This window comes from Lissotriton helveticus, chromosome 4_1, assembly GCF_964261635.1.
Source record: "Lissotriton helveticus chromosome 4_1, aLisHel1.1, whole genome shotgun sequence".
In the NCBI taxonomy this organism is placed as follows: domain Eukaryota; kingdom Metazoa; phylum Chordata; class Amphibia; order Caudata; family Salamandridae; genus Lissotriton; species Lissotriton helveticus.
The window spans coordinates 913,721,903-913,793,991 of NC_136063.1; positions in this window are offsets into that span (position 1 = coordinate 913,721,903).

Below are 72,089 nucleotides of genomic sequence, written 5' to 3' on the forward strand. Positions count from 1 at the left end.
ATGTGTTATATATGCAAGCAAACTCATACACATTTTGTTACCTTTTAACAGATATTTCTTAGTTACTGTTGGCCATTTCTTTACACATGTATGCTCAACTTATATGTATCACTGCACATATTGTCCATGATGTGACACACACAACACATCAACATGGCAATGTTCATGTTTACACAAAGATTACTATGGTGGATGCACACACACCTACATTACTCATTGGGTGATACTGTCTCATCTGCCATATTTGTGCCAAACACTGCAATACACAGCTGATTGTTGCATATCTCAAACTGAGTGAGACTACAGCAGCATTGTAAGCTGAAAAAAAAACATGGTGATGCAATGGAAAATATATTGAATGTGAGCCATCCATTAAGGTGATGTTTTATTTTTTTGCTCTAATATATGGCAGTTCTCACAAATATTTGAGTATTGTGAATCTGATGTCATTCATGATGACTTCATTACTTACAGATGTTTTTCACAGTGAGTAGCTAAACTTTGCAAAATGGAATGAAATGAAACCCATAAAGCAACTGTTTGTGGTGTCAATGGTGATTTTTGTTTAGGAGTAACAACTCATGTATTAGTGTACATTTTTTTCTCTATTTTAAGCAAAGAAAATTGTACAATTCGATCACATCTATGTCAACCAGCCATAATGTGAACAATCTCTCTCTTAGAGCCTTCACCCTCTTCCTGGTCATGTGGGATTGCCCACTCATAGTCCCTTGGGACATTTGTCTTCACACCGATATTATGCTTGGACCAAAAGTCTAACTTTCTTACTTTTTGGTATTTACAAAGGTAAGTTACTCCTAGTAAAGTTGTACTTTTGGTCTACGTTTATCTTTGTGAATACAGAAAAGTAGTAAAGTTAGACTTTTGTTCTATGCTTACCTTTGTAAATACCAAAAAGTAGTAAAATTAGATTTTTGTTCTAAATTTGCCTTTGTGAAAACTGAAAAGTAGTAAACTTACACAAAAGTGTAAGTATACCTTTGTGAATTGGGTCAGAAATGCGTACAATGTCTCCAACTTTAGATGAGTCTCTCTTGCAGGCTTATTGAGATCTATGGGTTGAAATAGTGACAGTAAATTTTACACTCACATAAATTTGACATTTTCTACTGTGATGTGCTTGGTTGCGTGCATGGTATGCCATGGCCTGAAATAATTAGATATGAGTTTGCATGTCCAGTTGCTTTCTATTGCTTGACATATGATATGGATATTTCACTCCCTCCCCCTCTCAATCAGGACCTGCGACAACTTATTGGGCTTTAGAAAAGCCCTGAAAACATGGCTATTCGTGCAATCCTGCTAAACCGGTCTACCGCAACAACATCATACATGATCAGCGCCATGAAACTTTTGGTGACAGTGCGCTCTACAAGCTCCTATTAACATAACATAAAATAACACTTTGGAATTATCATCCTTCAGGTATTGTTTTTGCCATGGTAAGTTGCCTCAATGAGTTTAGACTGACACATAGAAATACAAATGGGTCCCTTTTGTGTATGAGACCTATTTATGTTTGAAAGACTGACTTGGTCCAACAGACCTGAACAGTCAAGTTTCTGTCAGAAAATGTATGTATGTGAAATGTCAATGTTTATGAATCAGTACTTAAAGGCCTTGATTCTTTCACCATTTCTTGATCATAAGTATGTTGATTTGATTGTGGCAATTACACTGTAATACCTTTCCTTCATCACTTTGTGACTTAAGTGTGTTACTAGTTCCTAGTTGCCTAGATGTCTGTATTGACATACTTAATCATTGTGTGCAAATAACTGTGATTAAGTGAGAAGCAGCAAATGTAGGCAACTTGCAGCATGTATATAATCATCTATTATATTGATGAACAATGTCAATGTGCCTTATTATGAAAGCGTATTATTTGACTTTGAATGTAGTAATGGCTGGTGTATACCTGCCATTATCTCTTCTTAGTGTGGCTTAAGTATTTATGGTACATATTTGTTACAGTATTTGATCCCACACTTTCAGTGCATGACAGCCATTGATATGTGAAGGTCCTTTCACATTTGTGGTCCTAAGAAATTCATCAGCCAACAGATATTCTGCCATGTGTGAAACAAATACTTGGGATGTGAAAAGTTTGCCTACAACATTTTGAAATGAAGGGAATCAACATATATGCACACCTTGATACACAATTGCACACACAAACACGCACACACACATTGAACATATTTTTGAGGTTGTACATTTAATCTTAGCTTCAAAACAACTGTGGGACACATGGTTTGCCATTTGCTGTCAATGCAATGACATTACTTATGATTCTGCCTGCTCATGCAGTATGACAGGTCACAATACCTGTAAACTTGGTTAATTGTTTATAAAAACCCTTAACCACAAAGAATAACGTTGTAGTGAGGAATTCAAGGCAAAGCTCAACAAACGTCTTTATGTTATTATTGTGGTCGAGCCTTAGGCTGATTTAAAGGCCCAACCCCTCAAGTTATAATAAATAGGTCACTATTAGGGGTGGGTGGTGAACTCCGCTCTGCTGGTGGAGTCTGGGGAGATCCGCTTACTCCACTTTCCGCTTGGAGTGCAGAGTTTGGCAAAAAGACTACACCGTTTGGGAGAGTTCATTGCCCTGCCCCCTGTAATTCTTCTTACCCCATCCAATGCATCTCCTGCCAGCTTCAGTCTGCTGTCGGCCTGAGTGCAAGAGAGGTAGAGACTGTATAAACCTCTCCTGACACGCCCTGTCACTCACCAGTGCTCTACACCTCACTCCCACGCTCTATGGTTCCTGTTAATTGAACATCGCTCTATACCTCACTTCCATGAACTATGGTTCCTGTTAGTTCAACGAACAGGAACCATAGAGAATGGGAGCTAGGTGTAGAGTACCGTTCAACTAACAGACACCATAGAGCTTGGGATTGAAGTTTAGAGCGCTGTGTGGGACAGATTGTTTAACCCCTTGCCCGCGGTCGGAATTCCACTCCTGTGCTGGACATTCCGATCACGGGCGTGGTCATGACAGCTCCCGGCCGTCATCAGCACACGAGCACTGTGACGCATGACGGACGGGAGCCGTCATCAGAACGCAAGGGGTTAAGGGTGCTGGCCCACATCGAGCACCGCTGCTGCTGCGAATATGGGGGGTGAGTGGGTGACTTCTCACAGGCAAATGAGCATTTTTATATGCGGTTTATCCAAAATGGTGCTCCCCGGGCTGAGAAGCTGCCACAGGTGGTCGGTGAGGGATGCAGTCGCCGCGTCCGAGCAGGAGACAGATAGGGAGGTGCCTTTGAGACAGAAGCTGCCTTCTTCCTCTCCCTCCTGCCGCTCACCTATGCTCCTTTTTTTCTGCAGCAAGGACCAGCGAACTGAGGAGCACACAAGTGAATGGGTGAGGAAACAGGTGACTGACAGTACCTCAGACCACATGGAGGGCGGAGTTTACACAGTGCAGAGTATCTCCGGTGGCAGCCGTAGGGCACGAGCGACTGCTGAAGACAAACCGTGCTGCTGAGGAATGGTCGGAGAAGTTGGAGCCACGTATGGATCCGGTCCTTTACTGTAGCAGGTAAGTGGAGAAAGGGTCAGGGTGGAATTCCTGGAAATGCATCTCACAGGGGTGACAGAATGAGGCCTGTGGGTGTGTACACCACTACATAGCAGGGGTGGGGGTGAGATAACAGTGGAATGAACATCAATCTATGTAAAGTGCATCTATGCTTCGCCAGGGACAGTAGCAGTACCGCTATTAGGCCCAAACGCTATCAGATGGTCACAGCGTTCCCGCACAGCAGTCAATTCTGCCACTAGCAGAACACCGCAGAATCCCGAGAGCTCCACCCACCCCTAGTCACAATACCTATCACTATGTCATTTATTTATTTTTATTTTTGGAGTTCTGTATAGCGCGAACAAGTACCAACATAGGGTAACAGAGCACTACACAGTAAAGTGTAAAACAAATTCAAGACAGTTTAGTAGGGTCCTAGGCCAAATGATATCAGGCATATATGAATAATAGATAGGTACAATATGATAAAAACATGCTAAGAAGACATGGTACTTCAGTTCGGTATAATATGGCAAGTTTAAGTACAAACAAATCTTATTTGTCAAGGCAATCTACACAAGGAATCATAGACATGAGTTTAGAATAGCGGGGTAAGTAAGATGTAAGCAGAGATGTAAACGATGGTGGAACTTCCTCAGGAAACATAGTGATTGAAGAGGTGGGGAGAGTCACTCAAGAGAGGGGCAAGTCGAAAGGATATCAGTTGAAGTTTAATACTTGGTGCAGCTCCGGAGAATGCTCTATCAAATGTTTTTTTCTTGCTGAAGCAAGAAGGTCTTAGGAGCAGATTGTCGGAGCAATCTTTAGCTGTATTCTCGCTTCGTAAGGCAGCCAGTTGAGTCCTCTCAGGTTTGGCGAGATGTGGTCAAATTTTCTAGAACCTGTTAAGAGTCTTGTGGCTGCATGGAGACAGGCTTTTAAAAGGGTCATGGAGATCTTGAGAAGGCCCAGTAGCGCTGTACAGCCATATTTCAGCCTCGAGATGACTAATGCTTGAACTGCAGTTTTGAGGTCTGGAGTCTCGATGAACGGTTTATTTTTTCTGAGATAGCTGAGGTGAAAGCATGGATTTTTAGCTAGCACGTTCATGTGCGTTTGCATGTTTAGGTTATTATGCAGCATGATTCCAAGTGATTTGGTGTAGTCCACTAGGATCGGAGTACAATTTAGAGCAGTGATCATCTTGGTCCAGTCCATTAACGTTGCAGAGTTTTTTTGGGGGCAAATTAGAAGGAATTTAGTTTTTTGCAAGTTTAGCTTAAGGTAGTTGGTGGTTAGACAGTGGAAAATCCTTTCAAGAGCATGATTCATCAACTTGATCTCTTCAAGGGAGAAGACCTTGATGTACAACTGTGTGTCATCTGCATACATATGGAAGGAGATATTCGACTGCTCTAGTAAATCAGTTTGGAGTTCAACAAAGAGGATGAATATTGCAGGGGATAAAGTAGAGACTTGTGGTACTCCTAGAAGATTAGGAGATGCAGGAGATAATATTTTGTTCACCATAAACATTTGCATCCTGTTTTCCAAGAACGATTTGAACAATTGAAGACTGTGCCCCATAGCCTCATTCTGCTATCCAGCCTCTCTTGTATTTTGCCATGATTAACAGTATCGAAAGCGGACGAGAGGTCGAGCCGCACCAGCAGACAAGTTTTATTCCAGTTGAGTACGAGTAGAGCGCTGTCTACAATGTGTAGACGTCATTTTTCAACCTTGCATTTATGAATCATACAATGGGACATCATTGGCTACATATTTGAGTGACAGACTAACATTAGGTGCACATCACACATGATCCTTACACAAACACAGAAACGTGCATTCAGTCATTCATTTCAAATTAGGCAAAGTATGAGTAATTCGGCTTTCCTTACCAATGAGTAGGCCATTCCTATATCTGCCAGTCTCAAAACACTCATTGATGATACTGTGGCATTAAATATAGGCATCGTGGTAACTTCCAGGGTATTTTGCAAGAAGATGTATGAAGAGTCCCTGATGGTCCATTATTGACTGGACATTTATGGAATAATTATATTTTTGGTTCCTGTAGAGGTGTGCAGAGGCTGCAGGGGGCACAAATTGCACATGTGTGGAATCTTTGGCACCAAGCATGTGGGGGAATCCTGCAATATTGTAGAACCCTTAATGGGTATTCAATTGCTGTTGGTTAGTGTTGTGGAAGGGTATGTATTGGTCAGTTTTATTATGGCATCCAAAACACATGGAAGAAAGGCATATAATGCTCCCTGTGATATGCCTGCCAATCTTGCTGATGTAGTTTGGAATGATCCAGAGGCCAGGATGTGTAAAACAGACATCAATTTGTCATGTGCTGGAATGGCATAGGTTCTTGTTTCTGTCTGGAGTCATGGTCACATCTTCTCCAACAATTCCATGATGAACTCCCTCTTCAGTCTGTAAAACTGTATGGCCTACTCCTCCCTGAAGTCAATGAGGGATATGAGTTTGCAGAAAATATGTTCCCTCCTCCTTCGCTGCCTATGGACTACTCCCAGTTGCATTATAACAACCTCCATGGCGTTGTTAAGTTTGCCAAAGTGTTCTGTGATGGGAGATTGTGTACTACAGCCAATGCATCATTTCCTACAACTGGGTTGCCGATACACAGCAATTCATGTGCATTTCTACCTTTGCTGGCAATTGTAGACAATGCGTGACACAGTGCTATACTTATAAATACCGCTGCTTTGCGGAGGCATTGGATTTTGTGAAGGAATGCATATAATAACTCTAGTGTGAAGCAGCAGGATTAACCCCTTGTGTGCTTTGGACGGCCCCAGCCGTCTGACGTCACGGTGGGCATGTGATGATGATGGCTGGGGGCCGTCCGAACCCATTTAATAAAACCCCCACATTGCGCGAAAATTCGCACAGCGTGGAAGGGGATACGCGCAGTTTTTGTGCCACACAATTCTCAAAAAATGAAGCACTTGAGTAGATGCTTTGTTCTTTAAATATAAGTTACTACTTACGCTGGCCTTACTTCACACTACGTGACACAAGGCCAGAACAAACCTTTCATAAAAATGCCCCTAGGCAATCTACAAACATACATTAATGTCACTCATGCAGCTCTTGAATTAAAAAAAAAATCTATTGCCACTGATCTCAACTTACTCATGCAAACCAACAAAATATCTAATGGCTCACTGAGACCAAAGCACTCCTTTCTTCACTGAGACTGTTGGTTTAGGACCTATTGGATAGACTATGGACTTCTAGAAGCACAATTCCTAGAATATGTACGCATGTTGCATTTATATAACATGAACCTATCCAAAAGTCAGATAAGCACTGTGCAGGATTGTTAGAAATTGGATATCCGGTTGGCAGAGGTATGCACATTGACCAATTTGGAACCACAATACTGGTCAGGGTAAGTCACAAATACATCCTAAATTCGCCTGTGCTCACCCCTCGGTAGCTTGACACAGATCAGTCAGGCTTAACTTAAGAGGCAATGTGTAAAGTAATTGTGATAAACTTCCAACAGTAAAACAGTGAAAACACCACACAAAAAGATGCAAGGCAAGGTTAGAACAATAGAGCTTAATGTAATGAACAAAACAAGACCAAAATGACAAAAAGCCAATAAGTATAACTGGAGTTTATGAATTTTCTAAAGATTAAACTAAAATGTACTGCTTAAAAGCATAAAACGCCAACTGGGGCCATCTGGAGTGCTAGATCTGGTTAAATCCAAAAGTTCAGGCCGGGAGCAATGAAGCACAGGTCGGTTATAGGGACCAGCCTAGGCCCGCTCAAATAGTACCTTAGTTTGTGGTTGCATCAACAATGAGGACAAGATGGGAAGAGCAGTGAAGGTTATCTTTAGGATGTAGACGATGTGTCGGCTTTGATCCTTGCAAAGTCAGAGATGCGTTGAGAATGGAGATGATGTTCAGCACCATCGGCGATGCAATGTCTTCAATCCTCTCAGCAATGATGATGCTTGAGTGCCAATGGAGAAGCTCCTGTTCCTTGCGCCGCAATGCATTGATGAATGGATTTTAGCTGGAGCAGCACTTTAAATCCACTTCCAAGGGTGCAAGACTGGGTTAGCACCACTTAGCATGGCAAGACTATCAGATGGTGGTGTCCAGATGCTGCAGCAAGGTGAGTTGAAAGTCTTTTATGTCACTGAGACTTCAATCATGAAGGAAGCCAGCAAGCCTTTGGAGTCACTCTGGTTCTGGGTTGGACAGATGTGGGCCTAGTCCTTCTCACTCTCAGCCAAGGAAGGCAGCAGGACAGCACAGCAGAACAGGCATCCAGCAGAGTAGCCGTCCAGCAGATTGGCCGTTCTTTCAGCAGCCCAGCAGTCTTTCTTCCTGGCAGACTATCACAGCTCAAGAAGTGTATTGACGTGTTATTGTCAGAGGTCAGGTACACAGTTGTGCCTTTGAAGTTGGGGTGGGCTTCAAAGAGAGGCCTTTGAAGTGCACAGAGTCCCAGCCCTTCCTGTCCTGGCTCAAGACTCACTATAAGGGTGGTATGCAGTGCTTTTCATAAGGACAGGACACAGCCTATTCAGCTGTGTCAGTTCCTCCCTTCAATCCTGCACAGGATGACCCATCAGGATTTAGATTGCCCATCAGTCACACCTAAGCTCCCTGCTCCAAACCCATCTGTCACCCACCCCGGACATATATTCGGAGACAAACAGAAGACACAAAATAGCTAAACTAAGAAAATGCCAATTTTCTATTTATTTATTGATTTGAAGGTTTTATATAGCGCGGACATGACCACCGAGGGTATCAGAGTGCTTTACAGATTATGCAGTAGGGCGAGTACATGCAAACACAAATAATCAACATATCAACAAGTACATAGACTTAGAATGACCAACATTCCCAAGAGCCACAAAACAGCGTTCATAAGGGAGCCATTTCAGAGCTAGTAGGTCCGGAGAGATGTGGTTGAATTTTTTGTGCCTGTTACGAGCCTGGCGCAGCATTGTAGGTCACCATAAGGGGAGCTGTTTTTGCTCTGGGCAGGCCACACAGCGTAGCACTGCCATAGTCCAGCTTTGCGATCATCAATGCTTGCACTGCAACCTTTAGGTCATGAGCAGGGAGATAGGGTTTAAGCTTTCTAAGGATGATGAGTTGGAAGTTTGCACCAATGGTGAGGGAACTAATGTGTTTTTGCATGTTCAGAATCCTGTCTACTATGATACCAAGTGAGGATGCCGAATCCATGAGCTGTGGTCTGCAGTTAGAGCCGTAAGCTCATTCAACCATTGTTCAATATCTGGTGATTGCTTATGGGGTGAGATAAGGAGGAATTCTGTTTTAGAGCATTTAGTTTCAAGTGGTTACATGTCAGCCAGCTTTGTGTTTCCAGTAGGACTGAGTTGAGGGACTGAATGTCCTTCACGGAGGCTATCTTCAGGTATTATAGTATCGTCCGCATACATGTGATAGTGAATGCTGGATGATTTCAGCATTTCTGTTAGAGGCTCCATGAACAAGTTAAAGAGCATGGGAGAGAGTGCTGAACCTTGTGGACCCCCCAGCGAAACTGGTGCAGGATGGGACAGGGAATGGTTCACCTTGAAGCGTTGGGATCTATTCAGGAGGAACGAAGAGAACCAATTAAGCACAGGTCCAGACAACCCCATCCTGTGTTCCAGGAGGTCAATTAGAGTATCATGTTTGACAGTGTCAAATGCTGACGGAAGGTCAAGAAGGATCAGTAGGCACGACTCATTTTTGTCCATCATGCTTAACACGTCATCGACAATGTGCATTAGGGCCAACTCTGTGCTATGGCCTGAGCAGAAACCAGATTGTCATTGGTCCAGGAGTTGGAAATTGTCAATATGTTTGCAGAGTTGGGCAAGAACACATTTCTCCAGGAGCTTTGCTAAGGTGGAAATGCTATAGATTGGGCAGAAGTTATGAAGGTCCGAGGAATCCGCCGTAGGTTTCTTTAGTATCGGAGTGACTTTACCCATTTTTAGGCAATCTGGAATAGCACGTTGCCACAGTGATGCATTGACTATTGTAGTCCACAATGTTAGTAGGGAGGATCTAACTTCCAGAAAAAGGTTTGATGGCAACGGGTCATTGTAGTGGTTAGAAGGTGTCGGAGTCAACAGCGTTTTTTGTGTAGAGCATTCATCCAAGGTTTGGTAGAGACACCAGGAGGCATTGTTTTTGAGAAAGTGTGTTTGCGCCGGGACCATTAAATCCCAACCAGGCGGGAATAGGGGGTTGGTGGACTAATAGACAGGTGGTTACAAGCTGGTCATAGTTCAGTCTCAATCTTACTAGTCTTATCTGTGAATAGATTAGCACATTCTTTGCAGTTGGGCAATGTCCCTTGACCCAGTGATGCAGTGTTCGGATGACTACTAGCTTGGGACTTGATGAATTCGAACAGTTTTTTGGGACAGCTTTTTGCTTGGTCTAACTGATTTCTGAAAAAGGTGGCCTTCGAGTATCTGATGCATGTATTATAGGTGCTTCTCAGGGACCTTAGGTGGTAGAGATGCTCAAGGGATGGATTGGACTGCCACACCCCTTCAACAAGTCTTAGGTTTCTTCTTTCTGAATTAAGACTATCGGTAAACCATGATTTGGTGAGTTAAGAAGAGATTCTTTTGAGCTGAAGTGGAGCGACTGAGTCTAGGACATTCAGCATTGTGTGATTATAATGGGCCGTCAGGTCGTGAACATCAAACACGTTCAATGGTGGGGGCAGAATGTTATCACAGAGAGCAGTCAGATCATGTGGATTGATGTTCCGTAGGCATCTTTTCAACTGTTTTGGTTTCTTGGGCTGGGCTTTACTTGTTCTTACCAAGTCCAGGATACGAAAGGCGATGCAATAGTGATCTGTCCAATCACACAAGAGGATAGAATCAAGGAGGATGGAGTTGCGCTTACCAATGACAAGATCTAAGGTAGCTCCTTTGATATGCGTGGGGCAGCCACAGATATGGATTAGGTTGAGGTCAAGAAGGAAGGATTTAAGGACATTGACCACCACATTGTTTACATCATTCCAATGGAGGTTGAAATCTCCCATGAAGATTTGGGAGCCGTGGAAGTCTACGTTGGCTGAAATAATGTCCATGATCTGTTCTGTGAAGGTTGTTGCAAGGGGGGTGGTAAAATGTGTGTAGTTTGCAGGAGAGATTGTTGCCCCCAGTCACTTCAATGCATAGATATTCACAGGACGGCAGAAGGTCAGACTGTATTACCTTAACAAGATTAGTCCGATGTAAACATGCAATGCCTCCAGCTTGCCCAGAGGATCTGTTCAACCTAATGATATCATAGTTGGGAGGTATTAAGAGGTCCAGGAAGGGTATAGCTAAGTCATTAAGGCAGGTTTCTGTCAGCATTGCAAGGTCAAGATCCTGCACCAGGATGAGGTCAGCAATGTCCGTAGCATTTTTAGCTGCCGATCAACAATTTAGGAGCACACATTTGAGACTAATGATGGCGTCTGTTGGACCGGGAAGCTTAGTGGTGACTCGCGTGATGTTGTTCTCATTTGAGGTTCTGGTGTTAGACCTAGGTTCCCTGAAGAGATCCATGGGGATGGATTCAATTTGTTGCAAGTTTGCCATGGAGGGGTGAGCTGGAACTTAAGAATGTAGGAGAGAAATAATATCTGTATCGGACAGGAAAGCTCTGCATCTGGAGGCGTTGCGCAGAGTCATTAGGGAGCGGAGCGGAGGCCTACATATGAGGTATGTGGGAGACATGAGATGGTGTCTGTGATGAGGAAACGAGCGGAGATGGTGATTTTTCATGGTGGTGCAGCTTGGACTGGAGTCTGCAGACAAGGCCTTAGTGATATGTAGTAGACTGCAGACCTCTGTCTTAAGTTATTGTTGTCAGGGGGCCTTCCAATCAATCAATCAATCAATCAGGACATTTGATAAGCGCGCTACATACCCGTGAGGGTCTCTAGGCGCCGGGGGGTTGCTGCTACTGATCGAAGAGCCAGGACTTGAGGAGTCTTCTGAAGGCCAGTAGGTCTTGGGTCTGCTGTAAGTTGGTGGGGAGGGTGTTCCAGGTCTTGGCGGTGAGGTGGGAGAAGGATCTGCCACCGGCGGTCATTCTTCAGATGCGGGGAACTGTGGCGAGGGCGAGGCCGGCGGAGCGGAGCTCGCGGGTAGGGGCATAGAAGCTCAGTCGTCTGTTGAAGTACGCTGGGCCGGCGTTGTGGAGGGCCTTGTGTGCATGGATGAGGGGCTTGAAGGTTATCCTCTTGTTGACGGGGAGCCACTGTAGGTCTCTCAGGTGGGGTGTGATGTGGCTGCGGCGGGGGATGTCGAGGATCAGTTGTGCCGAGACGTTCTGGATGCGTTGCAGCCATCTCAGTAGCTTTGTGGATGTTCCTGCGTAGAGGGCGTTTCCGTAGTCCAGCCTGATGGAGACGAGGGCCTGGGTGACTGTTCTTCTCATTTCGGTGGGGATCCAATTGAAGATCCTGCGGAGCATTCGTAGGTTGTTGAAGCAGGATGAGGAGACGGCATTGACCTGTTTAGTTATGGAGATGGTGGAGTCGAGGATGACCCCCAGGTTGCGTGTGTGGTCAGTGGGTGTCTGGGCTGTTCCCAGTAAAGTCAGCCACCAGGAGTCATCCCAGGCTGAAGGGGTGGAGCCGAGGCTGAGGACCTCCGTCCTGTCCGAGTTCAGCTTTAGTCGGCTGTTCCTCATCCATTCGGCGACGGCCTTCAGTCCTTCGTGGAGGTTGGTTTTTTGCAGTGTGAGGGTCTTTGGTGAGGGAGATGATCAGCTGAGTGTCGTCAGTGTAGGAGATGATGTTGAGGTCGTGCTGTTGGGGGACGTGGGTGAGGGGTGCCATGTAGATGTTGAACAGCATTGGGCTGAGGGAAGAGCCCTGGGGTATGCTGCAGATGATCTCGGTGGCGGTAGAGCGGAAGGGTGGGAGACAGATGCTCCGAGTTCTGCCGGAGAGGAAGGATGTGGTACTGTCCATGGCCTTCTCTTGGATCCCGGCGTCGTGTAGGCGTGTTCGTAGTGTGCGGTGGCAGACCGTGTCGAAGGCGGCTGACAGGTCCCGGAGGACGAGGGCCGCTGTTTCTCCGTTGTCGAGCAGGGTCCTGATGTCGTCGGTGGCGGTGATGAGGGCGGTTTCGGTGCTGTGGTTGCTGCGGAAACCGGACTGGAATGGGTCCATGATGTTGTTGTCCTCGAGGTAGCGGGTCAGTTGTTTATTGACGATTTTCTCGGTGAAATGTGTAGATGGGATTGGGAGGTACGGTCCCCGGGTTCCTAGTGCAAGAGAAAGCTAGTGAGGTTGGTGGAAAGTAGGACGGCAGGACACTGCACGGTTCCAATGGGAAGAGATTCTGGACACTGGAGCTGCCCGCTCAGAATGGATAAGCTAGGGGAGGAGCTAGTGAGGTCAGAGGAAAGAAGGGCGGAAGGCAACTGGATGAGCCCAGTGGGAAAAGATTCTGGGCAGTGGAGCTGCACGTTAGAATGAGTATGGAATTGGAGGAGCTTGTGAAGTCGGGGGAAATTAGGGCAGTAGGTGACTGAATGTGCTCCAAAGGGAGGGATTCTAAAAGGTGGCATTGCAAGCTCTGGAGGATGGGTAGGATAGGGGAGGAGGGGAATGAGGGATAGCGACCACTGGAGACCGATGGGAGCCTGAAGGGAGTGTGAATTGGGCTGGAGGAATGTGACTTGGGGAGAGTTGCATGCAATGAGCCTAGGGGTGTTAGGGCTAGCTAACCATAAGGGGGGAGCAGGAGAGTTTGCAAGGTGACTGGATTGGCGCAGCTCATTCAATGCGGGAATTGCAAGGGAGTTGTTATTAAGACTTAGGGTTGGGAGAGGGGGTGTCCATCAAGGCAGATGTTGGATCAGCGGGAGATGGTGTTGAGGTAGGGGATATAGTTTGCAAGTGCTGGAGGACTGCTGGGGGTCTCACCCGTCCGCTGTGTGCGGGATTGACGCTAGCCACTGTATTCAAGATGGTGGGGAAAAATGTGTCAAATAACATTAGATTGCGGTCGGAGGCTTGTATAAGAATGGTTCCATTTTCGTAAAGGGAGATGGTGGCTTCAGTTCTGAAATCCGCGGAGGGCGTCACTATCAATTTAAGACCATGTGGCATTTTCAGGGAAGTGGAGATATTGAGCAGAGAGTGAATGGCCTTCTGCCATTGAGCATGACGTTTAGTGCAGAAGATGAGGTCATTTATGGTAGCACCCTTTCTGATAGAGAAGTAGGGGTCTGAGATGTGGGTTTCCAGATGTGATTTAAGTAATCTATGTTTGAAGTTTTTTGCCACATTTTTAGATAAGTTCAGGGGGTATTTGATTCGGAAAGCGGTGTGCTAAGTCGGTTCCAGGTTGGGCGAGAAGAGGCAGAGGTCGGCTCCCACCATCGGAGGCAGAAGAGAACCAAGAATCACGGGCATAGGAATCTCTAATTGCTAGCAACGCCCCTCGGGTTTCTAAGCGTTGACTAGTTTCAGAAGGGCCAGATAATCTAGGGCTAAGAGCCCAGGGGTTGAACCATGATGAACAGAGGCAGTCTCTAGAATGGAATTACCACTTTATCTGGGAAGTAAGCAAGGCAGGCTGTACATGAACCATCAGTTGAGATGAGATAACCACCACAAAACGTGTGGTATTGGGCACATATAGCAGGGCCAGGAGTGGGAATATATGACAATTGAGTGACCCACCCCAGGATGGCTGCCATAGGTGAATGTGGGACTATAGGTAGTGGGTGCCCATTCTAAGATAGCCACCATAGGTTGGAAGAGGGGCAGGCCCCTTTCTATATCCATGCCCTGCAGAAAATCAAGTCCAAGGATGGGGGCACCATCTTCAACTCCGAAGGTAGCGGGACAGCAAGTCAGTTAAACACCCCATCAACAGGGCAAAAACTAAATGGGCCCCCAAGCATGTGAAACAACAGCACCGAAAAGAGTCCCAAAACAGGCCAGGCTAGCTTGGCAGCCACAAATCACAATACGCAGAATCCAGAAGAGCTGGCCGCACCTGCAGGCAGACAAAAGCTGTCACAGCTCATTTTGCAGCGTCACGTATAGTCGGTAGCCCCCACGCCCCAGACTCCTCGTAGTCCCGGGAATCAGTGCACAAAAGAAGGCGAAGGGATCAATGAGAGCCACCGTACCTCATTGAGTTGGGCCCCACAGTTGTGAGAGATCCTTCTGGATGCTCCGAGTTCAGGATGCTCGTTCACTCACTGGAACAGTGAAGGGCCGCCATGCCGCACACTACTGACACCAGCGCTGTGAAAGCGGCCCCAAAGCACCGCGGGTCAGCCTTCAAGCCAGCCCAGCATCCTGGATCTCAGCGGCCGGGAGGGCAGTGATGAGCTCCCTACACTGCGACACAAGCTCAACCCTCACAATCCATGGAGCTTTGGCGATGTCCGGCAATTTGGAGAATCACCTCGCATCTGCAGCAGCAGAGCTCCGGGCGTATGCACCAGTAATCAGCAGAACGGATCCATGCACCAACTCTGCAGCCCTCTCTATAATAGGGACCACGGGCGCGGGGAATGGGGGGGCGGGCTATGCAAATTCACCTCGCCAAGTCTAGTGTCTAATGCCTAGAAGCTCGGGGTGAAGTCCGTCCCGCAAGAGACCCAGTGGCATCTCTCACGCACCTCAGCCTGGGGCCTCAGGGGCGAAGTCCGTCCAGCAAGAGGCCCAGTGGCTGCTGCAACGCACCTCAGCCTCTGCTCTGGGCTGGCCACCCTGTGGCAGCTGCGACAGGCTTCCATTCGGTTTTCTCTGGCTGCTCTTCCTTAAGGTGTTCCAATCATCCAATCTTTACTAAATTAGGTGCAATTCAGAAGCTTTAAGTGTATGGTTGCGTTGCAGCAGTTTTCCTGCATGATGGGATGTGTAGTAGAAGGGTGGATGGGGGCATAGACAGGGATATTCACAGAAGTGTGAACTCAAGCCCCAGAGCTTCGTTGGGGAGATCCAGCTCGGGGGCTATCTTGCTCATTGTTTATTTTATTCTAAAAGTGGTATTTTCAGAATTAAAGTTTAAGATCTAACTTCACCATAAGTTGGGAATTCAAATTGTAATTCCAGAGTCACCAAACTTGGGGGTCCCATCCCTTCCCAATTGGACATTCAACGTATAAAATGTAATGAGGTAATCCCAATATTATGCTATGGGAGACATAGGCCATGCAGTAGTAAAAAATTAATTTAAGAGCTTTTCACTACCAGGAGATGTAAAACTTAAAAGTACATGTCCTATTGTTAAATACTCTGCACCCTTCCCTTGGGCTGTCCAGGGCCTATCATAGAGGTGATTTATATGTTTTAAAAAGGAAGGTGTGTGCCTTGCAAGAGGATTAACTGGCCAGGTTGATATGACAGTTTAAAACTGCACACACTGGCTCTGCAATGGCAAGCCTGAGGCATGTTTCAAGGAGTACTGAATTGGGTGGCGCAATCAGTGCTGCAGGCCCACTAGTAGAATTATGTATAGGCCCTGTGCACATGTAATGCACTTTACTAGGGACTTATAAGTAAATATGCAAATTGTCGATAAGTCAATGTTCCCATGTTTAAAGCAGAGAGCACATGCATGTTAGCACTGGTCAGCAGTGGTAAAATGCCCAGAGTCCTAAAGCCAAAAAAAAACGAATTCAGTAAAAAGGGGAGGAGGAAGGCAAAACCTTTGGGGGTGACCCTCCAGAAAAGGACATTTTCAACAAGGATCCATGACAAAGATACAGTCAAAAAGCGATTAAATAGGTGGATGGGTTTTTGGAGCAATTTATGGTATCAGAATGTAATGCTCCATAAGAAAGTGTTTCTTTAGCTTTTTCCTAAATTGGAGTGGGGTTGTTGTTTTAGATCCTCTGTTGCCTTGTTTCCTTTTTTATACTTCTTTGCCTGCATGCTGATTGTTTTTTGGTTACGGTGTGCCAAGAACTAGTAGAGAAGTGAGCTTGTTAACCAGCTAGGTAGACTTCCTGGCTTTATAAATACTGAAGCTTCTTTTAAAGATAGTGTGGGCAGAAAAAGAGAGTCATAGGAGCTCAATCAGGATTGGAGTCATGTGGTCCTATTGCTTCAAGTCTGGATGAAACGTGCTGTGGTTTGAAAGATGAACCAAAGGATTTCCTTTGGTTTTTCTTTGTTGGCCATAAGTTGGCAGGGTATGCTCAGACGTGAGTCCCTTGCTCACTTTGCCACTGGATTCAAGCAAGCCGGGCTGAAGACGGCTGAAATGCCGGAAACCGGTCCTCGGTAGCTTGTTTCCGGTCCAGGGAAGGCATAGCTTGGCAGTTTGGGCTGGACTGTTCCCATGAGGCACAGGGTCAGGCTGATTTGCATACGGCCATGTCTGAACTGGGGTGGCAGAGTGGGCTAAAGAACAGTGATGGATTAAACCCAGAACAGTTGACTGGGGGTGAGTGCTTGTATTGTCAATGCTCCGTCCATCTTTTCCTTTGGTTTTTCTCTGTTCGCCATAAGTTGGCAGGGTATGCTCAGACGTGAGTCCCTTGCTCACTTTGCCACTGGATTCAAGCAAGCCGGACTGAAGATGGCTGAAATGCCGGAAACCGGTCCTCGGTCGCTTGTTTCCAGTCCAGGGAAGGCATGGCTTGGCAGTTCGGGCTGGACTGTTCCCATGAGGCACAGGGTCAGGCTGATTTGCATATGGCCATGTCTGAACTGGGGTGGCAGAGTGGGCTAAAGAACGGTGATGGATTAAACCCAGAACAGTTGACTGGGGGTGAGTGCTTGTATAGTCAACGCTCCGTCCATCAATTCCTTTGGTTTTTCTCTGTTCGCCATAAGTTGGCAGGGTATGCTCAGACGTGAGTCCCTTGCTCACTTTGCCACTGGATTCAAGCAAGCCGGACTGAAGACGGCTGAAATGCCGGAAACCGGTCCTCGGTCGCTTGTTTCCAGTCCAGGGAAGGCATGGCTTGGCAGTTCGGGCTGGACTGTTCCCATGAGGCACAGGGTCAGGCTGATTTGCATATGGCCATGTCTGAACTGGGGTGGCAGAGTGGGCTAAAGAACGGTGATGGATTAAACCCAGAACAGTTGCCTGGGGGTGAGTGCTTGTATTGTCAATGCTCCGTCCATCGTTCCTTAGGTTTTTCTTTGTTCGCCATAAGTTGGCAGGGTATGCTCAGACGTGATTCCCTTGCTCACTTTGCCACTGGATTCAAGCAAGCAGGGCTGAAGATGGCTGAAATGCCGGAAACCGGTCCTCGGTAGCTTGTTTCCGGTCCAGGGAAGGCATGGCTTTGCAGTTCGGGCTGGACTGTTCCCATGAGGCACAGGGTCAGGCTGATTTGCATATGGCCATGTCTGAACTGGGGTGGCGGAGTGGGCTAAAGAACGGTGATGGATTAAACCCAGATCAGTTGACTGGGGGTGAGTGCTTGTATAGTCAACGCTCCGTCCATCAATTCCTTTGGTTTTTCTTTGTTCGCCATAAGTTAGCAGGGTATGCTCAGACGTGGGTCCCTTGCTCACTTTGCCACTGGATTCAAGCAAGCCGGGCAGAAGACGGCTGAAATGCCGGAAACCGGTCCTCGGTCGCTTGTTTCCGGTCTAGGGAAGGCATGGCTTGGCAGTTCGGGCTGGACTGTTCCCATGAGGCACAGGGTCAGGCTGATTTGTATATGGCCATGTCTGAACTGGGGTGGCAGAGTGGGCTAAAGAACGGTGATGGATTAAACCCAGATCAGTTGCCTGGGGGTAAGTGCTTGTATTGTCAACGCTCCGTCCATCATTTCCTTTGGTTTTTCTTTGTTCGCCATAAGTTGGCAGGGTATGCTCAGACGTGAGTCCCTTGCTCACTTTGCCACTGGATTCAAGCAAGCCGGGCTGAAGACCGCTGAAATGCCGGAAACCGGTCCTCGGTAGCTTGTTTCCAGTCCAGGGAAGGCATGGCTTGGCAGTTCGGGCTGGACTGTTCCCATGAGGCACAGGGTCAGGCTGATTTGCATATGGCCATGTCTGAACTGGGGTGGCAGAGTGGGCTAAAGAACGGTGATGGATTAAACCCAGATCAGTTGACTGGGGGTGAGTGCTTGTATTGTCAACGCTCCGTCCATCATTTCCTTAGGTTTTTCTTTGTTCGCCATAAGTTGGCAGGGTATGCTCAGATGTGAGTCCCCTGCTCACGTTGCCACTGCATTCAAGCAAGCCGGGATGAAGACGGCTGCAATGCCGGAAACCGGTCCTCGGTAGCTTGTTTCCTGTCCAGGGAAGGCATGGCTTGGCAGTTCGGCTGGACTGTTCCCATGGGGCACAGGGTCAGGCTGATTTGCATATGGCCATGTCTGAACTGGGGTGGCAGAGTGGGCTAAAGAACGGTGATGGATTAAACCCAGATCAGTTGCCTGGGGGTGAGTGCTTGTATAGTCAACGCTCCGTCCATCTATTCCTTTGGTTTTTCTTTGTTCGCCATAAGTTGGCAGGGTATGCTCAGACGTGAGTCCCTTGCTCACTTTGCCACTGGATTCAAGCAAGCGGGCTGAAGACGGCTGAAATGCCGGAAACCGGTCCTCGGTCGCTTGTTTCCGGTCCAGGGAAGGCATGGCTTGGCAGTTGGGGCTGGACTGTTCCCATGAGGCACAGGGTCAGGCTTATTTGCATATGGCCATGTCTGAACTGGGGTGGCAGAGTGGGCTAAAGAACGGTGATGGATTAAACCCAGATCAGTTGACTGGGGGTGAGTGCTTGTATTGTCAACGCTCCGTCCATCATTTCCTTAGGTTTTTCTTTGTTCGCCATAAGTTGGCAGGGTATGCTCAGACATGAGTCCCTTGCTCACTTTGCCACTGGATTCAAGCAAGCCGGGCTGAAGACGGCTGAAATGCCGGAAACCGGTCCTCGGTAGCTTGTTTCCGGTCCAGGGAAGGCATGGCTTTGCAGTTTCAGGCTGGACTGTTCCCATGAGGCACAGGGTCAGGCTGATTTGCATATGGCCATGTCTGAACTGGGGTGGCAGAGTGGGCTAAAGAACGGTGATGGATTAAACCCAGATCAGTTGACTGGGGGTGAATGCTTGTATAGTCAACGCTCCGTCCATCAATTCCTTTCGTTTTTCTTTGTTCGCCATAAGTTGTCAGGGTATGCTCAGACGTGAGTCCCTTGCTCACTTTGCCACTGGATTCAAGCAAGCCGGGCTGAAGACCGCTGAAATGCCGGAAACCGGTCCTCGGTCGCTTGTTTCCGGTCCAGGGAAGGCATGGCTTGGCAGTTCAGGCTGGACTGTTCCCATGAGGCACAGGGTTAGGCTGATTTGCATATGGCCATGTCTGAACTGGGGTGGCGGAGTGGGCTAAAGAACGGTGATGGATTAAACCCAGATCAGTTGACTGGGAGTGAGTGCTTATATTGTCAACGCTCCGTCCATCATTTCCTTTTGGTTTTTCTTTCTTCGCCATAAGTTGGCAGGGTATGCTCAGACGTGAGTCCCTTGCTCACTTTGCCACTGGATTCAAGCAAGCCGGGCTGAAGACAGCTGAAATGCCGGAAACCGGTCCTCGGTAGCTTGTTTCCGGTCCAGGGAAGGCATGGCTTGGCAGTTCGGGCTGGACTGTTCCCATGAGGCACATGGTCAGGCTGATTTGCATATGGAGTGGTGTGGCTCACTGGTTAGAGGCGGCAGACCCGGAAGAAGAGAACGGCCCGGGACCAGGGTTCAATTCCCGACGCGGCAGGGTCGTGGACCTAGGGTCAGCGGACTCGACAATTCGCCTCGGTGCCTACTCTAACCAGGGATCACACTCGGCAACTCTGGGCATTAAGCTTGCCTCATCTCTACAACGGCCCCCCACAGACGCCAGGGATGCCTGGTTTCACCTTGGAGATACCCAGAAGGGACCATCTCACAGGGAAAGCCAGGACGGGTTCTCCAGCGGTCTTCAGCGCTGGGACGCTCACGGGCAGCTGTGCGCTTTACAAGTCCAACACACACACACATTATGGCCATGTCTGAACTGGGGTGGCAGAGTGGGCTAAAGAACGTGATGGATTAAACCCAGATCAGTTGACTGGGGGTGAGTGCTTGTATTGTCAACGCTCCGTCCATCATTTCCTTTGTTTTTTTATTTATTTTTTATTGAATTTTTTTTCCAAGACCTTTATTGTACCTTCAAAATTATACACAGCTTCTGACCTACAACCCCATGGGCCGGCCGCGACACATTCACAAGTGTTCTATACTATCAGGATAACACAGCCCATGTGCCGACAACCCGGGGGTACGGCGGCGTTCCATAACAATGTGGGTACATAAATCGCAGTAGGACTACAGATCTGTGTAGGTCCGGTTTTTAATGTTACAACAAGAACCAACAGAACTAAAGAAGTTACCACATTTAGGTCATCAAGTAAACTAGGAAGGAGTCTCTCTGCACCTGTCACATCTTGCAGGTGTGGAATGCCGCTTATGGGTAATCAGAGCTAACACCTCAGGGTCGGCAGCAACCACGGTCACCTGCAGTCGGGTGCCTCTGTATACTATTCCCTGGAATCCGTTTAGCCTGTCCACCAGTCCCACCCCCTTCTAAACCTGAATGTGCTTTGGTCTCAAAGGTCGCTTAACCCGCCCCCCCTCCCTCCACTGCTCCTACTCGTCCTCCCCCCCCTCGTCTGATGTCAGAGGATCGTCCTCCTGCAGGGGTTCACAAATCTCCCCCCTGAATACGTTCCACAGGGTCCATATCTTGTTCCATTTGCGCGGGCAGGCCCTACTGGCGTAAACTGCCCGCTCCGTTAACATCACCCTGTCCAAATTTGTACACCATTGTGTCAGTGTTGGCGTTTCCACCGCTCCCCACTTCTGTGCTATGTCACGTTTTGTTATCATCATAGCTAATGTGGACCACTGCTGGCCGTGTCTGGATAGCTCGTTGGGCTCCCAGACATTTAACAGACACTTTCGGGGCTCAGGGACCAGGAATACCCCTATAGTTTGAGATACAGTCTGCATTGTTTGTCTCCAATACTCCTGGATGCGTGGGCAGTCCCACATAGTGTGAAAGAATGTCCCCTCCTCCCCGCAGCCACGAAGACAATAGGGATGCTGTGTCCGCTGCATTAAGTGTAGCGTCTTTCTCGTGTAATAAACCCTGTGTAAGATCTTGAGTTGCACGAGCCGGAACCTTGCCGATATGCCCACCTCTCTAGGCGACGCCAGTGCTTTGTTCCACTCGGACTCATCCATTTCTCCTAGGTCCACCTCCCATTTGTCTTTAAGTTTTGCCGTTGGGTCCGGTAAATTGTTAATCAATTTACTGTATGTGAGGGACGTTGCACGTTCTGGCATGAAATCAGTGAGGAGGCGATCTTCAAGTGGCGATGTCTCTGGGACTTCAGTTTCCAGAGGGATGGCTGTAAGTAGGGCGTGCCGGATCTGTACATACCGGAACGAGTCCGTGGGTCCCAGCTCGTATTGCTGCCGCAACTGGGCGAAGGGGATCACCGTACCTTTTTCCCACAGGTCTCCCACCGTGGATATACCTATGTTGTCCCAGTGTGTAAAGCCTCTGCTATTTCTTAGGTTTCCTAGGGCCCGGCCATCCCACAATGGGGTAAGCTTAGTAATTCGCCCCTTCCACCCTAGTGCCGCCTGTGCCGTGTGCCACAGCGCTGTGGTAAGTCTTGTGGGTCCCACAAGTTTATGCACTATGCTTCTGTCATAGAGAGGTGTCAGTAAGCTGTTGGTGCCCAACTGCGCTCTATCAGCCCTGTACGCAGGGTCTTCTTGGGGTGCATGCAGCCATTGATTGATAGGTTTTAACTGCGCGGCCCAATAATATAGCTCCAGGTTCGGCAACGCCACCCCCCCGTCGTACCACCCCCTGTGCATCTTGGCCTGAGCGATACGTGCCGGGCGATTACTCCACAGGAGACCAGAAACCACCGATGACACCTGTCTGAAGTAACCAGGTGCCACCGGATATGGTGTATTTTCCAGGATATACAAGAAGCGTGGCAGCGACATCATTTTATAGAGTGCTGCCTTGCCCAGCAGCGTCAAGGGCAGTGTCGCCCAGAACTTAACATCTTGCTTCAGCCGCTCCAATGGCGGTGTCAGATTTTTCTTGACGAATTCCGTTGGATCCATGGTGACATGGATGCCCAGGTATTTGAAGGAAGACCCTGCCGTTCGTAGGGGACAGTCGTCATTCAAAGTAGGGGCCGGACCTTGCAAGACATACAATTCCGACTTCGCCTAGTTTAAGGTGTATCCTGATACCTTCCCATGTTCGTCACACAGAGCCAAAAGCGCCGGTATACTGTGTCCTGGCTCCGTTAGGTATACAAGCATGTCGTCTACGTATAATGAGAGGCGGTCCTCTCACCCCTCTGCCCAGGTGATGCCCTTCAATAGTGGAGTCGAGCGTATAAGGGTCGCCAGTGGTTCCAATGCAATTGCAAAGAGCAGTGGTGACAGGGGGCATCCCTGTCGGGTACCCTGCTCCAGAAGGAACATTCAGGAGATGTGGCCGTTCGCCACTACCTGTGCTACTGGTTTAGTGTGAAGTAACCGGACCCAAGCTATGAAGTTGGGCCCGAAACCCAGGCGCGCCAAGACCTTGAATAGGTAGTGCCATTCCACCATATCGAATGCCATCTTTGCATCAAGGGCCAATAAGACCGCCGGTTCCGAAATCGACCCCGCCCTGGCCAGCACGCCCTGCACTCTGCGTAGATTTAGAGCAGTGTTCCTATGTGGCATAAACCCTGACTGGTCTGGGTGTATGAGATGTGGAAGGTGTGCAATCAGCCGGGTAGCTAAGAGTTTAGCCAGGATTTTAACCTCGGCATTGAGAAGGGATATGGTACGGTACGACGTGCAGTCCTCTGGCGGCTTCCCAGGTTTTGGGATCGCAACGATAGTCGCGGTCCTTTAATCTAGCGGAAGTTCGGCTACCGTCAGGCATTCAGTGTACATAGACAATAAGGGCCCACTGAGCCTCCCCGATGCGGCCTGGTACCATTCTATCGGGATACCGTTTGGTCCCTGTGCTTTACCGGGCTTCACTGCATGTATGGCTGTCTGTATTTCCTCCGCAGTGATTTCCGCCTCCAGTTCTGCAACAGCTTCCAGCGTCAGTGTCGGAGTAGAAATGTGCCCCAGTGCTGCACGGGCCATATCTGCTGACACTGCCCTAGCCGGCGTGTATACGCCTTCGAAGTAATCCGCTAAGGCCTCCACTATCTTCTCAGGGCTTGTGTGTATTGTCCCCTTCCCGTCACTCACTCGTTGTATACCTCTAGTGCTTCCCCCTTTTTTATCTAACCAGGCCAGCATTTTACCTGCCTTGTCCCCTATGTCATAAATCCTGTGCGTTGTGTCAGCTATCTGACCAGCCGTCTGGTGCCGCAAATGCTCACTATACTGCTGTTGTCTTAAGAGTAAGGCATGGGACGTGTCCGGCGTGGGGTTCGCCTCATGCGCCACTGTCGCGTCGTGCAGGGCTAATTCAAGTGCAGACAGTTCACGTGCCTTCTCTCGCTTATGGCCCGCTATCGATGTTATAGCCTGTCCTCTCAGAACCGCCGTGTACGCCTCCCACAGATTAGCGGAGGTTTGCACCGAAGCGGTATTCTCAGCAAAGTAATGGGAAGTCGTTGTTTTGAGCGCCTATCTGATCTTGGGACCTTAAGATATGAAGCATGAATGGGAAAGATTCTTCTGCGCGACCTCTCCTGAGTGGACAGCACCAGCGTGACCGGCGAGTGATCTGATATCCCCCTAGGCTGGATGTCGATGGTATCTACGTGTTGCAATCCATCTCCCAGTGCCAAGAAGTAGTCGATCCTTGATAAACTGTTATGGACTGTGGAGTGGTAGGTGTATTGTTTCGCCGTGGGATGTGTGGGCCTCCATATGTCAACTAATCCCATGGCGTTCAGGAATCGTTGGAAACGGGAAGGACCACAGGCCTGAGGCCCCGCTGGGAACTTGTCCACCAGGGAGTCTATTGTGGTATTAAAGTCACCTCAGAGTATTATATCCCCTTCAGGTAGGGTCAGGAGTAAGTCACCCAGTGCTGAAAGTGTGACTGAGTGGAGTGCTGGGGGGATGTACACCGACACTACATTAAGGAGCCTCCCCTCCCATTGCCCCTGTAAAGCTGCAAAACACCCCTTGTCATCTGCCTTGGTGCTCAGTGGTATGAATTGTGAAGATTTCTTAACTATTCCCCTAGAACCCGAGGTAAATTCCGAATGTACCGCCATCTTGTACCCCCTCCTATCAAGAGCCTTGGACGCCCCGCCCGTGAGGTGTGTCTCCTGGAGGAGCACCAGGGCCGGACCCTGCCTCTTCACCGCGTTCATCACCAACCCACGCTTTATCTTGTTGCCCAGCCCTCTCACATTCCAAGTCAGTAGTCGGAGAGGTGCAGTCATTGACCTCGGCGTCCCACCCTCAGGCGTATTTGGTTGGGAGTCTTGCATGTGCTAACCTGTGCCCAATGTTGTGCCGACTGGACCGTAATGCCGGGGTGTGCTGACCAACCCAGTAACCTAAACAGTACGTGTGCATAATAACATAGTGTGACCTTACTTGTGGAACTTCAACAACATTAAAACAACCCCCCCCCCCACCCCCCCTCCCTGCCTCCCTGCTTACCGGACTTCCAACCGCCCGCCCCCCAACTTTGCAGAGTGCTTAACCCATCCCTCTAACAGTGTACTTGCGCGTTGGGGTAGAGTGTCCCCCGGAGCAGGCGGCCTCCCTGCCCTCTTCCGAGCTCCCCAGGCCAGTGTCCAAACGCGTCCACTTGACAAAGTTCTTTAATAGACCCTACTCAGCATTACACCGGGCGGTCAGGACTTTCCTCCTCCTTCTGTTCCAAGGTGGTCATGTGTTGGCGACCTGCCCGTGCCACCCCTGCCCGATGCCTGCGATCCTGCTTGGCTCTTTTCACGGTGGTTGCGGTTAGCCCTGTGCGAGCGGCGGGGTTTCCCAGTAGTTCCACATCCCTCCAGGCAGTCTTGGGCCGCCTCCGGTGTATCAAAGAACCAGACCTTATCCTCTGCGACCACTCTAAGCCGGGCCGGGAATAACATGGAATATGACAGTTCCTTTGCCGCAAACATCTTCTTGACCTCCAGAAAAGTCCTCCTCCGTCGTAAGACTTCGGCTGTGTAGTCCAGGAAGAAAGCCACCGTGGAGTTTTGGATCTGTATGGCTGGTGACACCCTCGCCGCCTGCAGAATGGCATCTCGGTCGCGAAAATTGAAGAGTCGCGCCAGGATTGGTCTCGGGGGGCCCCCGGTTTCGGTCTCCCACCGGGTACTCTGTGTGCCCTCTCCACTGAGAAGAAATTCGAAAGTCCCTTGGGGTTCAGCTGCGTCTTAATCAGCTCCTCCACATAGAGGTCCATTGCACCTTTACCTTCTGATTCCGGAACCCCCAGTATGCGGACGTTGTTCCTCCTTGAGCGCACTTCCTGGTCGTCCAGCTTCTCCCAGAGGGATTTATTTTCAGCTTGCACTCTCTGCATCGCCGCTTGCAGGTCCGATCCATCTTCAACCAAGGATTTCGTCACCACCTCCACTTGTTTCACTTTCTCACTCATTTTTTGAACGTCTGCACGTATCAAGGTGAACTCCGTAGCCGTGGTTCCCACCGTAGCTTGAACCTGTGCCAGGGCCCGCATTACGTCCTCGAGCGTTGCCTTCTTGGCCCCCTCACCTTCAGTTGTTTTTCCCGTGGATGTGCGGGGCTCCGCCTGGGGGGAATTATGCTTTTCGTACGTAAATGTGTCCAATTTCGATTGTGTTGAGTTGGGTTTGGGACCTCTGCCTGTCTTGATCCCTTCTGAGATGCTCTCGCCCATTCGCTAGGCTTCGCCGTGTCTCAAGGGTCCTCCCGCATCCCACCAACCCTGTGCTCTGACCACAGCCCCGGTGTCCTGTACAGTCTCTTGTGTGTTGAGTGCCGGGCACAGGTGTCTTTGGCACTATGGCAGCAGGGCAGTGATTCCAAAGTAGATACCCCTCCTTGTGTTGTGCCTGAGCAATGTTGCCACGCACACGGGTATTTCCCCTTCAGTCTTATGTGGGCAAGGAGGCTCCTGGGTGGCAATGTCTCGCTGGTGTGCGTCTCAGTGTGTTACTTGCAATGTGTAGAGACCACTAAATGCTCACTTGCTGCGTGCCTACGTGACTGTCTAGGCCTCGCTCCCCAGGGCCCAATCCTGCCTCCAGATGTTGTCAGGGAGCCTTCAGTCGTGTTGTGTCCCCCCCGTCGGGCGGCTGCCGTCTGCTGGCTCTCCTCACGTTCCTTCTCCTCTTATGCTAATATTGTGCCAGATACTTCAGGGTCCCCCAGGCCACCTCACGCTCCAGCCCCCTGCATGAAGTAGCTCGCGGCGCCAGGCTGCTGGGTAGAATCGGGGAGTGCGCCCCTTCTATGCCTCCTGCCGTTAGTACGCCCTCACAACCGCACCACATGCACAGTTATTATTTGTAGTCCCAAATGAGGAAGGAAGCCCCCTAGCACCAAGATATAAACCGTTATCCGTTTCGCGCTGCGTCCGCAGAGTCCAGGGACGCTTGCGGGCTTGTGTGCTGCGATCCCGCAGTGTGGAGCCAGGTCGCGCCTCCCCACGCCGTTGCCTCCTCTCAGCTGCCGCACGGGTGAGTAAGGATTCGCTCGTTTCCCCTGCCGAGCGCTTGCTGCTTGCCGTGCCTCCACCCGCGGTCGATGCGTCTATTGCGACACTACGCCACCATTGCTGGTGCCCATCAGGCCGTCTTGCTGTTCCTTTCTCCCTCACCGCAGGACCCGGTGACAGTCTGGCCCCTCCGCTCAGCTATCGGACAGTGTAGATGGCGTTCCCTGACGTGTCCACTGACATTTGTTCACAACTTCACCGTCCGCGCTGGCTTCCGGTGGCTGGACCCCGCTATGGCTGCACCTCCGCTCGGCCACCGCCTCTACTGCTGCCCGCTGCTTACTGCCCTCGCCAGGCCCCACCAGTCGGGAGGATGCCCTGACACTTCCCTGTATGCTGCAGCTGTGAAACTAACTCTGCCGGCCGCCGCCTGGTCCTCGATCCCGGTTCACCCCTTCAAAGGTATGTGTGTGTCGGATTTAATACAGGATTGCAGGGGGATGCCGCCTCACTCCTGGAGCCTCTCTATTACGCTGCCGCCATGATCGGCTGCTAGCCACGCCCCCCCTTTGTTTTTTCTTTGTTCGCCATAAGTTGGCAGGGTATGCTCAGACGTGAGTCCCTTGCTCACTTTGCCACTGGATTCAAGCAAGCCGGGCTGAAGACCGCTGAAATGCCGGAAACTGGTCCTGGGTAGCTTGTTTCCGGTCCAGGGAAGGCATGGCTTGGCAGTTCGGGCTGGACTGTTCCCATGAGGCACAGGGTCAGGCTGATTTGCATATGGCCATGTCTGAACTGGGGTGGCAGAGTGGGCTAAAGAACGGTGATGGATTAAACACAGATCAGTTGACTGGGGGTGAGTGCTTGTATTGTCAACGCTCCGTCCATCATTTCCTTTGGTTTTTCGTGGTTTGAAAGATGTCACTAAGGGGCAGGGTGGCCGGGTGGCAGGGTGGAGTCTGGGAGGCCATAGATCAGGTCACTGCTCCATTAAGATGTAAGAGTATGAGGGCTTGAACAGCTACGTGAAGTTTCTTTCTGATAGGAACAGTTTTTTTAATTATTCAAGAGAGAGAGCTGGTGCAGCTGTCTTTGTTTTTTAGCAATGTGTTACTTTAGGGTAAGGATACAAATAGAAGGAATTCTGTTTTCACAAGGTTGAGATTTATGTAGATGCTGGACATCCAGTGCTGGATAATGTGCAGGTAGTGTTTGAAGTGTTGAATGTATGGAGAAGAGAAAAATTAAAGTGGCATTGTGTATCATTGCTGCATAATTGCTTTGATGATATTATTGGGGGGAGAGCTCAAAGAGCAATCAAAGAAGAGGAACACTGGTACATAACCTGGGGGAATGTCCAGAATTGCAGGCCTTTTGGCTGAGCAAAGTGGCCATATGGAACAGGTGACGGGACAACCAACTGACTGAACTGAACATGTGGTGAGCTTAGAAATTCGGGGGAAGCGGACAATACCTTGGTATCCACCTACATTCTGAAATGTAGCATTGATGGTGGCCACGAGGGATATTATACAATTGTGAGCTAGCGGGACAATACCCTGTATGACTCAATGGGCCTGTAGCATGGGCTGGTGCATGCAAGCGGAGAGGATTGTAAACCAAGCACGAAAGAGATCGAAGATATTTGATAAAATATGGGGTCTGTGGAAGGAAATACGAGACCTGGAAGTCTGAAAGGGGTCATGGGAAATGAGATACTAATAAAATGTTCAAAGGAATAGTTCATCAGGGCCATTAAGTTGCGGTCATGTCAAGCGTGATAATGTATTGGACACTGGTTGAGTAGATGGATGTGGTCCTGATATTGATATACCCCAGATATGCCACAGTTTCAAATAAAATGTTTATGCCTAGTATGCTCTTGTATACTACTAAAAAACAAAAAAAGTTAAAAAAAGAAAGATGGGGGTGTTTGTGCAAAATGTTTTCCGATCCATTTAGCCCCCTTGAGTTTTTTTAGTTTGGACTACCAGTTTTTTTACTTTTACAGTGACAGAGTCTCAGTTACTGAGTCTCCTTCACTGTAAACTCTTTTAAAATTAATTGGGAAATTGGAAAAGGATGTATGTCTTTTAAAAGAAGGTCTATTGTTTTGCAGCTGGGGTAAGAGGTTCAGGGTATGCAAGGTGAGCAAGTTGGACTTACGTCCAGCATAGCCTAGGGGCTAAGAACCGGCAGCCTATCACAAAAGGAACCTCTTAGAGATTGATGCTGAGCTGGTGAAGGCCTTATACTGTGAGTGGGCATTCATAGTGTGAGTCTGTATTGATTAACTGAAAGGGGTGTATGGTTTACTTTAGTGCACATTATGGGTGAATTCTTTACACAGAGTTAGGCCTGGAGACTAGTGTAAAGCAACAATCCTATGGTAAAGATGGAATCTAAGTGCAAATTCAATGCCACTTTTGTCATATCTGCCTTCCTTCTGGTACTTGACTATTTGTCATATTTCTCTGACGTAGTTCCTAATTATATTGCTGACTTCTGTGCTGGGCCAAGTTAATTAATCTGCTGGCCAGTTGGAGAATTAAAAATGTTCCTACACAATAGGAACATTTTTCAGTGAATGGGACTATTCATGTGTATTCTGCGTGCGGTAATTGCTTTTATCATCCTCCCATCCAAATTGGCCCAAGAGGACTCTCTAGAAAACATAAGGAGAAATGGAGTGCCTCGGAGACCGAGTTTAGCCGAGACTTGAGTAGCACCCCCTTTCAGCATTTCAAGAACCCACCCCTCCACATGGATGTCCAAGATCCTGGAGGTCGGGCTAGCAGGAAACAATGCTGGGAGAAGGCATGTGGGGGTCCCTCTCCCACTAGTCGTTTCATCACTGGGGGCTCCAGTTCTTGGGAACCATAGAAATGATTGACAAAACCCAAAGGAAAAGATAAGCGCCACTGTACTCTTATTCTAAAATGTAGACTAGGATCCCATCACCATAGGAAGGAAAGAAGAAAGTCTTGAGGCTCTCGGGCAGTCCAGAGCTCTAGGAGCAGGGACAGGTACTTCCACGCCCCCCTTTGCACATGTCTGGAGGGGCGAGTGCACAATTTCACTTTTCCCACCAGTGCTTCACGTGGGTGGGAGATGGGACATTTTTGTCCCCTGTACTGGCCCTCTGATGTAAGGACACATGCAACAGAGATGGCAAGGACTATGGGGGCTTTTAATCTTCCCTCGTAGCACCCTCCGCTGACCCTGCCCAACAATGCCAGGCTCAGGTGATTGATGGGGGCCAGGCACTCCATACAAAAAAAGTCAGCTAGCAGCATCAGGATGTATCTCGGCAAAGAGAAGCAGAAGGGCAAAGTTGTACACTACACTGCCTAAATGTTATGTTATGTTATGTTATGTAGCTTTTATATAGCGCACGGCTACTCGATATGAGTGTCCCGGCGCTTTCCACCTGCAGCTCAGAATAAAAATAACACAATGGCATTAATTTACCTAGTTGGTGCACAGTGCTCAGAAGATTAGTATCACCACATGACAAGATAGTCACTGATGAATGAGCACCAAGAAGTAGCAGTGAGCCTCCATCAAAGGCCCTCAGATTTTGCATGGCATGTACAGTTTCACCCTAAGTCTCTCAGGTCATGGAATTGGTGACCTGGGGAGGCTGTGCAAATGCTTGTAAGTACTCTTGGTGATGGGGCTTTAGTCTAAAGGTTCTAGAGTGCTGGGATCCCTGTTGGACGGTTCTGAGACTACTTTACCTCATGTAGAAAAAAAGACTCAGGTACATAGTTATTCAAAATGTAAATGCTTTAATAACAATGCCAAAAGTAACAGTTAAATCCGTTGAAATGCTTTTATGATAGAGGGTCATTAAAATTCTTCCCTGACAATGACAAAGATAACAGAGGATCATTACATGCATTAATGAAGGTCCTTGAGTCACTTTATTAAAAGTGACAAAGTTGACAGCAAATATGTATATGCTTTCATGTAACTCATTGTAAGATAGTAACATTGTTAGTTGTTTTAATCGTGTTGCATTGATTTATTATGACACATTTCAATTTTATTAATGAGGTGCCACTATGACAAAGCCTGTAGACCTGTCTTTAATTAATTCTACTCCATTTTATTGTGTCAAGTATATATGGGGGTGTTTATAGAGTTCATGACTTATTATCAGAATGAACTGTTTGTAGGGTGTCATCATAGTTCTCAGTAGTTGGAAGGCTTAGGACGTATTGCTTGGGAATAACTCACATCCTTCCCAACCAATGACATACTTTCTTATGAGGGTTCAGCTTGTATGCTGGGGAAGTCAGCAGGATGTATGGAACTTTTGGGGCTTTCAGTGCCTATGTAAACAAATCTGGTGTCAGCTGTATAGTTAGGAGAAAAAGTGAAGGACATTGCCAGTGAAGGCCATTCAAGGTATCAGAGTGTATATTAGGGTAGAATGATCAACGTCGTTAAAAGCAGCTGAGAGGTCTAGGGATATCAGTAATCATATGATATTGTCATCTGGGATCAGGAGCATATCACCTATGGCATGTAAGGAGGCTGTATCTATCCTACAGTGTGACCTGAGGACATATTGATAATTGTGCAGTGGATGGTTCCTTTCAATATGAGCTTGAATTTGAACATAACTGTTTTTTAATTATCTTACCAATGAAAGGCTGGTGAATAGTTGCCTAATAGTTAGTGAGGTGATCATGGCATGGGTGCCTTCAGGAGAGGAAGCAGCTGGCGTAGCTTGGGGGAATTTGGGAAGATGCCTTGAGAGAAAAAGGAACTGACCATGGCGAGTAGAGATACATCTTTTCTTGAGAGAATTTTGATGGAGGTCAGAGGAGGTGGCTTAGAGTGAGATGAGTAAGTCAGCAATATCTGCAAGATATGGAGCTTTGAATGATTACAATTGCAAAATGCTACGAAAATGGTTTTGTTAAAGTGCTGTTGTACCTTCTGTATTTTATCACTGAAGAAGAGATTGCTGGCATTAAAATTCTTTGTAGAGTATGGGATAGGAAGGACAGACAGGTTAATGCACTGCTCAATTGTCTTGAAGATTGCTTTGCTTCTATAGGCAGCTCTGCTGATGGTATTGCTATAGTACTTGGCTTTGGGTGATTTGGTTAGGTGTCTGCAAGGAGCACAGAGGAATTTCAGTAATTTGATATTGTCGTGGTTCCTATTTTTCTTTTATTTCATTTCCTTATAGAGATGGAGTATTTATTATTGCCAATGTCTTTGCAATAACACAGCCCTGAAGCATTTCGTTAGTATTTGCACATTTTAGTTGCAGTGTGGGTGTTCACATGGTTTTCCAGTAAACTGCTGAAGTCTTTTAGAAGGGTGGTGATGCCAGACATGGAGTTGGCAGAGCTAGAGATTTGTTCAGACCTTTGGTTGTGATGAAAAAGTCTTTGAAGGATCGAAGGATGTTTGTTCTCTTTTGTCATGACCTTGAAATGTTGGTTGGGTTCTGTGCAGCAGGATGGGGTGGCAAAATGGTCAGTCCAGTGTGGATGGTTTGTGTCGTATAATTGATGACACAAAGAAGGCAAAGGCATGTCTTTGGAATGTGTTAAGTGACTTGCAGCACCATGTTGAATTTCTCAATGAGGTTGAGAAGTTTGTGAAGAGAATGGTGTGGGCATGCCCATTGGACAAGGTGTTTAGGAGATCCAAGAGTTCCTCAATGAAGTCTTTGTTTAGTCTGGAACTCCCAAAGATAAGATGGAAGTTGGCAAACTGAGTTATGGAGAGTGGGAAGTAGCATGTGAAATGCTGAAGCGAGGTGAGTATCCCTTTGATTGCTGAGGATGTATGAGGAAGTGTGTTGAGCTATGTTCCTTTGATGAAGAAAGTTTCAAGCTTGTGAGTGGCGAGGAGGTCTGCAATGTCTGGAGCCGGTAGTGCTACAGAGAGTTTATTAACAAGCATGAAATGGAATGTCTGTTTTATAGTTTAAGAGTGTGCAGTAGGTAGTGGGATGTTTATGAGGTTGAGTCTATGTGTTTTGAGGATCCCGTGTGAGTGTTTGTATGATCAAGGTATAGGTGTGATAGTGGGGATGGTTAGTGTAGACATTGAGCTAGGCACTTGAGAGCTTACCTTGTAGATGCTCCATCTGGTGGCAGTGAGGCAGGGATTCTGGCCAAAGGTCCTGTATAGCCCTAAAAAGCCCAAATATGTAATAGCCACTGATCAGGCAATGCTTGAGGATATGACTGAAATAGGGAGGATGTGCCTGAATTTCATAAAGGGGAAGTCGGGAAAGGATACACCAGCGTATGACCTTTGAATCTGTCTCAGAAAGACGCGTAAACCTGGGCACTATTGCGGAGATAGTGGAGTACTGGTTTTTAGTGATTGACACATACAAAGACGCCAATAGGTACTTCCAAGTCATGGCAGGTAGAGCTTTCAGAGTACTTGCTGGTTCCTATAAAAGCGTTGCAAACTAGCAAGTTGGCTCCTAGTAACTTTCTGCTTGTTGCATGTGCCTTACCCATGCTCTATTCATCACCTCATTGCGTTCCTCATATTTGCGGTTTTGTTCCTTACCCCGGTTTGTATATTCTGTGTCCCTTTTTGATTTGCTCTCTTGTCCTTCTTTGCTCCTGACTTATCACACTGCATTAGACTGATTTGTTTGATCATTGCAGCTGGCCTCTCAACTTCCCATCAGCAGAGTATTCCTTCATGTCACCGCATTTTCTGCTGCCTTCAAGACTTGTTGTCATTGTTTCATCTGAAGTACTTGGTGAGTCTGTATACCACATCCTTCTTACTGAGGCCTCCACGTCTGTGGTTCATATGTGTTGGAAATTGCCCTTTCCGCAAGATAACCCCAAACTTTTTGCCTTTCTCCTCCTCTTTTTCTGACCTTGTTTTTGTTGACTTTAGGATTCTGGCCACTTTGCCCCTGCTATCCAGTGCTAACCATATGATCTTTGCTTAAAATATGTGAATATTGGCTTATCCACAAGTGGCATATTTAATTTACTTATACATCCCTAGTAAACTGCACTACATGTAAATAAAAGCTACTAGTGGGCCTACAGCACTGACTGTGCCACCCACTTAGGCAGCACTTTAAACATGTCTCCCGCCTGCCTCTGCAGGGCCAGTGTGTGCAGTTTTAAGCTGCCATTTCGCCCTGGCAAGTTAACCTCCTTGCCAGGCCCAAACCTTCCTTTTCATTGCATATAGGTCACCCCCAAGGTAGGTCCCTGTACAGCCCATGATCAGGGGGGTGTGGATTTAAAAAGTAGGGATGTATTTTTAAGTGTTTACATGTTCTGGTAGTGAAATGTACTTACATTTGTTTTTCACTACTTCCAGGCCTCTCTCTCCCAAAGGTTAACATTGGGATTGCCTTCTTACATTTTATAGGTGTAATTTCCAATTGGGAAGAAATGGGAAACCCAAATTTGGTGTCACTGGGCTCACAGTTTAATAAACACAACTGATGGTGAAGTTGGCTTTTAAATTTTGGTCCTGAAAATCCCTCTTTTAGAAAGTTCGCATTTTCTTGCTTAAACCATTTGATGCCTTCTGTCTGTCTCAACAATATACATCTGGGGTGGGTGACAAATGGGTTCCTACATTACCTCTAGACAGCCACACAAAAAGGAAGTGTAGGTGTGATTGAGTAGCATGTTGATGGGTTTTCCTGAGCAGGATGGGAGGGAAAAGATGACACTTTACACCTAAGAGGACTCTATTCCGTCCCGAAAGAAAGAAATGCAGTGCATACCCTCATGGATTGAGTTTGGAGCTAGGTCATGAAAGGCAGGATTATGTGCACTTTAAAGCATCTCTTTGAAATCTCCCTACTTCAAAGGCACAACTGGGTATAAGCATAAGGCCTCTGACACCACCAACTCAGAACACTTCTGGAAATGAGGACATTCTACCAGGAAGGACTGCTGTTGTTGTAATTTGGCAGCGATCGGGGTTAGCTTTTAGCTGAAGCCATCTTGTATTCGGCAGCCATCTTGTCTGCCATGTGCTCACCATGTGCTCTGTCCTACCTTGCTGTCATTTACTCTTGTACTCTGCTTAGAGACAGACTATATGTAGGCTCTGTCACTGTGCACCTGTCCTTAGTGTGTAACATTTAACAAATTGTAATTTAAGAAAGTGCTGGAGTGCTGGAGTCCATTTGAGTGTTCACGATTAGGTAGCAGTATCATAGGGCTATATTACTTACAGGACAAAGTGCGGTCCAGATATGACATTAAGATAACTCCTTTATGGTAAATTATGTGGCTATGGAGGGCATTGTAGAACATGAGCGATGGGACCCCCTCAAATAGATAGATTGTGGCCTAGGAACAGAGGGGAACAAGAGTACACAAAGAGGAAAGAAGTTCCTACAGTGGCCATATACTTCAATTGTGTGTATACATCTATAAGTATCCAAAAGCAGTGACAGAAAGAGATAAAGTATAAACAAAGTTTATTCAAAAAATATTTAATTTTTCTTTTTTATAAATATACATTCATATAAATACTGTTGTAAATCAAAAAATTCAATAGACAATACATCTGTTAATTGAGAAAATTCATAAGAAACACAAGAGAATCATAAAAATACAACAAATAAAGAATACCCCTGGAAAGCAATCATACTAAGCAACTCACTCACGTGCTACCAGTCATACTACATACACACCACATACATAGATGGAAGAAGGAACTGGATTCCAATTAGCAAGGTAACAAAGCTAATGTAATGCAAGGGCACCAAGATGTAATTGTTGGCCCTTGTAGCGGGTCTACGCGCGTTTCGGTGGATCAAGCCACCTTCATCAGGACCTTGTTCATCGTATTGTGCAGAAACCAGGGGATCAAACAACAAAAGTGGCCTAAAAAAAGGAGATAAAACTGTCACTGTCACATACGCAAACAAAAAATTATTCAAAGGACATTTATACATTCACTGCTGGGCTGTGAAGCGAGAGCTCATCACTGTGGCTACAGTAGTGGAGTCTACAATTTGATATGGCAAGTATAAGGATAGGAAATGGTAGTGTACCTAATCAAAAGGAGACACATTAAGGGCGACAGGTGACTAGTCACTCACAGGACAAATTACAGAGCAGTAGTGTGAATAAGAGATTAAATCAATACACGGGTTTGCTCTTTACACTAGAGACAAATCTTATAACAGAGGTATATATACAAAAAGAGTACGTCTATTCATGTAATATACTTACAATGTAAGAGATCACCTATCCCTAAAGCGTGTTCTAATTGTGATCAAGAAAAAGATCACATCAGGTGCACTGCATCTGCGAGAAAATTGTGAGAGGCTATCAGAGAAGTTGTAATGAAGAAACTAGCTAGGACTCTTATATTACCCATCATCGGTAAGCTTACCCATCACGCCATTCAGTATTGAATTCATAAGCCTCAGAACTTCATCTAATGGATAAGACGCTATGTTCCATGTAGATACTGTAAAGGAAATATACAATACCCCAATATCATAACAGGTATCTAAAGATAATGAAGATTGAAGAAATATATATCTGCCAAATGACCGAACTCTCCTAATTCAATACTAAAAGTGACATACCAAGGCGGTCGTGAAGTGTCCGTTTTGGTGGGAATTCCAAATAAAGTATGCCTTTTGTTTCGTGTAATCAAGGAGAAGGTCTCAGAGAGATGCGGTCAACGTTGGAGTTTGCTTCTGTTACTTCCTAATCTCTGACGGGATAGAGAAATATCGAAAGGTCTCGTAAAGTATTATAAACAATGAGCATAATCAAAGTCCGAGTATCAGGACAGTGGCCAGGCAATTAAACAGAATGGAAACTTACTTTTAAAAGCGGTGAAAATGCCTCCCGTAAGTAGATAATCTGTAGATAGATTGCACTATCTTGCAACAGCGACCCTAAAAAAAAAAGCAATGTGCGTATAATATATTCGTAGGGCAACTAGCGTCCTGTCTAATATAATGGTTCAATAACTCAATATGGTTGGAGAAAAGAATAAACCCACCACTTAAGGCTAGGTCAGTAAGGGTACACTCGCGCTAGGAGAGTCCCATCTCGAAATATGGGGGAGCGGCTAACCCAAGCTCCTACGCCCAAAGCGGTATAACGGTGTGCTCACCTAGAGATACGACGTGGTGCGACGAAGTCCCTCCGCGTTGCTGAGACCCTCAGTAAAGAATTACTGGGACCCACCATTTCTTATACACCCATCAACTAGCTGGAATCCCGTGGGAGGTGTACGGAAACCGCGAGAGGTTCCCCCATGATCATAAACATAGGACTGACTAGTGGCGGCCATCTTGTTGGTATCGAGCAAAAAAGAGCTAGAAAAGCGCTAGGATAATTTAAAGGAGGGCAGGTAACCGCTCACGCTACACGGTTGGGTCGGTCTTTTAACTGAGAATCAAAAAATCGACCGATATTTATTTTTACATGAGGTGCTAAAAACGATCAAGAATAATACTAGATATTCTCGAAGGATTACAAAATATAACATTTTATCTATTACAAAATATTACAACTTCAATAAGACAGTTCATTTCTGTTATTTTGGCAATACAATAGCCAAAGTTTCAAGATCGAATATTAATATGCTTTTCCAAGTGAGGATCCCCAGGGTAAGAAGGACTTGGTCACAACACAAGAATGTGGTGCTTACCCGATAAAAGGGATCTCAAACCAATAACATAAACAAAGGACTACAACAGAATGTCAATCTCTGTAGTGATGAACGAGTCCATGCTAATAAAGACTCGAATAGTGATCAGCAACAACAGATGTAAAAATTAGACCATCCAAGAGCAAAGAAATTACTAGAACGGCACATATTTCAAGAAGGGTAAGTCAAGGGGAGGGTTCTTTGCTTAGATGGAATACAAATTCACCATGAATAAAAACCCACAATCGCTAAGGTGGGAAATCTAAGGAAATTCATGTCAGATTACTAGAACGGCATATATTTCAAGAAGGGTGAGTCAAGGGGAGGATTCTTTACTTGGTAACATACCAAGATAACTCTTCATTTAATCCTCGCTTTACACTGTCCAACTGGTAAATCCAAAATGTTTCACGTTTTTTACGCGTGATTTCAATGGACTGACCCAATTTGGGAGTGACCTTTTCGAGGATAGACCATCTGATCTCATCCTCCTTGTGGGACTTCTCGATACAGTGTTGGACTAACGGGGCTGAAAGCTTGTTAGTCCTGATGGCGGACTTGTGTTCGCTAAATCGGACGCGAAACTCACGTCCCGTTTCGCCAACATAGGCCAATCCACAGTCACAAAATAGAATGTACACGATGTTGCTACTACGACAGTTAGTAAGGCATCGTAGTTTGAACTTTTTTTCATTATAGGTGACTGTGTCTGAAGTGAGGGCTGACTCACAAGCGTGGCAACAGCCACACCTGTGGTTGCCCACAACAGCAGGAAGTCCAGTGATGGAAAGCTGGTTGTTAAATTGAGCATTTCTGGGCCGAGGTCTAGCATGGACAAGCATGTCCCTCAAATTTCTGTTCCTCCTGTAAGCCAGCATGGGAAGAGGAAGTGGAGAAACACCCTCATCCGTATTCAAAATTCTCCAGTTTTTATAGATGATATTCCTAAGTTTATGGTTCAAAGTGGAGTGATTGATCACACATGTGATTCGGTCGTGCTTATTTCGGGTTTTACCTTGAAGGAGTGCAGATCTATCGTAGTATTTGGCTCTTTTGTAGGCTTGTCGCACAAGGCGATGTGGATAGCCCCTTTTGAGTAGTCTTTCTTTCAGCGCATCTCCGTGTTGATGGAATGAGCCAACGTCTGTACAATTACGGCGAATACGGAGAAATTCGCCGAAAGGTATGGAATCCCTTTGGCAGTTAGGGTGGTAGCTGCCAAATTCCAGTATGGTATTTTTCGCGGTGCTTTTCCTAAAAAGGCTGACTGTCAGGTATCCACTGGTACCTGCGATAGTAATATCTAGAAAGTCTACTTTTTGAGTGCTCAGGTTCATCGTGAACTTCAGATTGGTGTCGCTAGCATTGAGCCAAAGATAGAAGGTCTGCAATTCTTCTTCCGACCCTCTCCAAATAAAAAAAATGTCATCTATAAAACGCTTCCAAACAGAAATATTCTCAAAAAATGGTGCCAGTTCGTTGTAGATGTTTTTAAGCTCCCACTCTCCCATGAAGGTATTAGCCACACTCGGGGCACAGGAAGCCCCCATAGATATACCTTTGATCTGCTTAAAGGATTTCCCATTGTACTCGAAAAAATTATTCATCAAAACAATCTCCAAGCATTGGAGAATGAAGACATCAGGGCGATCAGATGGATATCTCCTAAGAAGGGTAGACACTGCCTGTAACGCTCGACACTGGGGAATGTTGGTATATAGCGCCTCAATGTCGAGCGTTACCAATATATCTGTATCCGGGTTAAATGGCAGGCCCTCTATTTTGTTAATAATGTCCCCGGTGTCACGGATGTAGGAGGCATATTTCTGAGTTAATGGGCATAGGAATTTGTCCACATACTTTGACAATGGCTCAGTACAGGAGCCAATAGTCGAAATTATGGGTCGCATCGGTGGGTTAATTTCAGATTTATGTGTCTTGGGAAGACCATACAAAACAGAGGTAGTGGGAGTTATTTTGTTGAGAAAGACAAGCTCATCCTCGCAGATAAAACCATCTGCGAAGGCCACTTGAGTTATTTCATGAATATGTTTGTTCAGGCGGTCCAATTCCTTACGCTGGGCAGGTCTATAGTGTTCTGTCACAGCTAGCATTTCCAACATTTTATCATCGTAATTCGATCTGTCAAAAACAGTAATACCCCCACCTTTGTCACAAGGCTTGATAACTATAGTGGGATTGGTTTTTAATTCATTCAAAGAATTTCTTTCTGAATGAGAGAGATTTGGTTGAGGGGTATAAGTGTGTTTAATGACCCTTGCGACGTCTAGAAGGACGCTCTGTTCAAAGATGCGTACCTCTGCGCCTACCATGTCCAATGTCGGTGTAAATGTCGATGCTGGTTTGCAGCCTGACAGATTATTCGCTTCCTCACAGGATGGACGGTCATTGAAGAATTTATTTAGTCTGACTTTACGAAAAAAGGCAAACAGATCTTCATGTAGTTTAAATTTATTGAGGTGACTACTAGGGACAAATGACAGACCCCTACTAAGTACTTTTACGTCCTCTGGTTGTAAGTTAATCGAGGACAGATTGTAGACCGGTAAGTCATTTGTTGCTAAAAATTCTTTTTCTTCTTCTACCACCAATACTGTTGGTTGCGCGTCCTCACGTATTGTTGAGGAGGTTGAGGGTTCATTTGGGCATGAGTCGCTTGGTCTTGCCAGCGAACATTCCTCCCTCTGTATTGGCCCCGATGTAAAAAACCCCTCCCATTAAATGGGCGTTGATTCGGTCTACCCCTAAAGGGGCCTGGATTCGATTGACCATAGTTCATATCCTGGTAATTGTCTCCATCAGAGCCAGAAGAGCCTGTATCGGAGAAGTTGGTATATTTTCTCCCTTGATACCCATTATAGTTAGCGTTGTAATTACCTTGTGGTGCCTCCTGATAGTAGCTGGGAGTGAGGTAAGGATAGATCTTCTCTTTGGTAAACCACCTCACATCTTTTTTTAGTTTGTCCATTTTTTTGTTCGTGAGGTAGGTTTCAAAGTCTTTCATGTCTGATTTGATTTTTTCCAGGCATTTCTTACCGTCTTCTACAGCTGTAGAAGCACTCAATTTTTCCTCAAGATCACTTATTTCCCGTAAAAGTGTGGAGGCTACATCCTTTGCAGTTTCGATAATTAACATCATCCAGTCCCTGGAGCAGCGGTTAGAAATGAGTGACCACCGCTCCAGGAACTTTCTGATGTCAATAAAGAGTGCAGGGGCATTACGTACTCTCAGGCCTGTAGGGATAACGCCCGCTTTTAAATACTCAAACATGTAAAAGGCGTGGGATTCTATGCGTTTGAGTCTCTTACGCATATTCAGGAGATTCTGCCACTCACTGTTTCCTAGTTGTTGGGGAGGGGTGGGGCCACTATCGCCTGCTAATTTTCCCATCAGGGTGTTGAAATCATCATCTGTGAAGCCAAATGTCTGAAAAGAATCCATATCAAAGAGGAGACAATGTCAGTACGAGATAAACGGAAGAAAGTGTAATTCCTACAATCAGTAAGGCAGAACTATTTCAGAGAGAGAATCACTTCTATAGCCAGAAGGGAAGAAGAATACTAAGGTTAGATACTGTAGTCACATGAGACCCCCGAAAACACCACAGCAGTGAAGGAACAAATACAAAAACAGTGATAATTATTCACAAAATTCTAAAGTGAAAATCCCACGGTTGAAAAACCGCGAATATGTAGAACATGAGCGATGGGACCCCCTCAAATAGATAGATTGTGGCCTAGGAACAGAGGGGAACAAGAGTACACAAAGAGGAAAGAAGTTCCTACAGTGGCCATATACTTCAATTGTGTGTATACATCTATAAGTATCCAAAAGCAGTGACAGAAAGAGATAAAGTATAAACAAAGTTTATTCAAAAAATATTTAATTTTTCTTTTTTATAAATATACATTCATATAAATACTGTTGTAAATCAAAAAATTCAATAGACAATACATCTGTTAATTGAGAAAATTCATAAGAAACACAAGAGAATCATAAAAATACAACAAATAAAGAATACCCCTGGAAAGCAATCATACTAAGCAACTCACTCACGTGCTACCAGTCATACTACATACACACCACATACATAGATGGAAGAAGGAACTGGATTCCAATTAGCAAGGTAACAAAGCTAATGTAATGCAAGGGCACCAAGATGTAATTGTTGGCCCTTGTAGCGGGTCTACGCGCGTTTCGGTGGATCAAGCCACCTTCATCAGGACCTTGTTCATCGTATTGTGCAGAAACCAGGGGATCAAACAACAAAAGTGGCCTAAAAAAAGGAGATAAAACTGTCACTGTCACATACGCAAACAAAAAATTATTCAAAGGACATTTATACATTCACTGCTGGGCTGTGAAGCGAGAGCTCATCACTGTGGCTACAGTAGTGGAGTCTACAATTTGATATGGCAAGTATAAGGATAGGAAATGGTAGTGTACCTAATCAAAAGGAGACACATTAAGGGCGACAGGTGACTAGTCACTCACAGGACAAATTACAGAGCAGTAGTGTGAATAAGAGATTAAATCAATACACGGGTTTGCTCTTTACACTAGAGACAAATCTTATAACAGAGGTATATATACAAAAAGAGTACGTCTATTCATGTAATATACTTACAATGTAAGAGATCACCTATCACTAAAGCGTGTTCTAATTGTGATCAAGAAAAAGATCACATCAGGTGCACTGCATCTGCGAGAAAATTGTGAGAGGCTATCAGAGAAGTTGTAATGAAGAAACTAGCTAGGACTCTTATATTACCCATCATCGGTAAGCTTACCCATCACGCCATTCAGTATTGAATTCATAAGCCTCAGAACTTCATCTAATGGATAAGACGCTATGTTCCATGTAGATACTGTAAAGGAAATATACAATACCCCAATATCATAACAGGTATCTAAAGATAATGAAGATTGAAGAAATATATATCTGCCAAATGACCGAACTCTCCTAATTCAATACTAAAAGTGACATACCAAGGCGGTCGTGAAGTGTCCGTTTTGGTGGGAATTCCAAATAAAGTATGCCTTTTGTTTCGTGTAATCAAGGAGAAGGTCTCAGAGAGATGCGGTCAACGTTGGAGTTTGCTTCTGTTACTTCCTAATCTCTGACGGGATAGAGAAATATCGAAAGGTCTCGTAAAGTATTATAAACAATGAGCATGATCAAAGTCCGAGTATCAGGACAGTGGCCAGGCAATTAAACAGAATGGAAACTTACTTTTAAAAGCGGTGAAAATGCCTCCCGTAAGTAGATAATCTGTAGATAGATTGCACTATCTTGCAACAGCGACCCTAAAAACAAAAGCAATGTGCGTATAATATATTCGTAGGGCAACTAGCGTCCTGTCTAATATAATGGTTCAATAACTCAATATGGTTGGAGAAAAGAATAAACCCACCACTTAAGGCTAGGTCAGTAAGGGTACACTCGCGCTAGGAGAGTCCCATCTCGAAATATGGGGGAGCGGCTAACCCAAGCTCCTACGCCCAAAGCGGTATAACGGTGTGCTCACCTAGAGATACGACGTGGTGCGACGAAGTCCCTCCGCGTTGCTGAGACCCTCAGTAAAGAATTACTGGGACCCACCATTTCTTATACACCCATCAACTAGCTGGAATCCCGTGGGAGGTGTACGGAAACCGCGAGAGGTTCCCCCATGATCATAAACATAGGACTGACTAGTGGCGGCCATCTTGTTGGTATCGAGCAAAAAAGAGCTAGAAAAGCGCTAGGATAATTTAAAGGAGGGCAGGTAACCGCTCACGCTACACGGTTGGGTCGGTCTTTTAACTGAGAATCAAAAAATCGACCGATATTTATTTTTACATGAGGTGCTAAAAACGATCAAGAATAATACTAGATATTCTCGAAGGATTACAAAATATAACATTTTATCTATTACAAAATATTACAACTTCAATAAGACAGTTCATTTCTGTTATTTTGGCAATACAATAGACAAAGTTTCAAGATCGAATATTAATATGCTTTTCCAAGTGAGGATCCCCAGGGTAAGAAGGACTTGGTCACAACACAAGAATGTGGTGCTTACCCGATAAAAGGGATCTCAAACCAATAACATAAACAAAGGACTACAACAGAATGTCAATCTCTGTAGTGATGAACGAGTCCATGCTAATAAAGACTCGAATAGTGATCAGCAACAACAGATGTAAAAATTAGACCATCCAAGAGCAAAGAAATTACTAGAACGGCACATATTTCAAGAAGGGTAAGTCAAGGGGAGGGTTCTTTGCTTAGATGGAATACAAATTCACCATGAATAAAAACCCACAATCGCTAAGGTGGGAAATCTAAGGAAATTCATGTCAGATTACTAGAACGGCATATATTTCAAGAAGGGTGAGTCAAGGGGAGGATTCTTTACTTGGTAACATACCAAGATAACTCTTCATTTAATCCTCGCTTTACACTGTCCAACTGGTAAATCCAAAATGTTTCACGTTTTTTACGCGTGATTTCAATGGACTGACCCAATTTGGGAGTGACCTTTTCGAGGATAGACCATCTGATCTCATCCTCCTTGTGGGACTTCTCGATACAGTGTTGGACTAACGGGGCTGAAAGCTTGTTAGTCCTGATGGCGGACTTGTGTTCGCTAAATCGGACGCGAAACTCACGTCCCGTTTCGCCAACATAGGCCAATCCACAGTCACAAAATAGAATGTACACGATGTTGCTACTACGACAGTTAGTAAGGCATCGTAGTTTGAACTTTTTTTCATTATAGGTGACTGTGTCTGAAGTGAGGGCTGACTCACAAGCGTGGCAACAGCCACACCTGTGGTTGCCCACAACAGCAGGAAGTCCAGTGATGGAAAGCTGGTTGTTAAATTGAGCATTTCTGGGCCGAGGTCTAGCATGGACAAGCATGTCCCTCAAATTTCTGTTCCTCCTGTAAGCCAGCATGGGAAGAGGAAGTGGAGAAACACCCTCATCCGTATTCAAAATTCTCCAGTTTTTATAGATGATATTCCTAAGTTTATGGTTCAAAGTGGAGTGATTGATCACACATGTGATTCGGTCGTGCTTATTTCGGGTTTTACCTTGAAGGAGTGCAGATCTATCGTAGTATTTGGCTCTTTTGTAGGCTTGTCGCACAAGGCGATGTGGATAGCCCCTTTTGAGTAGTCTTTCTTTCAGCGCATCTCCGTGTTGATGGAATGAGCCAACGTCTGTACAATTACGGCGAATACGGAGAAATTCGCCGAAAGGTATGGAATCCCTTTGGCAGTTAGGGTGGTAGCTGCCAAATTCCAGTATGGTATTTTTCGCGGTGCTTTTCCTAAAAAGGCTGACTGTCAGGTATCCACTGGTACCTGCGATAGTAAAATCTAGAAAGTCTACTTTTTGAGTGCTCAGGTTCATCGTGAACTTCAGATTGGTGTCGCTAGCATTGAGCCAAAGATAGAAGGTCTGCAATTCTTCTTCCGACCCTCTCCAAATAAAAAAAATGTCATCTATAAAACGCTTCCAAACAGAAATATTCTCAAAAAATGGTGCCAGTTCGTTGTAGATGTTTTTAAGCTCCCACTCTCCCATGAAGGTATTAGCCACACTCGGGGCACAGGAAGCCCCCATAGATGTACCTTTGATCTGCTTAAAGGATTTCCCATTGTACTCGAAAAAATTATTCATCAAAACAATCTCCAAGCATTGGAGAATGAAGACATCAGGGCGATCAGATGGATATCTCCTAAGAAGGGTAGACACTGCCTGTAACGCTCGACACTGGGGAATGTTGGTATATAGCGCCTCAATGTCGAGCGTTACCAATATATCTGTATCCGGGTTAAATGGCAGGCCCTCTATTTTGTTAATAATGTCCCCGGTGTCACGGATGTAGGAGGCATATTTCTGAGTTAATGGGCATAGGAATTTGTCCACATACTTTGACAATGGCTCAGTACAGGAGCCAATAGTCGAAATTATGGGTCGCATCGGTGGGTTAATTTCAGATTTATGTGTCTTGGGAAGACCATACAAAACAGAGGTAGTGGGAGTTATTTTGTTGAGAAAGACAAGCTCATCCTCGCAGATAAAACCATCTGCGAAGGCCACTTGAGTTATTTCATGAATATGTTTGTTCAGGCGGTCCAATTCCTTACGCTGGGCAGGTCTATAGTGTTCTGTCACAGCTAGCATTTCCAACATTTTATCATCGTAATTCGATCTGTCAAAAACAGTAATACCCCCACCTTTGTCACAAGGCTTGATAACTATAGAGGGATTGGTTTTTAATTCATTCAAAGAATTTCTTTCTGAATGAGAGAGATTTGGTTGAGGGGTATAAGTGTGTTTAATGACCCTTGCGACGTCTAGAAGGACGCTCTGTTCAAAGATGCGTACCTCTGCGCCTACCATGTCCAATGTCGGTGTAAATGTCGATGCTGGTTTGCAGCCTGACAGATTATTCGCTTCCTCACAGGATGGACGGTCATTGAAGAATTTATTTAGTCTGACTTTACGAAAAAAGGCAAACAGATCTTCATGTAGTTTAAATTTATTGAGGTGACTACTAGGGACAAATGACAGACCCCTACTAAGTACTTTTACGTCCTCTGGTTGTAAGTTAATCGAGGACAGATTGTAGACCGGTAAGTCATTTGTTGCTAAAAATTCTTTTTCTTCTTCTACCACCAATACTGTTGGTTGCGCGTCCTCACGTATTGTTGAGGAGGTTGAGGGTTCATTTGGGCATGAGTCGCTTGGTCTTGCCAGCGAACATTCCTCCCTCTGTATTGGCCCCGATGTAAAAAACCCCTCCCATTAAATGGGCGTTGATTCGGTCTACCCCTAAAGGGGCCTGGATTCGATTGACCATAGTTCATATCCTGGTAATTGTCTCCATCAGAGCCAGAAGAGCCTGTATCGGAGAAGTTGGTATATTTTCTCCCTTGATACCCATTATAGTTAGCGTTGTAATTACCTTGTGGTGCCTCCTGATAGTAGCTGGGAGTGAGGTAAGGATAGATCTTCTCTTTGGTAAACCACCTCACATCTTTTTTTAGTTTGTCCATTTTTTTGTTCGTGAGGTAGGTTTCAAAGTCTTTCATGTCTGATTTGATTTTTTCCAGGCAGGTCTTACCGTCTTCTACAGCTGTAGAAGCACTCAATTTTTCCTCAAGATCACTTATTTCCCGTAAAAGTGTGGAGGCTACATCCTTTGCAGTTTCGATAATTAACATCATCCAGTCCCTGGAGCAGCGGTTAGAAATGAGTGACCACCGCTCCAGGAACTTTCTGATGTCAATAAAGAGTGCAGGGGCATTACGTACTCTCAGGCCTGTAGGGATAACGCCCGCTTTTAAATACTCAAACATGTAAAAGGCGTGGGATTCTATGCGTTTGAGTCTCTTACGCATATTCAGGAGATTCTGCCACTCACTGTTTCCTAGTTGTTGGGGAGGGGTGGGGCCACTATCGCCTGCTAATTTTCCCATCAGGGTGTTGAAATCATCATCTGTGAAGCCAAATGTCTGAAAAGAATCCATATCAAAGAGGAGACAATGTCAGTACGAGATAAACGGAAGAAAGTGTAATTCCTACAATCAGTAAGGCAGAACTATTTCAGAGAGAGAATCACTTCTATAGCCAGAAGGGAAGAAGAATACTAAGGTTAGATACTGTAGTCACATGAGACCCCCGAAAACACCACAGCAGTGAAGGAACAAATACAAAAACAGTGATAATTATTCACAAAATTCTAAAGTGAAAATCCCACGGTTGAAAAACCGCGAATATGTAGAACATGAGCGATGGGACCCCCTCAAATAGATAGATTGTGGCCTAGGAACAGAGGGGAACAAGAGTACACAAAGAGGAAAGAAGTTCCTACAGTGGCCATATACTTCAATTGTGTGTATACATCTATAAGTATCCAAAAGCAGTGACAGAAAGAGATAAAGTATAAACAAAGTTTATTCAAAAAATATTTAATTTTTCTTTTTTATAAATATACATTCATATAAATACTGTTGTAAATCAAAAAATTCAATAGACAATACATCGGTTAATTGAGAAAATTCATAAGAAACACAAGAGAATCATAAAAATACAACAAATAAAGAATACCCCTGGAAAGCAATCATACTAAGCAACTCACTCACGTGCTACCAGTCATACTACATACACACCACATACATAGATGGAAGAAGGAACTGGATTCCAATTAGCAAGGTAACAAAGCTAATGTAATGCAAGGGCACCAAGATGTAATTGTTGGCCCTTGTAGCGGGTCTACGCGCGTTTCGGTGGATCAAGCCACCTTCATCAGGACCTTGTTCATCGTATTGTGCAGAAACCAGGGGATCAAACAACAAAAGTGGCCTAAAAAAAGGAGATAAAACTGTCACTGTCACATACGCAAACAAAAAATTATTCAAAGGACATTTATACATTCACTGCTGGGCTGTGAAGCGAGAGCTCATCACTGTGGCTACAGTAGTGGAGTCTACAATTTGATATGGCAAGTATAAGGATAGGAAATGGTAGTGTACCTAATCAAAAGGAGACACATTAAGGGCGACAGGTGACTAGTCACTCACAGGACAAATTACAGAGCAGTAGTGTGAATAAGAGATTAAATCAATACACGGGTTTGCTCTTTACACTAGAGACAAATCTTATAACAGAGGTATATATACAAAAAGAGTACGTCTATTCATGTAATATACTTACAATGTAAGAGATCACCTATCACTAAAGCGTGTTCTAATTGTGATCAAGAAAAAGATCACATCAGGTGCACTGCATCTGCGAGAAAATTGTGAGAGGCTATCAGAGAAGTTGTAATGAAGAAACTAGCTAGGACTCTTATATTACCCATCATCGGTAAGCTTACCCATCACGCCATTCAGTATTGAATTCATAAGCCTCAGAACTTCATCTAATGGATAAGACGCTATGTTCCATGTAGATACTGTAAAGGAAATATACAATACCCCAATATCATAACAGGTATCTAAAGATAATGAAGATTGAAGAAATATATATCTGCCAAATGACCGAACTCTCCTAATTCAATACTAAAAGTGACATACCAAGGCGGTCGTGAAGTGTCCGTTTTGGTGGGAATTCCAAATAAAGTATGCCTTTTGTTTCGTGTAATCAAGGAGAAGGTCTCAGAGAGATGCGGTCAACGTTGGAGTTTGCTTCTGTTACTTCCTAATCTCTGACGGGATAGAGAAATATCGAAAGGTCTCGTAAAGTATTATAAACAATGAGCATAATCAAAGTCCGAGTATCAGGACAGTGGCCAGGCAATTAAACAGAATGGAAACTTACTTTTAAAAGCGGTGAAAATGCCTCCCGTAAGTAGATAATCTGTAGATAGATTGCACTATCTTGCAACAGCGACCCTAAAAACAAAAGCAATGTGCGTATAATATATTCGTAGGGCAACTAGCGTCCTGTCTAATATAATGGTTCAATAACTCAATATGGTTGGAGAAAAGAATAAACCCACCACTTAAGGCTAGGTCAGTAAGGGTACACTCGCGCTAGGAGAGTCCCATCTCGAAATATGGGGGAGCGGCTAACCCAAGCTCCTACGCCCAAAGCGGTATAACGGTGTGCTCACCTAGAGATACGACGTGGTGCGACGAAGTCCCTCCGCGTTGCTGAGACCCTCAGTAAAGAATTACTGGGACCTTGTGAGTCAGCCCTCACTTCAGACACAGTCACCTATAATGAAAAAAAGTTCAAACTACGATGCCTTACTAACTGTCGTAGTAGCAACATCGTGTACATTCTATTTTGTGACTGTGGATTGGCCTATGTTGGCGAAACGGGACGTGAGTTTCGCGTCCGATTTAGCGAACACAAGTCCGCCATCAGGACTAACAAGCTTTCAGCCCCGTTAGTCCAACACTGTATCGAGAAGTCCCACAAGGAGGATGAGATCAGATGGTCTATCCTCGAAAAGGTCACTCCCAAATTGGGTCAGTCCATTGAAATCACGCGTAAAAAACGTGAAACATTTTGGATTTACCAGTTGGACAGTGTAAAGCGAGGATTAAATGAAGAGTTATCTTGGTATGTTACCAAGTAAAGAATCCTCCCCTTGACTCACCCTTCTTGAAATATATGCCGTTCTAGTAATCTGACATGAATTTCCTTAGATTTCCCACCTTAGTGATTGTGGGTTTTTATTCATGGTGAATTTGTATTCCATCTAAGCAAAGAACCCTCCCCTTGACTTACCCTTCTTGAAATATGTGCCGTTCTAGTAATTTCTTTGCTCTTGGATGGTCTAATTTTTACATCTGTTGTTGCTGATCACTATTCGAGTCTTTATTAGCATGGACTCGTTCATCACTACAGAGATTGACATTCTGTTGTAGTCCTTTGTTTATGTTATTGGTTTGAGATCCCTTTTATCGGGTAAGCACCACATTCTTGTGTTGTGACCAAGTCCTTCTTACCCTGGGGATCCTCACTTGGAAAAGCATATTAATATTCGATCTTGAAACTTTGGCTATTGTATTGCCAAAATAACAGAAATGAACTGTCTTATTGAAGTTGTAATATTTTGTAATAGATAAAATGTTATATTTTGTAATCCTTCGAGAATATCTAGTATTATTCTTGATCGTTTTTAGCACCTCATGTAAAAATAAATATCGGTCGATTTTTTGATTCTCAGTTAAAAGACCGACCCAACCGTGTAGCGTGAGTGGTTACCTGCCCTCCTTTAAATTATCCTAGCGCTTTTCTAGCTCTTTTTTGCTCGATACCAACAAGATGGCCGCCACTAGTCAGTCCTATGTTTATGATCATGGGGGAACCTCTCGCGGTTTCCGTACACCTCCCACGGGATTCCAGCTAGTTGATGGGTGTATAAGAAATGGTGGGTCCCAGTAATTCTTTACTGAGGGTCTCAGCAACGCGGAGGGACTTCGTCGCACCACGTCGTATCTCTAGGTGAGCACACCGTTATACCGCTTTGGGCGTAGGAGCTTGGGTTAGCCGCTCCCCCATATTTCGAGATGGGACTCTCCTAGCGCGAGTGTACCCTTACTGACCTAGCCTTAAGTGGTGGGTTTATTCTTTTCTCCAACCATATTGAGTTATTGAACCATTATATTAGACAGGACGCTAGTTGCCCTACGAATATATTATACGCACATTGCTTTTGTTTTTAGGGTCGCTGTTGCAAGATAGTGCAATCTATCTACAGATTATCTACTTACGGGAGGCATTTTCACCGCTTTTAAAAGTAAGTTTCCATTCTGTTTAATTGCCTGGCCACTGTCCTGATACTCGGACTTTGATTATGCTCATTGTTTATAATACTTTACGAGACCTTTCGATATTTCTCTATCCCGTCAGAGATTAGGAAGTAACAGAAGCAAACTCCAACGTTGACCGCATCTCTCTGAGACCTTCTCCTTGATTACACGAAACAAAAGGCATACTTTATTTGGAATTCCCACCAAAACGGACACTTCACGACCGCCTTGGTATGTCACTTTTAGTATTGAATTAGGAGAGTTCGGTCATTTGGCAGATATATATTTCTTCAATCTTCATTATCTTTAGATACCTGTTATGATATTGGGGTATTGTATATTTCCTTTACAGTATCTACATGGAACATAGCGTCTTATCCATTAGATGAAGTTCTGAGGCTTATGAATTCAATACTGAATGGCGTGATGGGTAAGCTTACCGATGATGGGTAATATAAGAGTCCTAGCTAGTTTCTTCATTACAACTTCTCTGATAGCCTCTCACAATTTTCTCGCAGATGCAGTGCACCTGATGTGATCTTTTTCTTGATCACAATTAGAACACGCTTTAGTGATAGGTGATCTCTTACATTGTAAGTATATTACATGAATAGACGTACTCTTTTTGTATATATACCTCTGTTATAAGATTTGTCTCTAGTGTAAAGAGCAAACCCGTGTATTGATTTAATCTCTTATTCACACTACTGCTCTGTAATTTGTCCTGTGAGTGACTAGTCACCTGTCGCCCTTAATGTGTCTCCTTTTGATTAGGTACACTACCATTTCCTATCCTTATACTTGCCATATCAAATTGTAGACTCCACTACTGTAGCCACAGTGATGAGCTCTCGCTTCACAGCCCAGCAGTGAATGTATAAATGTCCTTTGAATAATTTTTTGTTTGCGTATGTGACAGTGACAGTTTTATCTCCTTTTTTTAGGCCACTTTTGTTGTTTGATCCCCTGGTTTCTGCACAATACGATGAACAAGGTCCTGATGAAGGTGGCTTGATCCACCGAAACGCGCGTAGACCCGCTACAAGGGCCAACAATTACATCTTGGTGCCCTTGCATTACATTAGCTTTGTTACCTTGCTAATTGGAATCCAGTTCCTTCTTCCATCTATGTATGTGGTGTGTATGTAGTATGACTGGTAGCACGTGAGTGAGTTGCTTAGTATGATTGCTTTCCAGGGGTATTCTTTATTTGTTGTATTTTTATGATTCTCTTGTGTTTCTTATGAATTTTCTCAATTAACAGATGTATTGTCTATTGAATTTTTTGATTTACAACAGTATTTATATGAATGTATATTTATAAAAAAGAAAAATTAAATATTTTTTGAATAAACTTTGTTTATACTTTATCTCTTTCTGTCACTGCTTTTGGATACTTATAGATGTATACACACAATTGAAGTATATGGCCACTGTAGGAACTTCTTTCCTCTTTATGGAGGGCATTGTACGTAAATTATTTCATGTTGCAAATTGCCTGTACGTTTCTGAGCAATTTTTTCGACAATTCCCGTTCCTTGATTATGTAGTGAGCCATTGCGCATGAGCAGGGGAGTAGTGTGCCCGATTAAAGCTCATGCGCGTTTATCTCCGGTGCTCACACATGCGCATTTAGTTGCTTCTCACTAGGATTCCTTTCCTCCCCGGAAAAGGATACCGCCTCACACCTGACCCGGCCTGTGTATTTAAACCGGCGGTTTTGCCGATGTGAGTCTCCTTTCGGCAGTAGCGTGGGCTTGGGTAGGTTGCAAGAAGGCAGCACCCGCACTCATTTGTAAGTACTTCAAAGATGTAATATCCTGCACTGTGAGCACTCGGCCCAGCACTTCAGATGATTGGCTAATGTGCCTGTATGCTGCTGTCTCTGTGTTTGTTTTTAGAGCCCGGTTACTTGCGGGCGCCCATAATTCTGACCACATAGGATTACTACACGCAGTGCTTGGTGAGCATACTCTTTGAGCACTTATAATTTTACAGTTTGTACGCTCGTTTTAAGTAAACAAACCAGGACAGATTGCTTTCTTGTATGGAACGTATACTTTAAACTTTACTAGGTTGAGGACCACTTAAACTCCTCCCCACCTTTTTTCAATATTGATGCTATGTAGGGTAGGGGCCAAAACCACATTAAACAAAGCCCCCCCCCTCTTTTTGACCAGTTACGATCAACCTGTCCTGTGTGCCTTTCTACTTTATTGCTTAGGTGTAATTGATGTACACACATGTGGTACATTTTGCGGCATCAAGTTGCCATCGATGCTGTCTTATTACTTTGTTTTGTTCTTTTTCAATTTCCTAGGCTTCATTCAGGAGTGGCCTCCACCTATTAGCTGTGACCATGATAAGGGTACACAGGCTCTACTCCACCCTGATTGAGATAAGAGGGTAAATTTTTATACTCACTAAATCACGTGCACTTGACCTTGGCTTTTGACACCTAGGCATAATAGGCCTCTTGGGTCAATAATTTTGAGCAGTATTGACTGCCAAGGGTATACTTTTAAACATATCGCTGCATGTTTACCCTTGTTTTAATTTCAATCTATCACACTGGCACGATTTTTCTTTACCCTCCTCTTGACTCATTACCCGCACACCCGCATGCATCATCCGGCATTCCTCTAAAAGATCTCCGATAAAGTGACCCTTCGGGGGACCAGTAGGGAATTGCAGCGCCGGCCCTACGAGGAGCAAACGCCCGATGATGAAGCATGACACTCTTCGGGGTGTGTGAGGGCAACAGAGGAAACACAATGTCTTTCCCTCTCATAATTTTGGGTCTTTTATACCTAGGAATCCCCCTTTCTCTTTTTCCTTTCTTTTTCTTCCAATTTTTTAAGTATGGGTGACTTTTTGCACCACGATGCATGGGTGACTTTTTGCACCCTGGCATAGGAACTTTGTCCTCTTTGTTGTTTAAATATTGATTTTCGGAGCACGGACACTGGACCTTTATAAGCTCCTTGGTCCCTCCCTCTCTTTTTGATACACTTAGTGTGTAACTGTCAGGATGTGTTTGCAAGAATCAGCAATTTTTGTTTTTTTTGTTTTTTTTGTTGACTGTGCATTTCTGTATGACCTTTTATGTATGTAACCCTTCTCTTCTGTACTTGTACCGCCTTCTTTTGAGCTCCTGTGTGGGTATAAAAGGACCATGCTTCTTCTGTTTGGTGTGCCACTCCATACATTACCGAAGGGTGTTGTGTGAATGTAGTTCCACCTCATGAGGTTTAATAAACTTTGTATTTTATATTCCAGTTTCCATGCCAACTGCTTTCCTATTGGTCTAAGGACTCTGTGCAGAGAAGGGCAAACCCCTAGCACTGGTAGGCCTTGCCGAGGCTCACCACCACAAATTGGTGCCCAATCAGTGGGGCTCATCGGCGACTCGGATGCCCGAAGGTGTGGTCAAAACAAAGGATTGGAATCTTGCTACGGATGATCATTGCCCGAGGAGACCCGCGTCTTGGCAAACCACGGCGTTTTTCCTCTCTTTCTGATCTGGCCATCAGGTGGTGCCGATCCTCAACTGAGATCTCTTCTTTTGATTCGCCGTGCAGTGACCTTTTGGTCGATTTAAGAACTTGGCAGTTGGAATCTGGACACCAAGTGATTGGTGAGCATTGTTGTGATGCAAAACTTACTGTTGGTTTGACGCCTGGGATTGGTAAGGTTGTTTTTGCGACGCTTGCTGTGGCTTTGTGGAATTGTATTGGCCAATTTGGATTTGTAAGTGATTGATATATGAATTGCAATTTATATAGGCAGGTTATGAGGAGAATTTTCTCTGTTTTGACTAAGATTTGAATGGCGCACCATACAAGTGTACTTTAAGCGCTACTTTGTGTATAATACTCCATATTCTGCACTATTTTTCGCATGCCTGTTTCTAGCACACTTAGTAGGATGTGTTGCTTTTGTGGTGGTACCAGTTTGAGACTTGATGAAGCACAACCGGTCCCCCCCGGAGGGGTCGCCTAACAGGGACATCTATAATAAGTATGGTATTTCTTCCATAGTGTACAGCATGTTATGGAATAAATATACTAGTAAGGACCCTGAGTTGCGTTAGCCTATGCATGGGTCATTTGATTTGCGGAAGATTCAGTATGTGGAACAATTTATGTTTAAGCGAAAGACTAGGCAAGATATGTTTGAATGTGTACGAATGTGGGAGTAAGAAGTGCGTGAACGAATGAAGCGTGAACAAGCCTTGATTGAAAAAGAACAGCGAATGAGAATTCATGCAAAAGCGTTAGAAATGAAAAATAAAGAAATGAAAGAACTAAAAGAGAGAGAAAATAGGGAGCGCCATTTACTGGTAACTGGCCAATACGCTGTTCGGCGACCTCTCTCTCCTATTCCTAATAAAGCGCACAATGATTTCTTGTTAATAGATCGTTCCCCGCTTCCGTATATTTTTCCTTCTGCTCCTCATGAGTCAGATGAAGACTCTTCTGCTGACCAGGAGAAAGCACGGGAAACTCGTTCTATGTTGTCCACTCAGCGTGCGGCTGATATTAGATACGTTGCTGGCAAAGCCGTTCGTAGTGTTGCCCCTGCTTCTGAACTTTTTGGATGACATAAAAAGTTGGCGGAAAGGGAGCAAATATATTTTACTGAGGTACTTGCCGCAGAGGTCCTTGAGCGGTTTAGGAAACATTCTGAGGAATTAGAGCCCGTTGATGTAGCAAATGACTGTAAGCAAAAGCGTGATGGTCTTTTTGTCTTTTCTCAGGTGGCTGACTCAATCAGACGTTTGGTTAAACTGCGTGCTGAAGCAGTCCATTTGCTAGAAGAGAAAAAGGCAGCAGAGGCAGCTACACTAACATCTCAGATCAGCGTGTCACAGGCTTCTGCTTCTGGAACAGATAAGACTATGATAGTTCATGCGAAACCTTTGTATGATCCTCCTAGAGGCGAGGGAACAAGTGATAATAAGGATTCCGCTGATGCAAAGGGTTATTTCATATATAATTGGGTTTACACTCCTTGGAATAGAGCGGATGTCATGACTCTTAAAACGGCATTGCCTGATCCGCGGAAAAATGCAGCCGCTTTTTATTAGGAAGTTGAGGGTGCCGTTAGCTCTAGTACTATGACTTTGCCTGATATTGACATGTTTTTTGGATTGATATTACCCCCTGATATCTGGAGGACTGTTCTTAAAGTTGATAATCTTGCGACTTTTGGAGCGTTATGGAAAGAACTGGAACAAATGGATGTAGAGAGGGAACCCGCACAGAAGCCATGTCAGTTAATTTTAGATCTTACCGCAGCTATATTAGTTGAGTTAAAGACGATTATTCCCCCTAAAAAGGTAGATTGGACTGTATTAGTGTCTTGCAAGCGAAAAGCAGATGAGACGGTTTCTGACTTCTTTACACGCTTTGAGGAAGCATTCCACGATTTTAGTGGCCAGTCATTGACAGATGACACGGGCAGGCATCTGTTTGTTGATAAATATGTTGTCAACCTGTTGCCAGGAATAGCTAGTCGCCTAAATGCCAGTGAGAGTTCATGGAATACCTCTTCTCCGGTTTCTCTTTTGAGGTGGACGTGGATCTTATGGTTTGTCTTTTCCTTCTTATACTCGTTCAACTTTGTCTGTTGACCAGTGTGCATACTGCAGTAAATTTAGACATTGGGCTTCTGATTGTCCAGCGCTGCGTGCTCAGCAGTATCCACGTGGACAGGGACAAACGCGAAATCGGTTGGGATATTCAGGGCCTAGAGGATGCACGGATGATCGTGCTAGGTCTGATTCTAATATACGTGGACAGGATGGGTTTATCACTTTTGACAGACAAAATCAATATCAAATGTCCGATTATGTGCCGTCTGATTTGAAAGATTCTGTTTATGCATAGGATTGCCTAGAATGGGGTAAGGAATCAGTTGAAGTTCCAGTAGATAAGAAGGGTTCCTATGTTACAGCACATGTTTTGCGTTCTACTGATCAGTTTCTGGTTGTTACAGGAGATACTCGTAGCGCATTTTCTAAACACTTGGTTCCAAGGGCTCCCCTGTCTGGCTTAACTATTACATCGATATGTTTCAATGGAACACCTTTCCTTAGCCCACTATCACAACCACTTGCATTTCATGTTGATAAGTTTACTGCTCCATGTCCATTTTTGCTTTCTCCAAACACACCAGAAAATATTGTGGGTCTTGAAATGCTCAAATATTTCAGGGCTACGATACGATGTTCTCCGGAAGGAGTATGTGTCATATTAAATGACAACTACCCTGTGATTGCGAGATCATGTATTATTAAAGAGGACATTGCATTAGCTTCACTCCCTAGTACTTTGTGGGGTACTTCAGACACCAATGTAGGGCAAATGGTTATTCCGCCAGTACATATTAGTGTCAAGGAGGGTGCTTTATTGTCACGCTTGCCTCAATACAAAATTTCTCAAGAAGGTGAAGAAGTACTTCTACGCATTGTCCAGGATTTAATTGAAGTGGGGGTTGTGAAAGAAGTTCCCTATAACATTTGCATTAGTCCTATTCTTCCTATTTTGAAAAAAGACACTGACACTAGGATTTACAGATTCATCATTGATTTTCGAGAAGTTAACAAGATTGTAGTACCACAATATCCTGTGGTTTCTGACATAACGGCACTGCTTACCTTAGTTCCTCCAACAGCAACTACATTTTCTGTGATCGATCTGAAGAATGCTTTCTTCTTGATTCTCATTCATCCTGATAGCCGATATTTGTTCAGTTTCACTTTGAAAAATAGATCATGCCGATTTTGTAGAATTCCTCAAGGGTACACTGAGAGTCCGAGTATTTACAGTCAAGCACTGAAATAACAGCTTGATTCTTTTACTTTGTCTGAAGGAGTGGCTCTCATACAATATGTCAATGACATCTTGTTGGCAGCCAATACACCTGAGCAGTGTGAAAAATGCACTTTGCCTTTACTCTCTTTTCTTGCTTCACATCACCATAAAGTGTCACGGAATATATTGGAATATTGTAGACCGAAGATTGCCTACATAAGTTACCTTCTGTCTAAGGAGGGCCGTGCACTTACACCAGATCGCATGCAAGCAATTTTAGATACACCAGTGCCTTCTATTCAGAAAGATGTCCGTGCATTCATTGGTATGAATTCGTTTTGTAGACAATGGATATTAGGTTTTTCACACATTGTTAAACCCCTGCTAGCGCTTTTGACTAAAGACACTCCAATGCCCCTTCCATGGACAGATGAATGCCAGGATGCTTTTCGTCAGTTACGGCAAGCTCTTTGCTCTGCACCAGTGTTAGGCACTCCAGATTACACAAAGGCTTTTACACTCTATGTACATGAGAAAGATGGGTGTGCATTGTCAGTTTTAGTGCAGCCGCACGGTGACAAGCAGCGTCCCTGTGCATATTTTTCAGCGGTTCCTGATCCTGTTGCTCATGCATTGCCTGGGTGCTTCTGTTCAGTTGTAGCAGCAGCTGTGTCCATACATCAGAGTGATGGAATAGTTTTGTCACGAAAATTGTTAGTGCTAGTACCCCATGTGGCCGATGCCCTTTTGAATCAGCCTAAAACGCTACACTTAACTAGTGCTCGCTTGACAGGATGCGAGTTGACATTGTTAGCTCCTAACATTACACTGAAGAGATGTGCGACACTGAACCCAGCTACTTTGTTGCCATATCCAGCGACTCAGACTCAGTCACAGGAGTCTGATGATTGTATCTTCCTTACTGAGGAACAGACAAAGGGTCGTGTCGATTTGCAAGATACGCCTCTTTCAGATGTAGATGGGGAATTGTGGGTTGATGGGTCCTGTTTGAAGTTACCAGATGGCACGACAACAGCTGCATATGCAATTACTACACTTGAGACAGTAGTGGAGACAGCTCGTATGCCACAAAAGTCGTCTCGAGCAGCTGAGTTAATAGCTTTGACACGAGCGTGTGAACTTAGCACTGACTTGCGTGTGAACATCTATACAGACTGCCGCTATGCTTTTGGTGTGGCCCATGATTTTGGCCTACTTTGGAAGGAAAGAGGCTTTCTTACGTCCCACAGGATGCGGAAAATGCACGGAGAACTTGTGCATAACCTTTTGACTGCACTGACATATCCAAAGCAAATTGCTATTGTTAAGTGTAGTGCGCACAAGAAAGTGATTGATAAAATAGGACAAAGCAACGCCTTTGCAGATCGCATAGCTGGTGAGACTGCAATACAACGAAGTACTACATCCATGTACATAGTGAAATCACAAGCTGAGCGTTGGCATGTTACTAGAGAAGAAGTATTAGATATACAGAGATCTGCCACTGTGGAAGAACTTGAGCAATGGTCTAAAGAAGGAATGTTAGACGATGGGGGCTGTTGGTGCAACAAATAGATGAATAAGTGGAAATTGCCTGCTGCTTATTTACAGCCTATGGTTCGAATGGCACATGGGCAGGCACATTTTGGAGCTCTAGCGATAACGAAATTACTTACACAAGTTTGGGAGCATCCAGAGTTTGCCAGTACAGATAAGAGGATAGTGCAATCTTGTTTGATCTGTTGGCAGTGTAATCCTGGAAAAGGGACACAAACTCCTACAGGAGCGTTTGCTACACCAATTGCACCTTTTGAAGTTTTGCAAATGGATTACATCCAACTTGAACGTTGCAATAACTTAAAATATGTTCTAGTGGTGGTATGTGCCTTCTGTAAATAGATAGAGGCGTACCCTACAAAGGATAATACAGCTCTTCCTACAGCAAAGGTGCTTTTAAAGGAGTTTTTCCCTAGATATGGTGTTTGTAAACTTTTATGGAGTGACAACCGACCTCATTTTATTGGGCAAGTTGTTGAGCATGTCCTGAAAGGATTAGGTATAAAACAGAAATTCCATGCTGTTTTCCACCCACAATCAGCAGGATTGGTGGAGAGGTATAACGCTACGTTGAAGTTGAAGTTGGCGAAAATTCTTCCTTTCCACGTCTCTGAAATGGCCAGATGCACTACCCTTGGCATTGTTGTCAATAAGATCAGTGCCACATTCACGATCTGGGCTTACACCATATGAAGTGGTATTTGGGAGACAGGTGAATATTTGGGGAGTTCCAAAGCCACGCCCCGTACATGATGTACCATGTGTTCTAATGAATGATTATTGTCTCATGTATTCAAGGAGTGGTCGATGGTGAGTGTGCAGAGTGTTTTCTTTTTAACAAAGGATGGTGGCAGGTTAATGGCAAGTACAGTAAGTGCATCTATGGTGTGTTGTCTTTAGAGTGCTGAGAGCCACACATAGTATCTTCAGGTGTGGTGAGTGGCGAATGATTGGCAAGTACCGTGTTATTATGAACCTACAGGGTGATGTACATTTATAGGGTGTTATGTTTGGGGTCAAGAGGGCCCTGTGCAGTTTATTTAAGGTGTGTTCCCTATTGACTGTGTTCAAGACTGTATTCATTTTGTTCTCTAGACATTTCAGGTTTTAGCCATTATGTTTGGGTTTAAGTATACTGAATTCCAGTGTATTTTGTAAGAGTGTTTTGTCTACGTGTTTGTATTTATTTTTCTGAATTTCAAATTTTGGCCAGTTTTGTCTAGGATTCAAGAATACCTGAAATATTTGTGGGTTTTGAACACATGCTATATAGACTGTGTGTGTTGTGACGATTACACACGTGGGGTTAATGGATACCCTAAGTTTTTAAATGTCTGATGTTAAGTAATACGTTACATAGACTGTGTGTGACGGGTACACACTTTTCTTATCTCTTTAGATTTACCCTTAGTTTTTGGGATTTATGTGTTTATTGGTACTCATTGTATGATTCATGAGTGTTTTGGGTTAAAGGTTACCCTAGTTTGTTTTAGGGTTTAAAAGATACCCTAGACTTGTTATGGGTTAAGGGATACCCTACATTTTCAAGTTTTGTCTTGTGTTTTATACACATTTACTTAGACTGTGTGTGACGGGTACACACGTTGAGGGTTACTTCTGGTGTTTGTAACTTCTCTTAATTGTTTTGATATTGTAATTTACCCTTGATTTTGGAGATTTGTGCAGCACTTTAGGAAATTGGTGCGGTTTTAGTTCTTGCTAAATTTGTTTTTGATCATTTTCTAGGAGAAGAGTGTAAAGATGTATTACAATATTTTTGTGGTGCGTCCTCTTCTACTCTCTGACAAAAGTGTATTAAACTTCTTTATACATTTTTGTGTTTATGATCGTTATTAAGGAGGAAGGATGTGTTATATTGTTTTTATGCATTCTTCTTATCCTGACTTGTATGGGGGAAGGTTGTATTATATATTGTTTTAATACATTCTTCTTTTCATGACTTCTATATTTTCTGTACATTTTCTGCTTCTATTCCTGACTTGTGTATTCTCTATCCAGACTTGAACTTTTGTTTTTCCATTCCTAACTCGTGTATTTTATCTTCTTCTATTTCGTGTTTTTATCTTCTTCTGTTTCTTTTGAATACTTTGATTATTAAAAAGGGAGATGTGTTGTAATGTGCTATTTACTAATACAGTCTCCCCACTGTGGTTCTCTGCCAGTCTGCTCAGCCTGTGGTGAGGTCACTTGGAATGTTGGGGTTGGTTTGTATGTAGCTAGGAATCAGTTGGTGTGATGGGCTGAGCAGAGAGGACCTTGCTCCTGGTGGGGCATTTCTTGACATTACCAGAGATTACCTGATATTACTAAGGATCTTCTTGTAACTGTATACCTGTGGATTACTACGTGAATAAATCTACTTATACCTTCTATAAGTAATGTCTGCACTATTACTTCGTTTTAACAGATTACTTGGCACAGTTAACTGACAGTTTGATCTCTATTCATCAACAGGTCCGAGAAGCTCTTCCAGACAGATCTACAGGTGAGGCCCACGAACTCCGGCCCGGTGACCATGTGATGGTATAAATATTTGAGAGGTCGAACAGCTTGGAACGGAGGTGGCGAGGACCGGAGCAAGTGGTCCTAGTGACGAGGACAGCGGTTCAAGTGACGAACAGGAAGAACTGGGTCCATAGCACTCACTGTAAGCGAGTGTCGCCTACCTTGGTGGAATCTGCTGTGCTGACTGACCACCGAGAGATTCTGGAAATGGAGAAAGGCCACGCTATTTCACCTGACGAATCTGAGGGAGTCTTCCCGGACCACACGATCGCTGAAATATCGCGATACCAACTGAGATCGAGGAAAGAATCTGCAGTGTTGAAAAAGACTGGTTGAGCTACTGTCATGGGTTGGTGAAACGGGATCAGTCCTACGAGGTGACACCCGTCTTGACCCTCGGTGAAGAAACCAATGACTTCCCAAGTCAAAGAGCTCCAACGATTGTTTCAACGATGAAGTGATCATGTCTACATGGAGGTCAACTGTATCTAAGATCTGTAATAAAAAGACCATTTGTGCTGTAGGATTTTTTGTGTCTATGGTGTCTATAGCAGTAATAACCTAGTTTGTTGAGAAAGTGGCTCCTTTTCGACAGCTTTTGATCGCCACTACTCCAGTACCAGCTGAGCATCTTTACTTTACGCTACCTTACCATGAGCAAAAGCATTGACAATCCTACCTAAATAATACGTGTATTCAGGTGTTGGATCACACTCACAATGCCTCTTCCTTTCTCTCATAATGGTTCTTGCCAAGCTTGGTTTGCGCTTTTAATTGCTTCTCGAAAGGTGGCAGCTGGAAGGATTAATTATCATCTCAATAAAGTGTGTTATCCAGATGAAGATGGTAATCCGCGAGATGAAGGAACTAAATAAATAAAATTGGGGAGAGGGGTTGGCCTAACCGCTAAGGCGCTCGACCTCGGACTTGGGGTTCTGGGTTCGAGTCTCGGTAACAACGCCAAAAACCTCCTGTGATTCTGGGCAAATCACTTAATCTCCCTGTGCCTAAAATGAAAGTGTGTCCTCATGTAATGTAACTGGTGCTATGTAAAGCGCTCTGATACCTGATTCGGTTCGGGTCTAGTTCGCGCTATATAAAACTCTGCAATAATAATAATAATAAATAAATAATAATACATAGGAATGGGAGGAGTATCGACCTGAGAATATTTCTACGCCATGTGTTTTCCCAAATTTGAGAACTATTAAGAACAATGGACCTTTTGTGATTTCTGTCACCAGAGCTAAAGCAGACTTATGTATAGGAAGTGTTGGGAGAATTCCAGTGGGGAGAAGTGAATGTACTGTGGTTTTGACTATTAAAGGTGCCAATAACAGCAGCTTCATATCCTTACATAATACACACTTTGTCTGCGGTAACAAGGGATATTATCACCAACCTGTTGGATGGTCAGGAGTATGCTATGTTTCCTTTTTGTTGCCCCCTGTGTTTCTAGCACCTGCATCGTATCACAGAGACTTTAAGCTTTACAATGATATCTCTAAGAACAGATACAAAAGGACACAAGCGCAAATGAGGTTGACCAGACTGACACAACTTTGCATCGATATGTCGACTTTAATTGGGGCTTGTTCTTATTTTGTGGGTGCTGCATTAAGCAGTAGAAAGATAAGACGATTGACTCGTGCTGTAGAAGCTGTTACAAATCAGACAGCTATGGCACTTGGGAGCATTACAGAAGAGCTACAAATTTCAAGGACTGTAGCACTCCAAAATCGTATTGTTCTTGATGTAGTTCTAGCTGATAAAGATGGTACATGTCCCATCATCGGCAGTAGCTGTTGTGTCTACATTCCTGACCACTCACCTTCAGTGTTTGATTCAATCTCTAAACTGCATAGGATCGCTGCTGAAATTCATCCAGGGACTGGCTCCTGGACTTTTACTAGCTGTATTTGGACACTTTTTGCCACTTGGGGTTGGAAGCTACTGACCATCCTATGTGTAATACTCATGATACTATTTACATGTTGTGTATATATACAAAGTGGTTCAAAGCTCTGCTCCGTCTGTATTTCTGCCTGTACACCTTTAAAGCGAAATGTTGCAGAAATGAAGGCACAGCGTTTATTAAATAATGAGGTCACTGAAATGATGAACATCAATGTACAGGATATGAACATAGATTACCCCAAATGAACGAATGTCTTCATCTAATGCTAAAAGGGTCCACTGTTGTAATTTGGCAGCGATCGGGGTTATCATTTAGCTGAAGCCATTTGTATTTGGCAGCCATCTTGTCTGCCATGTGCTCACCATGTGCTTTGTCCTACCTTGCTGTCATTTAATCTTGTACTCTGCTTAGAGACAGACTATATTTAGGCTCTGCCACTCTGCACATGCGCAGAAGAGACTGTGACTGTCCATGCACCTGTCCTTAGTGTGTAACTGTCAGGATGTGTTTACTAGAATTAGCAATTGCTAGCTCCTCCCATTTGTTGACTGTGCATTTCTGTATGACCTTTTATGTATGTAACCCTTCTCTTCTGTACTTGTACCGCCTTCTTTTGAGCCCCTGTGTGGGTATAAAAAGACCATGCTCCTTCTGTTCGGTGTGCTTCTTCATACATTACCGAAGGGTGTTGTGTGACTGTAGTTCCACCTCATGAGGTTTAATAAACTTTGTATTTTATATTCCAGTTTCAATGCCAACTGCTTTCGTATTGGTCTAAGGACTCTGTGCAGAAGAGGGTGAAACCCTAGCACTGGTAGGCCTTGCTGAGGCTCACCACCACACTGTGCTGCCAGAAAGGACTGTTGTGCTGCCAGGAAGGACTACCCCTTTACTGAACTGCTTTGCTGTATTGGCCTGTTGTCTGCTGATTCTTGCCTTGGAGTGACCCCACTAGGTAGGTCGCTCCCTCTCCGCACAGCACCACCTGTGTTTCCCTGCCCCTCCCTGCTGAGGAAATGCAATGCTCTCCACCACCTGCAGGCTACCACCTGCGCCTCATCCCTGCTGGCCAGTGGGAAACCGTAGGTAGGTTTGTTCATCTTCCGCTTTATAGCTTTTATTGTATTGCCTGTATTTTCATTGTTGTGTCTGTCACTGCTGTTGTCTGCCTTCCCCTGCTGCCTGCATGTGGTCCATGCTCCTTTTTCTTCCCTCTGTTCCCCTCGCTGTCCCCGTGCTCTGTCTGCCCGGTCTTTCCTTCTGTACCCTTCGCTGCCCCGGTGTCTCTGCCCGGTTTTCCATCTGTTCCCCTCACTGCCCCCGTGTCTCTGCCCGGTTTTCCCTTCTGTTCCCCTCGCAGCCCCCGTGCCTCTCTGTCCGCTCTGCCTTCTGTTCTTAGCTGCCCCTGTATTTCTGTGTTCTGTATTTCACCTCTGTGCCTCGTTTTTGTGCCCCTTTTACCTTCTGTTCCATTCGTTTTTTTGTGCCCTTCTGCCCTCTGTTCCACTTAATTTTTGTGCCCTTCTGCCTTCTGTGCCACTTGTTTTTCCCTTGTTTTTGTGCCCCTTTTGCCTTCTGTTCCACTCGTTTTTTGTGCCCTTCTGCCCTCAGTTCCACTTAATTTTTGTGCCCTTCTGCCTTCTGTGCCATTTGTTTTTCCCTTGTTTTTGTGCCCCTTTTGCCTTCTGTTCCACTCGTTATTTGTGCCCTTCTGCCCTCTGTGCCACTTGTTTTTCCCTCATTTCTGTGCCCCTTTTGACTTCTGTTCCACTCGTTTTTTTGGGCCCTTCTTACCTCTGTGCCACTTGTTTTCCCTCATTTCTGTGCCCCTTTTGACTTCTGTTCCACTCGTTTTTTGTGCCCTTCTTACCTCTGTGCCACTTGTTTTTCCCTCGTTTTTGTGCCCCTTTTACCTTCTGTTCCATTCGTTTTTTTGTGCCCTTCTGCCCTCTGTTCCACTTAATTTTTGTGCCAGTCTGCCTTCTGTGCCACTTGTTTTTTCCCTTGTTTTTGTGCCCCTTTTGCCTTCTGTTCCACTCGTTTTTTTGTGCCCTTCTGCCCTCTGTTCCACTTAATTTTTGTGCCCTTCTGCCTTCTGTGCCACTTGTTTTTCCCTTGTTTTTGTGCCCCTTTTGCCTTCTGTTCCACTCGTTTTTTGTGCCCTTCTGCCCTCTGTGCCACTTGTTTTTCCCTTATTTCTGTGCCCCTTTTGACTGCTGTTCCACTCGTTTTTTGTGCCCTTCTTACCTCTGTGCCACTTGTTTTTCCCCCAGTTCTGTGCCCCTTTTGACTTCTGTTCCACTCGTTTTTTGTGCCCTTTTGCCTTCTGTGCCACTTGTTTTTCTCTCGATTTTGTGCTCCTTTTTCCTTCGGTTACCTTTATTGTCCCTCACCGCCCTCGCCGCTGTGTCCCCTGTGGCCCCGCCCCCCTACGGCCCACTGTCCATTCACTGCCCCCGCCTCCTGCCTCCCTCCTCCCACCTGCTCCTCCCTCCCACCTCTTCATATATGTAGGCCGTCCGCACCGGACCGCGCCCAGCACCAGAACCCCTGGCCTTCGCACCCGCCACGATGACCTCCGCCACTATGACACCAGCACTCTGCATGATCTCAACTCCGGATGGAGCCACACCTGCTTCAAGGCCACCCTGAAATGCACACACGGCCCCTTCACCTGCTGAAACTGCAGCTACACCAGCTTCAGAGCCGACGAACCATCCGCCAAGAAAGACCCCAACCACCTCCGATGCATAATACTGAACATCCACTCCACACGCAAGCATGCCGTCGAGCTCTGGGACCTGCTCGACAAAACATTCCCGGATGTCACCTTCCTGACAGAGACCTGGTTTAACGACTCCTCCGCACCCGACATCGCCATAGCCATGCCAGACGGCTACAAGATCACCCACAGAGACCACACCAACGGAGTCGGAGGAGGAATTGCCATCGTCCACAAGAATAACATCAGGGTCTCGACTAGCACTGATGACGCGCTCAGCACTGCCGAACACATGCATTGTCAGATCCACGCAGACCCTAACTCCACTCTCAGAGCCACCATCGTCACCCGACCCACCGGACCCTGCCCCCAGTTCAGCGACTCCATTGCCAAGTTGATCAGCACGCACACCCTGACCTCCACTGACTACATCCTCTTCGGAGACCTGAACTTTCACCTTGAGAACAACAACTACAACAACTCCACAACCCTGATCGATAATTTCGCCAACCTCGGACTAAAGAAACTCATCACAATACCCACCCACTACGCCAGCCACACGCTTGACCCCGTCTTCTCCTCAAGCCCGCACGTCTCAGTCAGCCACACCACCGAACTCCTCTGGACCGACCACCGCTGCATCCACTTCGCCTTCCAGAAGCCCACCACACACCACCGTACCCAACAGATCCACCGCCGCTGCTGGAGCAAAATCACCGAAGCACAACTACATGCAAACCTCTCTCTCAGCCCACCCACCGAGCCCTCCAACACCGACGGCGCTGCCCACAGCCTCAGATGCTGGATCGAGGACTGCGCTAACACCCTCGCCCGCTGAAGAATCCCCCACAGAGACACCAGCAAGAGGGTCAACTGGTTCACCCCAGAACTCCTAGTCTCCAAGCAAGCCTGCCGAAAACTAGAGTAGAAATGGCACAGTTAACAAACTCCGGACAGCCACGCAGCACACAAGGATGCCATACGCAACCACCACCACCTCATCAGGGCGAACAAGAGGACCTACTTTAAAGACCACCTTGACAACAAAGCACACAACAGCAAGGAGCTCTTCAACATTGTGAAGGAACTCTCAAACCTCAGCTCCAACACCAACGACATCCCACCGTCGCAAGGCCTGTGTGACTCCCTTGCCACCTTCTTCCACCGCAAGATAGCAGACATCCACGACAGCTTCAACACCCAGACAGCCCACAGCAACACAACAGACCCTCTGCACACCATCAACCATGACCCCCTGCTAAGCATGAGCATCGTTGACACCATCAAGACCATGTGCACAATCCACTCCGGCTCTCCGTCAGACCCATTCCTGCACCACGTCCTCAACAGAGCAAGCAACTCCATCGCACTCCACCTGCGCAACGTCATCAATCTCTCCCTCTAGACCGCGACCTTCCTAGAGATGTGGCAACATGCCAAGATCAACGCCCTACTCAAAAAACATAAGGCAGACCCAAGAGACCTCAAGAACTTCCAGTCCATCTCTCTGCTCCCCTTCCCTTCCCTGGTCATCAGGAAAACCGTCAACAGACAGCTAACCCAATACCTCGAAGAAAACAGAATCCTGGACCCTTCGCAGTCAGGGTTCTGCAGCAACCACAGCACGAGACTGCCCTCATCACCGCCACCGATGACATCAGGACCCTTCTGGGCAACGGTGAGACTGCAGCACTCATCCTCCTAGACCTCTCTGCCGCCTTCGACACCGTCTGCCACCGCACACTACGCGCACGCCTCCATGCCACAGGGATCCGAGACAAGGCTCTGGATTGGACCACCTCCTTCCTCTCCGGCAGAACCCAGAGCGTCCGCCTCCCCCCATTTGATTCCAAAGCCTTCGAGATCATATGCGGCGTACCCTAGGGATCCTCCCTCAGCCCGACGCTGTTCAACATTTACATGGCCCCGCTCGCACATGTAGCCCAACAGCACAACCTCAACATAATCTCTTATACCAACAACACTCAACTGATCCTCTCCCTCACCAAGGACCCCATCACCGCCAAAGTCAACCTCCACGAAGGAGTGAAGGCCGTCGTCGACTGGATGAAGACCAGCCGTCTGAAGCTGAACTAGGATAAGATGGAGGTCCTCCTCCTCGGCTCCAACCCTTCAGCCTGGGATGACTTCTGGTGGCTGACGGCACTAGGGGCAGCTCTGACACCCACCGACCACGCACGCAACCTAGGAATCATCCTAGACTCAATGCTCTCAATGACCAAGCAAGTCAACGCCATCTCCTCCTCCTGCTTCAACACCCTCCGCATGCTCCGCAAGATCTACAGATGGATCCCGACAGATACAAGAAAGACAGTCACCCAGGCCCTCGTCAGCAGCAGACTCGACTATGGAAATGCCCTCTACGCAGGAGCCCCGACCAAGCTCATTAAAGGACTAAAATGCATCCAAAACGCCTCGGCACAACTGATCCTTGATGTACCACGCCACGGACACATCACCCACCACCTGAGAAACCTGCACTGGCTCCCTGTCAACAAGAGGATATCCTTCAAGCTCCTCACCCACGCACACAAGGCACTCCTCAAGACTGGCCCAGCATACCTCAACAGACAGCTCTCCTTCTACATCCCCAAACGCCAGCCACGCTCCGCCGACTTCTCACTTGCCACCGTCCCGCACATCAAAGAACAACAACTGGCGGGAGTTCCTTCTCCCACCTTGCCGCCAAGAAATGGAACACCCTCCCACTGAGCCTACTGCTGACCCAAGACCTGCTGACCTTCAGGAGGATACTCAGGACCTGGCTGTTTTCATTCAGTAGCACCGCCCCCCCCTCCCACCCCTTGAGACGCTTGCGGGTATTTCGTGAGCTTTACAAATGATTGATTGATTGATTTATTGATTTATTGATTGAAGGACTGGACCTGCATCTCTACATCTAGGGGCCTGAGTACTCTCTAATGTCTTGTTGGCTTGCCACTTGTTTCAGAAGTCTCATCGATATCGAAGACTTCACCTTTATCTTCAATTCCACACCTGAACTTTACTTGCAGTAGTCTTGCTCTGTCAAGTGGTGCCAACCTAGTCCAGGGCCCTTGAAAGTGAGTTTAAAGTGCTGTATTCCCAGAATCTGTTCAGCAATGATGATCAGAGTGGACGCATCTGCCACAAAATAGGGATCAAAGCTTCACCATTGGTGCAGGATCCAGAACCTGCACATCGAGACCAGGGTCAACACAAATCGCACTCAAAACCACTACATTGACTCCGAAACCACTGCTTTGGAACCAATTCAGCACCATCACTGCATGGAGAAGATTGAATCCAGCGCAGCACCCTAACTGTGTGGGGATCATCGGCGCATCTAGTGCTACAACAAGGATTAAGGTACTTTTGCTCAGTGGCTCTGAGTGGGTCCTGTAGCCAGCCTGCATGGGTGGCCTGAACTCTTGACTTTGACATGGTCCAGTGCAGTCAATTAACTCTGTAAGCACTATTTGCATTTAATCATTAAAAATTAATTTCTCTACTTCTAATAATTGGATTTTTGTCATTTTTGTATTGTTTTATTTACAAAATTATTTACAATAGTCTCTATTTTTCAAAACTGGTGTAGAGTCTTTTTGTGGTGTTGCCACTGTGTTACTGTGTGTTGTGTGTACATACATTACACATTGCCTCTTAATTAAAGGCTGACAGGGAGTGAGCAGAGGTTAATTTAATGTGTGCTTCTGGCTTACCCTGACTAGGAGTGTGGTTCCTGCCTGGACAGGGTGCATACCTCTGCCAACCAGTAACCCAACCTCTAACAATATGTGTTAGTTACCCTGAAACTAATTTCTATAACCCCATTGGCTCCATATGTGCTGTTCTGTGGCATCAACCAGCAAACATGGTGCCTTCTCTCTATCACCTTCCCTGCACTGCTAATTACTCTTTGCATATGGCAGCATTATCTGGAAGCCTGTATCACCTCTCAAAATCTCCTTTCGAGGAGATTGGTAGATTATAATCTAAGCTCAGTGTCCTGAGTTGCTTCGCAGGAATGGGCTTGTTCCTGACATGATGCTGGAAAACCAGTGATGTCTCTTCTTGTAGAGGCGGATTCTGGGAAATTCAAGCATGTTACTTCCTATACACGTGACTGGCTTCTTCTTTTTATGTATGGTGGTGGGAAGTCAGTAATCACCAAACAATAGGAGGAGTACACCCTGGAGGCACCTCAATGCCTCTGTGGTATAGGAATAGGTGCACAAAAAGGACAGATTAGTCCTTTATTAGAAGACCCCTCACTCACCAACCTAGTTGGTGACATCCTTCATCATCGGGGTCCCACAAGGATAGTATGCCATCCGTGTGTGCTGCAACTCCTGATTACAGTGGCGCTGTTTTTTTTCTTATTTAGGGTTCAAGTGAAATGGAAAAGTGGTTAAAAAATTGGCCAGTTCTAACTCTCTATGAAAAAAATAATTTATTATGGAGCAACTGGGCAATGTTAAAAATTTGTGGAATACCATGCGAGGTTAGATTGGCCTGGGGTATCCAATAGTGAAGTGAAAATAAAAGTGGTCTACATTTTTCAACCTCATGGAGGACTTTCCAGGTTTTCGTCAGGACCAGTGATGTTAACCAGGGCGGTCTACACGTGCTATGGTGTACTCTACCCTTGGTTACTGTGAAACCCCACCATGGACTCACAGTGTGGGTGTCCTTTCTTTGATTCTAGAAAAGAAAAACCTGTGAAGACAAAAGAACAACATGCGCAAAGCATAATCAATTATATGCATGGCGTTTTTAAAGTGCTCCTCTCGTTCAACATCCAGTGCTCGAAGTTGTGGAAAATCATCAGATGTGTCAGATGACTCTCAGACCAGTCATACTTAATGTACCACATTAAGTCTGTGGTATCATAGGACTAAAGAAAAGTCCAACATGTTATCAAACAGGGCTGGACTCTGCCCATGATCAAACATTACAACCCACCAATCTCATACAGAAGTGTGTGCGTGCGCACTCCCACAAAATTAGATGGGGTGCACATGTCCAGAAACGAGCGGTCACAGAGCTATCAGAGGTAGATGTTACACTCGTCATTCTCAAATACACACTGACTGTTTAAATTGCTTTTACGTGTGTGTCTACGCTCTCACTCGACCAAGTGAGGGTGTGTATAAAACACATAAGAGAGAATGCTTCATGGATACAGTGTAATACACAAGGGAGAGACCTACAGGTGTGGAAAACAAGGGGGAAGTCGGGCGCGAGGCTTACTTTCGGCGCTAGGTTAGCATGCCTCATGGGCGCCGGGGTCGAGGAGCTCATTCCTTACACAATCTGAGAATAAGGATGAGAACAGTAAGAAACAGGGGTGTGGTGTTGGGGGAAAGACTTAGC